Source organism: Nilaparvata lugens, chromosome 5 (genome assembly GCF_014356525.2).
Source record: "Nilaparvata lugens isolate BPH chromosome 5, ASM1435652v1, whole genome shotgun sequence".
Taxonomy (NCBI): Eukaryota; Metazoa; Arthropoda; class Insecta; order Hemiptera; family Delphacidae; genus Nilaparvata; species Nilaparvata lugens.
Genome location: NC_052508.1, coordinates 46,235,044 through 46,307,132, shown reverse-complemented (window position 1 = coordinate 46,307,132; position 72,089 = coordinate 46,235,044). Strand labels below are relative to the sequence as shown.

The 72,089-nt window shown below is 35.3% G+C and overlaps 1 long non-coding RNA gene across 1 annotated transcript; it reads left to right on the top strand.

Moving 5' to 3' along the window:
• Positions 1-25,867: 25,867 nt before the first annotated feature.
• Positions 25,868-65,194, top strand: LOC111049274. The gene is made up of 4 exons (XR_002605971.2): positions 25,868-26,200; positions 28,451-28,520; positions 29,047-29,116; positions 65,005-65,194. It is a non-coding gene; the product is annotated as an uncharacterized LOC111049274 (long non-coding RNA).
• The last annotated feature ends 6,895 nt before the right edge of the window (positions 65,195-72,089 follow it).

Below are 72,089 nucleotides of genomic sequence, written 5' to 3'. Positions count from 1 at the left end.
GCATTGGAACAAGAGAGAAATATGTGAGACCAACTGCAAAAAGAGTTTAAAGTTCCCGGTCAATTAAATCTAAAAATCAACAATTTAGTTTCTAGTATTCTTCTAAATACTATAATTCTGTGAAGAGAATTATTTTTACAATTCCAATTACTAATAACACATTATACAGAGTGGGTGAAATGTCCGAGAACGGCTTAATATCTCATACATAAAGGTTATTTTGATGGTGGGTTTAATTGGGGATCCTACTCAAATAGGAAATACTACTTTACTATGACTTCAAAAATCTGGTCCGCCATCTTGGATCCGCCATATTGAATGCAACTTTTTTTTAAATAGGAAGGTGGTCATGCGATACATGATTTCGATACGAAATTTCAAAAGAAAATGGATGGTAAACCGCACATCGATATCTCAAACCGTTCAGAAGATATTCACATTATTAATGAATATTGTTCAAAGCAGAGAGGAGAGAAAAAGTCTGAGAACGGCTTAATATCTCATACACAAAGGTTATTTGACAGTGGGGGTGATTGAGGTTCCTACTGAACTTGAAAATACTACTTTATTATGACTTCAAAAATCTGGTCCGCCATCTTGGATCCGCCATATTGAATGCAACTTCATTTTTTTAAATGGGAAGGTTGTCATGTGATACATGATTTCGATACGAAATTTCAAGAGAAAATGAATGGCAAAACGCACATCGATATCTCAAACCGTTCAGAAGATATTCACATTATATTCAATATCATGCATATCAGAAATTAAATACATATAAGTGGTATTGATTAATAATGTGAATATCTTCTGAACGGTCTGAGATATCGATATGCGGTCTCCACCATTCATTTTCTCTTGAAATTTCGTATCTAAATCATGTATCGCATGACAACCTTCCTATTTAAAAAAATAAGTTGCATTCAATATGGCGGATCCAAGATGGCGGACCAGATTTTTAAGTCATAGCAAAGTAGTATTTTCAATTTGAGTAGGATCCCCAATCACACCCACCGTCAAATAACCTTTGTGTATGAGATACTAAGCTGTTCTCAGACTTTTCACCCACTCTGTATAATGTTCAATCTACTATGATAACAGCCAAAAATAAATTTGAAAATTGGTGAACTAGAACCCCATAAAATGGCGATTCTGCAATGCATCACGGGATTGTGTCGTGACCTGTATTTATAGACCTTGTTGTGAAGCCGTGAAGCTTCCGTCATATACTCACATTCTACTACTTTAGTCCAGTCACTATACATTGGTGCTTGCAATTTATATTGTAGTTCTGATTTTTCAATATTCTATTTGGAAACATGAGAGAAGTCCAGACAATCTGAGACTAGGTAGAGCGCTCTGTCCCATATAGATTTCCAGGTACACCTGACAACAATGCTCCTTGTATTGTGAAAAACACCTAATTTTTAGCTTCAACCATCATCACCTTGTATATTGTCCTCACAGTGATATTTTGCACAATGATATAAGTTCATGATATTATGTTCTATGAGAATCACCCGTTTGATGCACTTAATTTCAGTATTTCCTAGTCGAGAGGCGCGCTTAAGGACACCTCAAGGATCAAAATTTCACACTTTTAACTTTTGACACAATGCTCTCGTAGAACATAATCTAATGAACTTTTATCATTGTGCAAAATATCACTGTGAGGACAATATAGATGATGATGGTTGAAGCTGAAAATTAGGTGTTTTCACAATACAAGGAGCATTGTTGTCTGGTGTGCCTGGAAATCTATATGAGATAGAGCGCTCTACCTAGCCTCAGACTGGAGAGCGCAAAATTACGCCCAGGAGGATTTTGAATAATTTTAAATCTAGATTGTAACAATCGGGATATATTGTTGATCAAATACTAAATATCATTCAATTCAATCAATTTTATTTGATTAAAATACACAAAACAAGACAAAACAAAATTACAAAGAATTATAAAACAAATAAAACACAATAAAATGTTACAAATATAAAAAACCATGGGCTTTGTGGTTGGGTGTTGGAGAAGAGAAAAAAAGAGAGGAAGATACCAAGCGAACTATGGTTTCCCATGTAATAGGCAGGCAAAGAAGAGAAGAGAAGTAATGAGGGAAAAAGGTAAGGGAGAAATGGTGGGAAGGAAGAAAACAGAAGAATAGGTACTCAAAATAAAGGTAAGCGAGTCCACTGAAAAATGAAAAAACAATGCTGGAGCAGAAATCTCGAGTCATATATCTAAATGGAAGAAGAAATTACTGTATGTCCAGTTTTTTACATCCAGTTTAATTTTTCCGCTGATCTTATTGTCCATGAGAAAGTGATTTGGAATGAGGTTTATTATTTTAGTACCTATGTAAATTAACTGCCTCCTTATACATTCAATATTAGTGTTATAGGTTACATATTTGTTAGCAGTGGCCCTTAGATTATAATAATTAAGTGTAGAGTTTATTGTGAGAGGAAAATCGGATCTATATTTTATTAAGTACTCAATTACGGTTTTTATGTATAATTGACGTATAGTCATGACCTCAAAATCACTAAAAACCTTATCCGTTGGATAGATGTTATTTATCCGTTGGATAAATATGAGTTTATTGTGAGAGGAAAATCGGATCTATATTTTATTAAGTACTCAATTACGGTTTTTATGTATAATTGACGTATAGTCATGACCTCAAAATCACTAAAAACCATATCCGTTGAATAGAGCCTGGGTTTGCTTAATATAGTTTTAATTATCAGTTTTTGTGCAACAAATAATTCAGCAATATGACAGTTGAAACAGCCTCCCCAAACAACTATGCCATACTGCAGAATTGACTTGACTAGAGCATGATACATCATTTTCAGGTGGTACTTATTAAGAATTCTGTTAACTTGGTAAAATTTAAAAGATAAATATCTAATTTTTCCACATATGTATTTAATATGAACATCCCATTTAAGGTTTTCATCAATTATGATTCCCAAGTACTTAGTATTATTGACTTTTTTAATGGTGGGACAATCACAATTACCCAAGTTTAAATTGCACTGAGAATGGAGTCTCAAATCTTGATTCTCGTTGGGCTGCCCTACTCTATTTGCAGAGAAAGTTATGTAATTCGTTTTTTCAATATTTAAACTTAAGGTATTCTTATCTAACCACTTCTTAATTAAAAGCATATTATTTACAGCTATGGTATGAACTTCATTCCATGAATTACCGTGAAAAATCAGCTGCAGTATCATCCGCAAAGGATATCACAGTTGAGTTTAGAAGTCTTAAATTTAAAAAGTCTTTTACATAGAGTATGAAAAGGATGGGAGAGAGTACAGTACCTAAAAAAATTGAATTAAAATTGATTTTTTTCTTAAAATTCCACTCGTTTTTGAAAAATCATAACTCAGTACTCATTAGAGATAGAGAGTTCCGAATAATCTCATTCCATTCAGAATTTTATAATCTTAAAAAATGGCGGGAGCAAAGTTTTCTGTCCGATCACTGATTTGGCGGAAATGGCTGAAAACTGGAGAATGAACCGAAAATACGAGGTTTTTGGGCCATTCTGTATACAGTATAGTACAAGGAAATTTCGCATGAAGAATTTGGTTCTTCTCTCATGTATCCAAATAATATATTAAAAAATTAGAACTACACTATAAATTGCAAGCACCTCACCTTTTTTTTGTCTATATTGACTGGACTAACCGTATACTCACTGGTTATGATATGAAGCAAGGTCGTTTGTTAAGAAGTCACTTGAACTTCGCTCACAGGGTGAGTCCATGATAATATTATAATGATATTATAAGTATATTTGAGAAGAAAAGTATGTAGAAAACTTTCAGAGAAGCCAAATTTCCTCGTTGAAGTTTTCAGATTTTCTTCTTAAAAAATGTGCTATCATAATGCTTCAATAACAAAGACAAACATTCTTTCTTCTGTTCTCTTTGATAACAAATTTAATTTACTATAGCTTTGATAATAAGAGTACTGTCATAGTGGAAAAGAATCCAAATGCTTGTCTCGGATAACTTGAGTATATTTGTAGTTGTAGTGATAAAGGCCCATCTCGGTTTAAAGGGAGAAAGATCAGCTGTCCGTTTGAACCCACAATGAAACACTCTTAATAGAAGCTAGCATATCTTGAATACCTATAATATTAGTCCAGGCAATGTTTAAGAAAGTGTATAGGAGAAAAAGTTTGGAGAGCCAGGCATAATAGTGAGATTGATGAAGCCATTGGGCAAGAAAACATTGTACGGTCCATAAAGGCAAAACGTATAGAATGGCTGGGTCATGTGGCAAGGATGGGTGAAGAGAGAGTCCCATTGAAGATGATGGATGAGATGATGATGGGGACAAGGAGAAGAGGCCAAAGTCCACCCAGGACTGTAGAGCCACATAAAGTAAAGTAAAGTAAGTAAGGACGTAAACATATAGAAATTCTCCACCCCTAACCCCTTGCTAAGGGGGTGTGGGTGGTAAGTTTTGTTTTGATTTCTCGCGTATGTTAATGGAATCTTGGGTAGCTTAAATACGTAAAATTAACGTTCCAGCCCTGGACCTTTTCATAGACTGATCCAAAAACCACGAACTTTCGGCTCATTTTCCAGTTCTTTGAGATTTTCGCCAAATCGAGCCATCGGACGGAAAAAACCACCCACGACATTTTAGATAATAGGATTTCAAATAAAATGAAATAACTCGGAGCTCTATAAGTTTATATTGAGTGCTGAGTCACACATTTTCAAAAATGAATCAATTTTTCGGAAATCGAAATTTGAAGGAATTTCCGTTTTTAACGACTATATCTTCCGATTTCAACTATTTGATTTTACGATTCAAAATCCATCTGAGCGTGATTCTGTGATCTACAATCTGATACCAGGTAGACCATTCTATCTCAAACAGATTTCCAAGTACACCCAGTAACAAATTGCCTTGTATTTGACCAGCAAGTTTCCATGTAACAACCTGATGGTGTATCATTCATGTAACTTGCTACGGTGGGAGAGAGAGGAAGTTAAAATTATGAGATCACAGAAATTAAAAGGAAAGCCACTGTAAGGAGAGTTTTTGAAGGTGATTAGTAGGGCACCCGTGATTCGTACACGAATTAAAATATAAATTATATTTAAGTGATGCTTACAAACAACAAACTCCAGAAACGTTCTTTGCTCTTCCTTAAAGTAAAGTGGCTTAACTCTTGATTCATATAATCTCATAATTCTAACTCCCTCTCACTCTTATACCATTACTTGTTACATGATTGATTCTACCACCAACACGGAAACTTACTGGTCAAAAACGAGGCAATTTGTTATCGAGTGTACCTGGAAATCTGTTTGAGATAGAATGGTCTACCTGGTTGTAGAGCACAGAATTACGCCCAGAGGGATTTCAAATCATAAATTTCAATAGTTTTGTAATTGGAAGATATAGTCGTTGAAAACGGAAATTCTTCCAAATTTCGGTTTTTCCAAAAAATTTATTCATTTTGAAAAATTATGACTCAGCACTTAATAAAGATAGAGAGCTCGATGTTCTGTCCATGGTTCGATTTGGCGCGAAAATATCAAAGAACTGGAAAATGAAAAGGAATCCACACTTTGTGGTTTTTGGGGCACTCTTTAAAACTGTTAACTCTTTGTATTTCTGCTGCGCAATACCACAGAATCATTGCACGAAAAATTGAGCCTGTTTGGAATTAATTCCTCAAACGGCCTTTTTCTCCAAACTACCTCGTGACCTCGTACCACCTTTAAAGTTAAAATATCGTCAAAAGATTCTTTAGTGAGCACATAGGACCTATAAAGAAGCTATTATCCAAGCTCTGTTGCTATCCATCCAGCACTTTTCCAGAAATCGTGATTAGTGCGTGAGTCTGTCTGTTCAGAATTCTATAAGTATAGATGATAAAAAACCCAATGGTCCACATATCACTGTGGTATCACATCGAGTATTGAATCATTTTGATTTTATCAGAAAAATGAAGCTATAACAGATAAGAACATATTGAAATCTTTAATTCACCAAATATTGCAGGATACAGAACTTGACTCAAGATATACATTTAGAAATGTATCATTCACAATACGGTACCGGAATATTTTTAAATGTTTGTTATGGAAGCTTTGGGGAATAATAAACAGGATTTTCATGATATTATTCAAGTATCGATCATTATAATGCAATTTATTGCGTGATAAAGCAATTTCATTAGTTGAATAGAAATAAATGTTAATTTTTTTAAATGAATTGATTAATTAATTATTATAAAACATTTCAAAAAATTATCAATAATATTCAGTTACCGTTGAAGCCCACGTTTTATAGAGGCAGTACATATTCATAAAGACTTGATGAATTTTAACGAGATACATGCTATCAGCATGAAATTGCCATGAATTATTCCAGGGGTGTCATCTGTCATAGAAACCACATCGAAGAGTGAATATGGAAATGGTGGCTATTTTGAAAGAGATCAGTATGCATGAAGGCACTGACCGTTTCCGGCCGGCCTCACCAGCAAATCGAATACAAATACATTGTTGTTAAGTGTACTGCACATCAAAAATTGAAGACTTTTGCAGTAGCATATCTTAGCACACAAGTTAATACTTATTAAGTTGAATTTTATTTTTGTAGGTACGTAGTTTTTTACAATAATAATTTCTTCCTTTAATTACAATAAAGCACTATTATATTATTGTAATTGTATATGAGTTATTGTTAAATATTAAATTTCTTAAAAAATTATCTTCGACTGCAGACAGTGTTTTCATTGAAAATTTATATTCATTACAAATTGTAATGAAGAACTCTTGGAGAGAGCTGTTTGAGAGAGGGATTTTCAAGAGCATGTGAATTAGATCCGGGCTTGTTTTATAGAGTAAAAATGTCCTATTGCAATAAAAAAATCTAACGAATTAGAAAGAATCTCATCAATGCTATAAATTTAACAGAATCTTATTTATTGTAAAATTGGTTTCCACCTTAAAGAATTTATTTCAAGGGTGTGCGAGCTTTCTCCATGTATTACAGGACATTAAATTGGTTATTGAGTAAGCCAATGATTTAAAATTTCAATTGTTTCAAAGAAAGTTTTCAGCACAATTACTTCTAATTCATTAATGATTTTTTCATATTTTTCTATCGATACATGGGAAATTTGAATATTTTTTATACATGGATACCTTTTGCAGTAGCAATGCCTTAATTTATTTTATTCCTTATTATTTCTATTTCTATTAATCTGTTCTGAGTTCAACTTTTTGTAATTATTTTTGATGATCTCTATTTTCTATCACTGGTTCTGCTGCCATATAGAAAAATGGATGGACTCCATAGGTCTCATCTAATCCTAGTTTATTATTTGATCAAGGTTTGGTCGATATTAAACTTTCAAAAATCTATACTTGATTGACTCATCCACTCACTCACTGATCACAATTTCTGGAAAACTACTGCATGGATTACAATAACACTCGGTATATAACTTTCTTATAGGTCCTAAAGTTTGTATAAAATAAGTTGAGACTTGGCCCTACATCCGAAGAAATTACAGGGTTATGTCAATTTAGCGTCATGTAGAATATCTCCCCCCCCCCAAATCGGATGTATTACCCCCAATACACCAGTAGTGCTAAAAAAGTTTCAGAGTTGAAGGATTAAAAGGAAAATTAACTTTCTTGATGATGTGCCGAAATTTATTTTTTTTCAAAATTATAACTTTTCCAAGATAAAATTTTATTAGAGTGCTGGATTAACGTTGAGATTCTCACGGTATTGGAATGTAGTTTCATGATGTAATTCAGCACATTACATTCTAATATTTCCTCTATTGTTTTCCAACGTTTTCCTTAAGTACTAAGAATTGTTGTAGACGCAAAATCATTATGAAAGATCAGATGAACGTCCATTCTATTGCTGAGTTTTCTACTTTGATTGAGGGAATTTTGCTGTATTCTGTCCTTGCTAGTTGTATTCCTTTCTCGTTCTATTGAGGGAAATTATTGTAGTCCCCACCACGTCCTTTGTAATTTGGTATTTTGTTTATGTATTATTACTCAGCCTGATACGTATGTTTTGAGCCAGATTCGGTCGACTTGGAGAGCTGAACGAGAGACCGCTTTTAGAGTCTGTAGAGTACTGACATTACTTTTCTGAATTAAATTATTTATTTACCTGATTGAATCATGTCTTTTCCAGACAGTTTTTCGTTCTCTCCTGGAGACTAAAGTTAATTATAATTATTGGGAATCATGTATTCCATCAGTTTTGTAATCACTTATTAATGCCATTCTTTACCTAACTTCATTCAGAGCGGTTGACTGCTGCAATTTATTAATCTTAGGCTATATGGGCTATTAGGTAACAGTTGAAAACCCATTTAAGGGTGAGTAATGAATATTTTATAGTATTGTTGTATTGTCTTTATTTTGATAATTTTTCTTTTATGTATCATGTGATAACAGTTTCCCGTTATCTTTTATTTTTAATGGATTGATCAATTATTTTATGATCAAATTTTACTCAATTTTGTAGTCTTACATCTGAGATGTATGACGACGATATCCTAATGTACAAGAAAGTGATAATAAATGAAGTATCTTCCTACTCTTTATTTTATTGGTACAGTCATTTATATCTCTGGCATTTTGTAATTGTGAGTAAAGTTTGAAATACTCACTGGTTGTACATCAACTGCAACTCTGTAACTTCTATCTAATTTCGTATCATGATGATTTTATCATCATGATTGATGTTATATTGTTCATCATTCTTTTAACTAGTAATTTCTTTTCATAATCCCATTCATTATAGATTTCAAATTCTACAATTAAAACCTATAATAATTCTTCCGTTTGTCATTTTATTTTTAATTTAAATTGTATGTATGTATTTTATTCATTAGATGATTTCATGAGAAATCATTCATTGAATACAATATTTAGTATGTTATTTATTCTAGCACTACCAAGTAGTTGTGACTTGTGTTGCAGGTTTTTTTGTTTGTGTGTGTGTGTATTCTTGAATACTCATTCGAGGATCGAGCTGTAAATATGCCTTGCTGTCGAACGAGGGCTGACGAATTCGCCGAACGAGATGGCCGGTGATATCAGAAATCTGACCTTGCCGTGCGGGGCTGAAAGACGATCTTCGATCTGACGCCACTAGCCCGATGCCTGGAGGCCATCACCCTACATCATCATCCATCACCCTTTGGACACCGGACTCGAGGACGACAGATCTTAGATAAGTACTTGATACCCCCCACTACAATATCAGATGTGCCCCCGTAAATTTGGTCTCTTAAAGACATGAGTATTTGGTCTTGTAAAGACATGAGTTTTTGGTCTCTTAAAGACATGTTGTGTTGGTCTCTTAAAGACAGATTGATTATTTGATTATTCATGTAAAAATGTGTTTCATAATATTTTCTATATTTTTCATTATTATAACAGCAGTCAGTCAAGCGCATATCTATGTTCTTATTTCCAAGACCCTCAAACCACTAGAATTAGGATCACATTATTGACCAGATTCAAATCGGCAGACCTCAGGGCCTAGCACAATTTCAACAACTAAGCCTTCTCCGGAAAATTCATTTGTCACCAGGAGAGCGGCTTAATGAAATTGGAAACATCGGAAAAATTTGTTTTCTTTTAAATATCACTTCTCTCAGAATCATGGCACGTCGTAATGTATAAGAATTTCATATCAAAATGACGGGGAGAATGTCTTATTTCTATTAGTGTCTGGATCATTTTTATCAGACCTATAGTTATTTTTTAATTTATGTCGAGACATTTCCAGCAGAAAACATGAAATTTTCAACATGCTAGGAACTTTTTTGTTTCAAATGATAAGTGGGGTGTGGATGCGAGAAAGTTTCTACAATTAATGTTCAGTAACATTTTCACCTAAAATTCAAAATAAGCTGGAAATTCGAGAAAATGTTATTATTTTAATTGCAAACTGTTGGCAACAGTTGATTCTATTGAATCATTCACTATGAAGAGATAGCAGACGTCGTGTGTCTCCAGCGTTATTGTCCTGCCACCAGCTGGCTTGGATCTTAGAATAGTAGACTTGAGATGCGCGTTAAAACTAGCGTCAGCTGATCAATTTTCATAACGGCAAGGAAAGTTGTGTGAGTGCGCAACACCAGATTTTTGAAAATTGTTTCAACCATTGAAACTGCATATTCAGATTATGGAATAGGAACCAAAATAAGTCTTATCGAACATTTGACATTTCAATAATCATCTTAACCTGAAATGGGTTTATTTTTCAAATTCTATAAAATATTTAATTAATTATATAATATTAAATATGTACGGTATTTTCTAGGGCTACTCAATATTTTTCGGTACGAATAAACTTGTAGACCTACCCTTTTATTTTCATTTTAAAAATCATCAATTTATTCATATTTAAAAAACAAGTGGATAGCTGATTCGCCTGAAATGAAGGGATAGAATTTAATATAAAATGTGAGTAATAAGTCAAACTTATTATCCAACACATTATTTCTAATATATAATTTGTGCTCAAGTCTGTTTCCTAATTGAATAGTAAATCAGTCGAACTGACATCGATACGTGATTATCACGTGTAAACAGAGTTATTATTCCTGCAGTAAGTTGGCTCAGTCTATAAATTATGTTTGTTATAATTGCATGTTCATGCATGGGTGAGCACTTGAGCATGCGCATCAATTATTCAGTCGATTATGGGGCTAGTTGGGTGTTAGTCAATGGTAATGAGGGCTTTGTAAACATTATCAGAAACGTAAGGTATTATCCATTGTTAGCGCTCGTACAGGTTGTCGATATCGATTATATGTGTTCGGGACCTCGGGCGCTGCTACGCTCTAGTGGCGTTCTTTTGAACCACTTGAGCAGGCGAACTAAAGAGAGGATTTCGTACTTCGGGATTCCTTTTCATACCTGTCTCACCTGATATGACCAGATTCCCTCTTCATCAGTTTTCAGCACGGAATAACTTAGTTCTTTTTAGTTGTTCTTTACTTTCCAGCTCTCTGATAATTTGAAAACTGATGACATTTAATTTCCATCAAATCATTATGTAATAATTATTTCATCATTACGTAATGCATCGGTTCGTTTATGTTAACAACGTAGTCAAACATCTTTAATTGTACCATATTCATGTTCATGACTTAAAGTAATGGTGAACTCTGGAACGAATGCGCTGCATATGATAACTAATAGTTCTGTAAACAGTAGACCTCTCGCACTTTTCTCATCCACAAGTAGTATCTGATGTGACCTGATCTAGTTGATTCAGTTGAATCACAATTCACAGTTGAATCATAATTTACTCTTAAGCTGGGCTCACACCAAAGTTATTAACATTTTGTTAATGTGATTAATGTGGTGTAAAAGCAGCTTAAAAAAGTGTTATTTGTTTTCTCCAAGATCGAAACTCACTTATGTTAATAAACATAGTTCACATTTGAATTTGTATCCCATATGAAGATTTATCCAGTTTCGTGATAATCTTTCCATTTGATAAAAACATTTCTCAGCTATTTTAAAACTAATTTTTTTCGATCAATAATATTATAATTATTCCTTCAGCATTTAACTAAATATTTAGTTAATTTAATATTTTTTTTAAATTTTCAATCACCTATTAAATTTGTTTTTCAAATGTGAGAACATTGATACTGATGGGCATGCATCATAAGAAATATTGAAACCCTACCTTATAGAAATAGACACGGCCAGACATCTGGGTAAATGCATGCAATGAATAATCCACTTGTCAGCTGATTGATTATGAATAATAGTCTGATTGATCCTATCTTCAATTACATATATATAGTGATATCAGAGTATGGAGGAATTCCTTTTCTTTTCATACTATCCTTAAAATGCAAAATTTCAAAAAACCTTGTGTATCGACGCACAGTTGGCGATGGTTCCTCGGTTCGAATCCCGATTCATCCCACTTTTTTTTTCTTAATTTTTTCCCTCGAAACGTATTATTATCAATTATTTTTTGAAGGAATTTGTTTTCATTACAATTGAACTGGGATTTTATCAAATAATTATTTATAATGTAAAATTTTGCCATCAGTACAAATGAAATGGACATAGTCTTCATGCTGTAGGCCTATCATTGAATTCCATGATAGAAACATGAATAGATCACAATAAAATAAGTAATAATTCATATTTTTCAGTTATAATGTACTATCAGACATAAATTCGCTGTGAGGCTGCGCAAAAAAGGCTTCCTGATTCAGATTGAGGAGGATCTAATCGATACTAAAATTTATTGATGTATTGAAAAAAATCAATATGATTCAATATGTCTTCTTCAGTTTTCTACACTATAATAAAGGAAAGAACTGGCTTATACACGTAAGGAATAGGGAATTATGTTTGACGCGCATCACGTCTGAACTACTCAACTGATTAATTTGAAATTTCGCATCCTAGATTCTTAATTAACCGAGGATGGTTATATGACTATTTTCAGTTCTTCAAGATTTCATTACGTCAAGTTTTCAATTTGTCATGCTTCCATTTGTTGTATAGAAGCAGCTGAACATTTCTTTTAAAAGGGACATTAGATGAAAGGTATGATTGGGGATCCTATTCGAATAAAAATAACTGATTTTCTGTCGCATCAAAATTTTGTTCCGCCATTTTGAATTCAACTTCATTTTTCTAAATCAAAAATGACAAAGTTGGAAGACAGAAAACTAACGTTGGTCATATGATACAGAATTTCAATAGAAAATGAATGGTGAAAACCGCACCGATTTCTCAAACCGTTCAAAAGTTATTGTCATTCAAAGATACTGATAAATCATCCATCTATCCATCATTACTATAATAATGGAAAGAGCTGGCTCATACACGTACGTGAAATTATGTAGGAAAATTATGTTTGACGCATCATCACGTCTGAACTACTGGACTGATTGATTTGAACTTTTGCATTAAGATTATTTATTAACCGAGGATGGTTATAGGCCTATTTTCAAATTTCGAATTTTCTATTACGTCAAGTTTTCAGTTTGCAAAGTTATAAAATATACCCTTGCGAAGCACGGGTTACCTACTAGTTATGAATAATGAAGGGTAATTCTGTATAGTTCGTGAATTTCGTTATTAGGGTTTATAACTATTACTAAACAGGCATCGCAGGCTATTCAATATTCGGTTTGTTACAATGTTGAATCTTTCATCGGATCGTGAATAGGGTTGTTGGATTTTTTGAAGTCTTGTCGGACGAGTTTGATCAACTGGAGGTCCAACACGAAGGTCTGACATCCGACTAGCCTTTGTTTTCTATGGACTAGACTTGAGTCGGAGCGTGAGTGATGAAACAATACGATTAGTGGTCCTTCTAGTGGTTTAACAAGTTGGGCTACTAGTCGAATAGTGAAAGCATAATTTATATCCTCCCTTTTGATTGTCATGATCATTTCCAAAATTAAAAAAAAATACAGATTTATAACTTATGTAAAAATTTGAATATCAGAATAATCTTTTACAAATTTATTTTATTTCTCACAACATGTTTTGACTTATAGTGTAATTTTTAAGCGAGTGAGTGGAATTAATAATCTCTTTATCACCTTGATAAAGTGATTAGAAGTGAATGATTAATTTCACTCACTCTCTTGATAATGGCAGTATGAATGAATGATTTATTTCACACACTCACTTGAAAATGACATTATAAGTCGAAGCATGTCGTGAGAATTAAAATAAAGTTGAAAAGGGGTACTTTGATTTTTCAATTTTAATATGAGTACGAGTACTTGTATCCCTTAGAAAGTGAATATAATAGCTTTATACTGTTTATTCAACCACAACTTCTATGTAGCCTATAAAATAAAGCTGCATAGTAGCTTTCAATCAAGTAGGTATCAATCAATTCAGAGATCTGGATTTCTTATTTAAAAACTCTGAAGTTTTCAATTGATATGAGCATGTGTCATTAATAATAAAATATAGTAATTGGCTAGTTTTACCTAGATTGAGAATATTCTATTAGCCTGGTAGTATATTTTTAAGATAGAGTAATTAAATATGATAAAATAGAACTAGGTAAAATTGATTGATTAATATTGGATGACATGGAACAATTTTATCGGATTGCAAACTGTTATTGAGAGTCAAAGAAATAATCAATTCTCCTCTTTGGAACTTTAGTCCAATATTCATCAATCTTGTTACATGTTCAACTCCACTGGTATCAAATCCCTAATACATTTCAAAGCTAATATTCCTCGTTTTGTTCAAAAATACTGGCTAATTTAGAGAATTGTACTCTATCCAATTTTGCAACCACGGGCATCTTTGACAAGCGCACCCTTACCTTTGCTAACAAGCTTAGAGCACCACAATCTTATTTGGCTGGAGATTATTTAATGCAAGGTTGTCAGTGGAAAAGTATAGGCTTGTCAGCACTGTATTATAATGTGTCCTTTCAGCATACATGTTGTGTGCGCCCTCTACGCAAGCTGACGAGTCGTATAATAAATCGCATAAAGAGAAGACTGTCTCCGTAATGGGAGCTCTGATGCAAGAAAAGTCTACTCTCGTATTATATGAGATGGTTCTGGGAGCGGGGTAGGAGGGGTGACTGGCTTTACTTGTGCATATAACTTGTGCAGTCTATAGCGGCACAGCACAGTAGTTGCTCTAATAAAAGGAGGAAGTCCTTTGTAGAGTTCTCCTCCCTTTCATCATTTTAAAGACGTACTGATCTCTCGGAAGAACGAGCACATGCATGTATCTCCTCTCCTCCTCCCTCCCTGCGGTGGTGGCATTATTACTGGTTTGCCAGAAAGGGATAGAAAATGATAACGCTGAACACAGGATAAAAACCCCAAAAAGGGATAACGGAGATAAGACATGTAATGATGGAGGGATCGATGGAAAGAAATGAAAATACTGGAGCAAAGGAAATCAGGCTGCTGGCTTGGAACCCGTGAAGATGGGGAATGATAGAAGATTAGGGGATCATGAGAGTCTTATGATCAAAAAAGTGTCGCGAATAAGGATCTGGTGACAGGCAACTTTTGAACTTTTCGTCTTATCTCATCTCGTTACTGATTACTAACAGAAAAGATAATAATATGATGATTTTGGTTGTCACAAAATTATTTGGATTGAAGAATCTGACTATGTATCTTTATGTTTGGAATCTGAGTGGATAATGAGGTGGAACTTTCTATTGAATATGGAATTATACATATTACCTCTAGTGAAGTAAGTTTGATAATGATGTAACATTCTTTATTGGTGATAATGACAATTTTACGTGTTTTGGCCCATCGATTGATAATAATAATGATAATTTAGGAATAGAGTTATAATGTAGTTGGGACATACTGTAGTTTGAGAGTGTGAGGAGCGTTAACAGGGGTCACTCTTGTATGTGAAGGAGGAGAAGGAATGAAAGGTATGAAGGTGAGGGGGAAAAGCATAATAATGTTTATTATTGGGAATAGGGAGGAGGAGGAGGAGGAGGAGGACGAGGACGAGGATGATGATGAGGAAGCAGAAGAGAAGGAGATGGAGGAGGATGAGAGTAATGAAGGAGAGAGAGTGGAGGAAGAAAAAGAAGAGGAGAGGAAGAGGAGGAGGAGGAGGTGGACGAGGATGACGATGAGGAAGCAGAAGAGAAGGAGAGGGAGGAGGACGAGGGTAATGAAGGAGAGAGAGTGGAGGAAGAAAAAGAAGAGGAGAGTAAGAGGAGGAGGAGCAGAAGGGGAGGAGGAGGAGGAAGAGAAGGACGAGAAGGATGAGAAGGAGGAGGAGGAGGAGGAGGAGGAGGAGGAGGAAGAGGAGGAGGAGGAGGAGGAGGAGGAGGAGGAAGAGGAGGAGGAGGAGGACGAGGGTAATGAAGAAGATAGAGTGGAGGAAGAAAAAGAAGAGGAGAGGAAGAGGAGGAGGAGGAGGAGGAGGAAGAGAAGGACGAGAAGGATGAGAAGGAGGAGAAGGAATGAAAGGTATGAAGGTGAGGGGGAAAAGCATAATAATGTTTATTATTGGGAATAGGGAGGAGGAGGAGGAAGAGAAGGACGAGAAGGATGAGAAGGAGGAGAAGGAATGAAAGGTATGAAGGTGAGGGGGAAAAGCATAATAATGTTTATTATTGGGAATAGGGAGGATGATGATGAGGAAGCAGAAGAGAAGGAGATGGAGGAGGACGAGAGTAATGAAGGAGAGAGAGTGGAGGAAGAAAAAGAAGAGGAGAGTAAGAGGAGGAGGAGGAGGTGGACGAGGATGATGATGAGGAAGCAGAAGAGAAGGAGAGGGAGGAGGACGAGGGTAATGAAGGAGAGAGAGTGGAGGAAGAAAAAGAAGAGGAGAGTAAGAGGAGGAGGAGCAGAAGGGGAGGAGGAGGAGGAAGAGAAGGACGAGAAGGATGAGAAGGAGGAGGAGGAGGAGGAGGAGGAGGAGGAGGAGGAGGAGGAGGAGGAGTAAAAGGTGTTGGAGGAGAGAAATCGAAGGAAGAACTAAAATAATGGAAGAATGAGAGAAAATATAGAGAAAATGAAGGGGAGGAAGGAACGATAAAGAATACGAGGATAAATGGGGATTCAAGCATGAAATATCAGTATATTGCTTGATATCAATGGTCGAGTTGAGGCTCATAATAAATAATATGATGAAGTGGAAAAAATATATGATCAACTGAAGCATACCAAACGCAATAGCATAAGAGTTTGTAAATTGGGAGGAAATAGACTTAAATATTGGAGCGAAGAATAAATTAATAATGAAACGACACTGCAGAAGTCACACTGAATATTGGTGCATGGGGCGAACAGCATAGGCCCCTCAGCATAGGCCTGCAATTGAGAATTGAGTGAGTGGACCCCAGCATAGGCCTGCAATCTCATTCACGACTGAATTGCTTTGAATGGCAGAGGCACTGAGGCAGGTCCTCAGTCCACACTGCTGCATGCTGTATGCTGTATGCTGTACACTGCATTTACGTATTTATTGAGAGCTGGTTGGTTGGTGGCACATCACTCAATAATCGATTTGACAGACTTGAATTTGTGATGATGATAATGATGGCTACGAAAGGTGGAGGAAATGTGTTGCAATAACTGATATGAAGAAGAAGATAAGAAGAAGAAAAGAGGAGGGAAAAGAAGACTAAGTTATGAAGAGGAGGAAGAAGGATAAGAATGAGAGGGAGCATATGGAGAACGATGTGAATGATATAATAGAGAAAGGGGAAGGATAAGGAGAAGAAAAAGATAATTAAGTAGGCTGAGTAAAAAAGAAGGAAGGACTAGTGAAGGGGAAGGAGGAGAGGATGGAAAAGGAGGAGATGATGAAGATGAACTAGAAGAGAAAAGGGAAAAAATAAGATGAAAAAGAAGGATAATAGGGAGAAGGAATACAAGAAACTGAAAAAGAGGGAGAAGAAGAGGAGGGAGTGGAGAAAAATGGCTAATAGAAGGAGTAGGAGGTGGTTGGAAGGAGGAAGAGAAAGAGTAGAAAATAAGCAGAATGAGAAAAGGAAGGGGAAGTAAAAGGATTAAATGAGAGAGGAGAATGGAAATGAGTAAAAAACGGAGTGAAAAAGAAGAAGGAAGACAAAATGATGAAGGAGAAGATGAATTGGAAAAATGGAATGTTATAGAAGAGAAAAAAGGAGAGAAGAATTAGTGGATGTAGAAAATAAGAGAAAAAAGAAAAATAAGGAGGTAGGAGGGAAGATCCTACGGGAAAATCCGATAAATGAGAAAATGGCGTGGGGACCCCCTAGTATTTAGCCATTGTTTGACAGACAAAGTAAACATTGTCCAACCGCATGTGGAGAAGAATTGGATCGTTGGTGCTTTGTGGAGGGGGGGTGGAATGGAAGAGGGGATTTGACAGACGGGGACAGGAGGATTAGAAGACGTTGAATGGTTAAATTGACGAGAAAATCCGTTGATGGTCATGATTGTAATGGCGTGGTAGGGCCACTGCCAACAATGATGAATTCAATAGTAGGGTGTACTGGGATAACGGCAAGTCGATCAATCAACGTAAGGCTCACACTCAATTTGCCTTGAAACGCATATTGGGTGGAGTCGAGGAGTCGATCCCCGAACAACCACTATTACAGTGCAAGTAAAAAGATCTCGTACTGGTCATTTGACGACTGGCATTTACTAATAAGATTTTCCTGAGGATATTCACTTGTGAGCCCCAGTCCGGGTAATGATGAGAGATTTTCCTTGCTGAAGGTATTGAGACCAGCTGTTCGTTTCAAATCCGAATGAAACACACATTATAATAAATGCGCCCATACCTTCATGTAATCGTAGATAGAAGTTGGAAGAGGATGGTGCATAATTATAGCCATAGAGGAAAGGTAGCATTAGGCCTTATGCAATCTTCTCTCTATGATATAGCTTAAGCTAAATACATAATGTCTTGTAATAGTGTGAATAGTTGTAATAATGCGAATATATACAATATGTATAATGTGAGAGAGTATTATTGTTGTTGTTTTTATGGTGTATCATATTTTCTTTTTCAGGTTATTGAACTCAATGAACTTTGATTTTCACTTTATGTTGAACCTTGAGTTTTTAGTGTGAGAATGCCCATTACATGCTTTTCATTAAATTTGCTAACTTATTTATTTATTTATTCATCATTTACAATCAACTTAAGGACAAAGAAACAGACTACAGTCCAAAACTTCTTTTCATCCCAATTTTATAAAATAAATCGTCCAAATAAAGGTTATGTGCGACTTTTCAATTCTTCACTAACTTCACATTGAAACAAAACACAAACACTTGAAACAATTAATTTAGAATTTAGAAAGATTAAGATCCAAATTGATAACAAAATTGATAACAACTTGCTGCTCAGTTGTCGAAATTAAAGCAATTCTTGTGAATTTTTCAAATACAGTTCCAATTTCATGTCGAAAAAGCTACTGTATTTAGGAATTGTACGAGCATTGACCTTTTCAAAGCTTTGACTTTTCCACTGGAAGGCGACAGTAGTTCGATTTGAGACACGGACGCACAACAAATAACGGTGTGTAATGTAACGGTGCGCGAGCCTCGGTCCTCTGAATGGGTCTGTTGCTCATCCTGAGGGACAAATTGAAAAGATTTTGGTTATTATTAATTTTTATATAGTTTAAATAAGAAACGGAATTTGATAGAATTAATATCAGTAAAATTAGGAGATTACTTGTGTGTTTTTTCTAAGTAAAGTGTAATGAGTTCTCTTACGTCGTATATTGAGTGTTGAATGATGTGAATTTCAAAAGTTGCTAAAAAGTTTAAAATTGTGGAAATGGTGAGTGCCAAACTGTTGTTTTTATTCAGCTCAAAATTTAGTTACATAGAAAGACCGAGGACCGAATTTAGTTGCAGCAAGATACCAAGTTCCCAAGTGTAGAAGTATTGAATTCCTACTAATTTATTCCTAATATATACTCATGGTGAAATTGTTCACCGGATATATTGAGTTACTTGAATTCTCCAAATTTGTACTTGGTGGTGAGACACCACACAAAGCCCGTCACCTCTAGAAGGCTTCAACAGAACAGAGGGATCGATTATGCGCGTTAGTAGCAAGGGCTGGTGTATTCAATTAGATGATGAAATATCCGCCCCGAACTGGGAGTGAGTGAGAAAGTAAGACTGATGAAGAGTGGAAAAATAGTTGAAAATGCAGGAGAGAGTGAGAGAGTGATCACCAGTGATCCTAGAGTGAAGCAGGCTAATGTATGTGGAAAGCTGATATGTCAACAATGACTGATCGACTATGCTTGAAGCTGCTCTGCATTTGAAACTCCTCCCACTACAAGGCAGAAGCATGGAGAGATTAGAGACTCCAAATTGAATGCGGTTCTCTGACTAGAAACTATTAATTACTATCTGTAACAGCTTTTCTGTTAATAACATTTTCAAAAATAGACAATTATCAACACAAGAAAAATGACTGGATTTTTGCGAAACCAACTTTTGGTTACAGCTTATACACATATATGATTGACAATATTGTTTTGGAGAAAATAAATTTGATGATAAATTATTTGAAAAAACAAGGATGCAGTCACTTACCGAGAATTTATTAGGTTTCACAGTAGTGGATTAGTTTCATCGATTGATTACGTCACGTCAGTACCACGAACATAAAACCTGGAAAGAAAAATACGTAAAATGATAAGAAAAGAAAATTCTAGACTTTCATCCATTCAAACTTTATAAGACAATTTCTTCTGCTGCGTAAGGCATAGATGAGATTGTATTGAATGAATGACAATAGGCTACCTACAGTACAATACGTACAGAACATTATTATAGTACAGTACTAGATCTTCGAGATTAGTACTTGTGTATAATTAAATTTAATAATCCGTGATACTGATTCGCCTAACCTAAGATATAGGAGTTAGTGAAATAATATTTCATCAAGCCACTCTCTCCTAGTAAGCAGCATGTTGAATAGAAGGATGCTTCAAGGAGATTCAGACACTCAGAGATGGAAATTTGAACGAGAACCACCAGTGAAGGTCGGTCGCGAAATGAAAAAGTGAATAAAACGAAAAACAAGAAGAAGGAGAAACATGAGAAGAAGACGAAAAATACAAAGAAGACAAGAAAAAGTGTCGAAAAAAGTGTGTGTGGAAATGAGAGAAACACCTGTTCGCGGGCCAAATCAAATTTGTCGAGCGGTGGCATAAACAATAATCGTGCTTGGAGCTTTTCTTATTCATTCTCTTCCACCACAGCTTCCCCTCCTCCTCCTTCCATCCTCCTCCAACCTATTTCTGGCGAAGAGATTGAATTAGAGACAGACGGTGTGGGGTGGGGGGTGGTGGAAAGCCTTTATTGGATTCGGCTCTCAATCGGGTGTCGGTCGGCTGGAAAAGCTTCCGGAAAATCCCCGGCGACAATTTTCTTTTTTCCTCTTCCTTTTTTATTACTACTCCTTCGCGCTTCTTCTTCCGTGTATGAGCAAGATTATTAACATATCAGAACGGAAATTACCTTCGCTTTTCCGCTGCATCTTTTCTAACATGGTATTTCAACACGGATTTTTCTCATTGGATAGAATTGAAACTACAAGAGAGATGGTATTGGATGCAGAGATAAACTTATATGTGATCGACGAAACTGTACATAATCTGATGGTGCTTACCAAACATTATTAGTTTGAAGAGAAAGTACATTTTCAAATGAGTTTGTAAACGTTTCTGAATAATGATGATAAATGACCCGATTTATTGTTGAAACTGAGATACAGGAAGCTTTAAATAATATTCCTTTCAAGAGAAGTGTCGTTCTTACTTATTTCACGAAACTCCATGTGGAAATAATCCATTTATGAAAATGTAATGAAACTAGAGCAAACGCATCTTCAAATAATTGTTTTTCAGACAAAACTCGCTCTTTCTCATTTCTCCAATCCTCCCATATAGAAAAAGGCAATTAATTCAATTAATGAGCATCCAAACAAATTAATAGATGTTACGAATAAACTGCAACAAAGGTTCCTCAGAAACGTTTTATACAGTTGAAGATTTCGAAAACTGTGATTTACAAGGTGAAAATGATGGGGAAGTCTTATAGACAAAAAAGTAATAGACGCCTGTTTGACTGGAGGTGCATTGTGATAGGACGTTGGCGTTGCTATAAGATCTGCAAAACACTCCCTACTAGATCTATGTACTTGAATAATGTACAGATTGGCTGAGCGTATCTCCGCTAAGCTGTGCTATCGATCCATTGATAGTCTGTCAGCTTTTCTTGACATCCCTCCCCCACCATTCTTATTTCCTTCATCCCCTTCTTCACCAAGTGGAAAGAATCACACACATGTCCCCCTCCTTCGCATCCCCGAATACTTTTTGTAAGGGAAGAAGACACCCGCTTGAAGGGTAGAAATCGATTATAGTTTCCACCGGATACGATGCTATGGTAACCATTCATAACTCTTGATACAATTTCGGCCGGGCGTTATTGAAGTGTCATACGGAAAGGTGGAAAACTCGTCTCGAGTCTCAAACTGCAACGATAATCCGAAACGTTGATAAATGGATATATCGACTCAGGGCTTAGGCTAAGGGATGCTCTCAACTCCCAAAGTAGCTATCACGCTGATATTGAAAAACGTAGGGTGCAAAGTGAAGACTTTCAATTTCGAATTTTCTACAGCCTACAACAGTAATTTGAACAGAAATTTCGACTCAGAGAGAAGGCTAGTTCTCCTGTACACACATAACAAGGAAATTAAGTAAGTGTAACCAGTGACCCCCTGCTTTGGAGAATTCGCTCGAGAACTGTTGTATCTAACTGTAATCTTGGAAACCCGCAACTTTTAATTATACAGAGTTGATGAAAATTATTTTATGAAAACAGCTAAATATTTTTCTTACAAAAATAATTTGACAGTAGATTTCATTGGGGATTCTATTTGAAATGAAAAATTATCTTCAGAAATTAAATTATTACCGACAGAAATTTCTGTCGCATAAACATCTTTAAACGTCATATAAATTCAAAATCATTCTCTGAAATAAGAAGGTGGTCATGTGATGTATGATTTCGATAAAGAGTGGAGGCATCATCCTTCGCAAAATAAAAATTGTCAATATTTGAACATGTGGTAGGGTAGATATTCTACTTCTGTACCTTTGATTCCTCTATCTTGTCCACATTATACCTTCATTACCTGCACAACCCATATTTATACTACCTCAGTAATATTATACCTATGTTACCCAAACCCATTTTATAGATGTACCATCCATACCTATACTGCTATATTACCTCAGTACAAATATCACATAGCTCAGGAAATGAAGAGATATTGAGAGTAATTTGTTAGCGTCGGAACGATTACAGAAGATTAGGACGGGGAGGGTGACGGGGCATCCTGTTTATCCGTAGACAGGCACCCTTTATCCTCAGGCATCCTTAGACAGGCTCCCTTCAAACAGGCTCACATCATCATGCAAGACAATTACGCAGCCTATTACTGATGTATGCAGCATTGCAGGGCCGCAGCCAGATGTTCCATCACCTTTCAACCCTGCGATCCTTCACTTAAACTAACCCTTAACGCCCACACAAACAGAACAGATGGCCGCTGATATTAGACTGTACTCTTCTTAAAAGTACTTTTCTAAAGACTGGAATCTCTGGTCATCAAGTTGAGGAGGCTGAAGCTTTTGAAATTATAGTTTTGAAAAATTACTGAAGCAACATTTTTGTGTTATCACTAACTATCTCTCATCTCACTTCCCGGTCGTGTGTTAATGGGAAGGATATTTTATCCATCTAAGAGAATCGACAATTATTTGTTGAAACACCGCCGATTTATGAAGTTACATCACATTATTATATTATCGTTATTCTAATTGCATTCTATATTTATTCTCATTGATTAATTATCTTTATATGTGAAATTCGTTGAATAAGTAGCATTATCGTCATTTAATGTAAATTAGTGTATAAGCCAGTAAATATTGTAACATACATAAATAAAGAAATCTAATCTAATTAAATTATCATCGACAGAAGTTTCTGTCGCATAAACATCTTTAAACCTCATATAAATTCAAAATCATTCTCTGAAATAAGAAGGTGGTATTTCTAATCTAATCTAATCTAATCCTTTCTTGTCAGTAGAATGAGTAGGATAGAATGATTTCTCCATTTTTTGATTGCGTAAAAGATGAGAATGAGTACAAAATGATCACGCTCTGCATTATCCCTTAATACAAGTTTCCATGAAGCGTAATACAAACAGTTTTTCTCATAATAATATACCCATGTAAATTTTGATTAAAGTTTGAAATGTGATTCTGATATAGATAAGTTTTTACGTAAAACTTCATGATCGTTACTGAAAGATTGATTTTTCAAGATATTTGTATTTTGAAAAGTGAGAGTGACATAACCAACTTTTTGATTTGGACAGTATATAGTATAAATTGGAAATGGGACAGTTTTGGGCATGAGCCAGTTGTGCCTTTCCTCATGTTAAGTATGTGTACACAATGTGATAAATAAATAAATAAATATTGATTCTGATTAATTTCTTACATTGTATAATAAACTATTACAGTGAGTATTCATCAATAATGAACTATTCGTGGTAAATTGAATATTCGTGGTGATTTTCATCGAATGTGAATCTAAAATTGGAATGTTATTGATGAAAAAGCCACTATAATTAAAAAGATATGATTCAAAATCATAATATTTGTCTATGAATGTGCTCTGAGTAAATTATTATCATAACCATTGTCAACAATATGATCCGGGAGAACCGTTATAAAGTTTAGGCTCTTTGAACAGTTCATTACGTCAAATAAATTGGATGCCCTTCAATTCAAGTTCAAGTTCTCTCTCGGAAACTACCAACTGCGCGTTGAACAAAGTTCAACTTTTATTCACTTTCTCAAGGTCATATGAACTTTTTAGCAGTGATGAATAAAGAAATATCGAGGAACTTTGTTGTTTGGAAGTCAAGCTCTTTCTCCAGGAAAAAAACGAGTGCTTCAAAACTCAAAAGTACTTTCACTCTTGCTTGGAGATCAACGACTAGTTAGGTAAAGTTTCTTCAGATACCAATAGAGAACAATGTGCTTTGCAATTTTGAAAATAAATTCTGCCAAGTCAAGGTTCCCAACACCTCTTCTATTGAAACAAACAACGCGGAGACCGCGAAATACTCTAGATTTTAAAAGATACCATCTCTGAATTTATTTATACAAATAATATTATTGGATTCTCAGTTCTATTAAATACCTTCAAATACAGGATTAAGCTTTGTAGCGTAGAGTCCTACGAATGATTCAGATGACACTCCATTATTAAATGTTAAATTAATTTCTTCTATATTAATATTTAATTTCTATGTTTAATATTTCTTCTATATTTGGTTTTGAAGCTTCTAAATTTAAAAATCTACTTTGTGAAAATAATTAAGGACTGAAAATTTATAGTGAAGTGAGCCAAGACAACCTATTTCAGATAATGTGTAACTTTATGTAAATTTGGGAGAGGAAAAGCACAAGGCTACCTTATTTTTTCTCTCCCTAACATTTTTATGATAAACTTATCGTATGAATCAATAAACAATAAAGAATAAAGAATTTGGAAAGAAACCCAAGTACGGTACATGTAATACCAATGTCGTTGATAATGTATGATAATAAATAATATGAACAGTAAATTAAAATTGAAGTAAGATAGCGTAGTAAGTGAAATTGAATAATAGTAGATAGTAATAAATTTTCAAAAAATCAATTAAAGTACAGGAGAGAATCTGAAGAAATCTTCCCCAAGGATAAAATGCTTTTGATTAAGATCTAGTAATATCATCGTTGATACGATCACGATTGATTCATTGAATGGAGCAATACTGTATCTTGATAGCGAATAGTAGACAAAGAAACACGAAGCATTTTTCAGTTATTCCTGTATTCAATCACAGATAATATGGAGTTATAGCTTTTAGTTGATATTCTTTTCTGTTCTATGTGGTTCAATCGATTACACGGGGAAGCAAATGCAGATAAAAAATTATTTATTGAAGGATATATAATATGACAAGTACAAGCTCAAGAAAAAACCTAAAGAAAACTCTTGCATTGTATTCGGTGATGTGTAGTGCTGTTGTTGAAAGGAAGTTATAGCCGAGCTTTTATGCAGTGTGTTGTGAACGTCACAAAAGAATTTATGTGGCCTATCGTCAGCATACTGAACAAGCACGCAGTGAATGGCTGGTGTATTCTTTAGATTTTTATTGGTGACCGAAAGTAGGATTTTGTTTTTCGATAAGGGTGGATAAGTAAGTAAGTAAGAATCGGGGTGGAAACTTATTTGGCATGCGACGTGGAACTACACGTTCATCCCTTTGTTAGGGGAAAGGGTGGTTTGTGAGGAGGGGTGAGTGCACGAGGTCTACAAGAAAAGCACAAGTTTACGGTAGAAAAACGAGGGACTTGTAGTGTGGAGCGCTCTAGCGGACATACAGCGAACTAACGCACCCTATGATAGTAGGGTGCCTACTATAGTAATAATAGTGCTCATCATGTGTGCACTGGATGATTGTAGTTCGGTTGCTCCGCTCGTCAAGGGAGGCTCCTGCTTCGCCCTAGCTTCGCCACTGTGTGGGCCCACGACTGTTGTCATGGAGACTGCCGGACATAGCCACGTGGGGTAAGCGCCTATGGGGGTGTGGTCTCATTCCCTTAGCTTTTGGCCAATATGGCTGACTGGCTCGTTCTATTTTTAACCTATATCATGTATAGGCCTAACTTGTGAAAATAGTAGTAGTGTACAACTTGGAATGTGGTATTGTAGTTAATTGCAACTTGGATGATATAGTATTGTCAATTTGAAAAATATTACAAATTTAATTGATATTGAATATGTTCATATTAGACAACTTAGAATGAGGATTGCACTTGAATGAAAATTTTTTTATATGATCATTCGCAGCTCAATAAAAGGATTCAAGTTAATTTTAATTAGTTTTGATAATGTTCATTCACAAATAAACATCTATGTTTAGTGAATGTGCAACATTAGAATTACGTAGTATATTATACAAAAAGATGAATACTGTTGTGGTGATGATAACCATATAGAGTAGTTGTATAGCTTCAAGTTAATAATAGTATGAATTATGAATGCAAAAACCTGAATTTTCCTGAAAAAATAAGTTTTAAACTGTCCTGTTTTGTGTGCTCTAGATCCTTAGATTATTATTTGATCCTCTTTTATAAATAACATATCATTAAAATTCTCTATTGATTCCTTTGCTTCTTCTATTTCCAACCTCTATAAATCAACGAAAAACCATTAACAGTATTACTGTTTCTTCCAGTAGAGTGATACTGTCATGATGATGATTGGAAAAATTTAGAACAGAACAGCTTAGACATATTCCAGCATTTTTAATTATAAAGAGCTTTGGCCTATTGCTCTTCAGATCGTCAATGAACTGTATAAATTGAGTTTTGGGTGTAATATTGGAGAAATAACTGTGTTCTGTTATATTCTAATTTCAGATTGATTTCAATTAATGATAATATCGATATCATTTATCTAATCATGCTGAAATTGCAATAGTTAGGAGACTAGAAACACCTTATGTGTGTTTTGTTAAAAATTTTGTTTCATCCAGAATTTTCAATCAAGGTCCAAGTTCAGATTATCTTCATTCCCATAGCTCCAATGTTTTGAGCCTTAGAATCATGCATGTTCAATAGTGATATTATTAATGAAGTGATATTACTAATAATAGTAATATTCTTCTCTGATTGATCATTATGTAGATGTTAAGATTCCTGTATTGATTGATTGATCTATAAATATACCTGATTGAATTGATTGTTTGAATACATATTGAATATCAATTCATTTGAAATAATGTACAAGATTTATTTATAAAATAGACAACAGAATTGAAAAATACATGTTGAATGAAATTCGTAGCTGCATGCTTATTTTATTTTCCGAATAGGGAATTATTATATTTCAAAGCGGTAGTAAAATCGTAATTGGAATACCAGATGAATATGCAAAAACTAGCGAAATTTCTTGAGCCACAATTTGATAACTTGATAATGTGAAAAGCTCCCACCAACTGTTCTTTACAGAGTCTCAGATTATTACATTCATTAAATGCATCTCTTCAATTTCAGTTTTATTATTAGTCTTAATCAGTAGTCTTTTTTTCCTTAATACCTTGCTCAATATGATTGTAAATAGTGGTGAAGACTGTTTTAGGCTTAATGCCTGTGGTCTTCCTCGTTTTTGTGATAAATAAATAAATGTGTGGAATTATTCTGTATTTTGGCAAATTAAGACTCATACTTTCCAATAATATGCTTAACAAGCCTACATATATCTGCAATTCTGCTCGCAATATTCTTGTTATTTATGAGAGTGGGCTAAGCATAAGGTTGAATCACATTAGATTTCTTTAGATTAAATGGTTATTTTTTGAATTTCTCTCTTGAATAGAGGATAGCGTCCATAAGAGAGAGATAACTGGATCAATCCAGTCCTGGCCAATTTCAGTAGAATGTTACCGAGAAAATCTTTTAAAACTTCTAAACTTCTAAATCTGTTCACAGAGTGCGCTATAGCAAAGATTCATTCCAAAGTCTTTCTTAGTGGATATTTACCCTTAACTATGTACATAATATTAGCTATCTATTCATATCTAAACTATAGCAACTTGAATGAGAAAATGAGGATACTATAAATCTCAACTAATAAAGGTAGCATAACTTAATAGTATTTCGATCACTACTTTCAAAATAAACATATTTTTTAAAAGGTTGCTAGCTCATTCCATTTTTTATTCCCAAACTTTCAGAATAAGTAAGATTATTGAAGATCAAAAATTGGTACACTATCTCTATCAGTGTGTACTAATTCTTCAACTTTTCTCCTCAGGTGAACACTATGAGACTGTTTGAAAAAGGACCAGTAGGTGATTAACACTGGAAAATATGAATAGCCTTTGGTAAGTTCTAATAAAAGATTTTCCTATACATCCTGCTCATTAGGGTATGATGAATAAGAATTTAGACATGTAGCTACTATCGTTTCTGCCCTGATGCTGTTAGTTAGTTTTGTTAAGAATTTAAAAGAGAAATCAGTATAAGCCTACTCAAAGAAATACTTATTTTACAAGAAAGAAAAACCACTATGAAACTAATTAAGGGAGCCTAATAGCTTTTCCGATCAATTCTTTCAAAAGAGGCATTTTTGAAAAGTTTGTTGCTCATTGAATCCTCTTTTTCCACGCTTCCAGTATGAATGATGTTGCTGACGATTAAAATTTAGTACAGTAGAGCACCAATCATCCGGACTAATTAATGCATAACAGTGACCGGATAACTGATAATCCGGATTCTTACTCTCAAGTGTAGAAGTAACTGGTTATCCGGATAACCAAAGTCCTGATAATCGGTGCTCTACTGTTAGTAGGCCTATCTATATCAGTATTCTCTACGTGCATTGTCTAATTCTTTCACTTTTCTCCTCAGGTGAACAATATGAGACTGTTTGAAAAGGACCATTACGTGACTAACACTGGAAAATTATGAATAGGTTTTGGTAAGTTATTGATGTAGTGATTCTCAAATTCAATTAAAGGGAATCTTGGGAAAGCTTCAGACCTCTCATAATGCATCAAAATAAAATATTTGCCCTGTACATCCTTCTTCTTATAACCTTCAATGACAAAGTCAGCAACCCAATGAGATAATTATTAATAAACACGAAATATTCATTTTTCGAAGATGAAACATTATTGAGAATAGTTTCATTTTTACCAGATAATTTGACTGGATTTATTGCAGCGGATGAAGTTCTTGAGGAAAAGAAGAACAAAAGAATTTGGAGAAAAATTGATATAATAATAGCTACACAATCGCTATCTTGGAGGGGGGGGGTTTAAAAAATTACTATAATGTAATCTTCATGATTTTATTTAATATAATGTTACATGGAAATGAATCGAAGCTGTCAATGGACTATTTTTTGTTTTATAATTCGAGTTTTTCTGGTTCAAGAATAATTTTCATTCTGATAATTGTGATATATTTCTATTTTTTCTAGAACTTTCATCAACGATATTCTTGTGCATTCCCTTTTCTATCTCTAAACGTCTATTTGAGATCTTGAAGGAGTTTCAAGAGTTGAAACTTTTCAATTATACTTCCACACTTTATTTTTTGAATGGATAGTGAGCGAGTTTCGATGTATTCAATTATCATAGAAAACATGTGAGAATATATTCATGGAAAAAAATTCAAAAGGGTTCTAGCTATTTTTATAATAATTGAACAATTCAATTAGTCCTATTGGAATTATTTATTCGATATATTTTTTCAATACACAATAAAATATCACTTAGGAAAACTATGAATATGAACTTCTCTATTGAGTTCAAGCTATATTCTATTCATCATACCATTTAAGATCTATAAAACCAAGAGGCACGTCTCATTTATTACTAATCAATTTTTCATTTGTTTGTAATTATTTTTTCATTTTATTTAAAAAGTATATTTGAATATGAAATCTTTGTTTTGGATTGTAAATTGTGAATTAACTCAGAAATGTGGAAGTAACATTAATATCTAGCTAGATTTGAACTGTTCTATTCTTGCATAGCATTTTGTATTAGATTTGGTACCGTTCTGATCTTTAGCCTGTGGTACTTTACTAGAAGTTAGGTAATTCTGAATGATCGAATACATAAATTGATGTGATGAGTGTTGTTCATTCTTGAGTTTGAGAAAACATTTGTCATTATTATTTATACTACATATTATTAATTTTTAATTTGGTTTTCATCTTATCTAAATTCCTATTTACATATAGTTTGAACTCAAAATTGAACAAAACTTAAGAAGAGATAAGCATAACCTATTTTTGGACAATTTCTATCAAAATTTGAGAAAGGAACAGTTTTGGGCTTTAAGCCTGTTGTTCCTTTCTCAATCATCCATAGTTGAAAATTATATTGTATCTATCAATTTATAAATAAATAATTATTGCATGATCTTGAACCTGCTTGGATCGTAGTCTTTACGATCGTAGGAAATACGGATATGTATTACCCTACTTTCTCATGTCGCGTGCTTTGATATTATTTGAAGAGCCAACACCGGAAGACATTTCAATATCACAAGAAAAACAGAGATTTTTCCATGCAAAAAACGAAATAATATATGTGATTTGTAACACTGATTTCTTGTTGCGGACGTTGATTGCTTGAGCCTTGTAGCTTGAGTGAATGATGATGAAAGATGAATTGCTGTATCTGTGGGTTTCTGTAGACTCTTAAAAATCACTGTACACTTTCTGTTGTAAATTCAACGACTCAGGGTTGTTTTTAACTCTAAATTGATCTTCAATTATTGAGGGCTAGCAGGTAACCCGTGCTCCGCAAGGGTCTATTTTAAAACTTGACAAACTGAAAACTTGACCGAGTGGAATCTTGAGGAGTTTGAAATAGGCCTAGAACCATCCTCGGTTAATTAAGAATCTATAAGCAAAATTTCAAGTTAATCAGTCCAGTAATTCAGATGTGATGATGCGTCAAATATTATTTTCCTATCCCGTACGTGTATAAGCCAGTACTTTCCTTTATTATATATATAGATGATGCCCGTATGCCCCTTGTTCGTGGATAATGAGAGGATGATCAAGAGATATGAATGAAACTATACTTGTAGTTTCTGATGATCTCAAAACCTCCGCCTCATTCCATGATCAGATAATAAAGAATTGAAAACTCAAGTCCTATTATCGGAGAATGTTGAAATGGAATTTTAAAAGTTGAAATTTAAGATGGAAATTTGAGATGATAGCATCTCGACCTTTTAGTTAGGACTTGAACTTTCTTGTCATGACAAGGATGTTTGTGATCAAGTTATTGAAAGAAGTCGAATCAAATCAGGTTCACTCGATTGAACACAGACTGAATGATTAAGAAGAGAGTTGGCTGGAGGCTAGGAAGTGTCCTTGGGAAGGCCGATGGAGGCAGGAAGATGACAGGAGGCGACAAAAGGGCCTAACAAGGAGTTGAGGACAGACAAAGGGCGCCGGAAGAAGCCCCAGGTAGAGCAGGGCAGGCAGCCCTTTCAAAGGGCGCGCGATTTGCATAGTCAACCCTTTTTTCTATTACGTTTTATGTATGTTTTTTCTCCGATAGTCATTTTTTCCCATCACCGGGCACAAAAAGCCGACCGAAGGCCCCACTGACTCACTCTCTCGATGATTTGTGTGCCATCTGCATATTATTATTATGCAGACCCTTCGCTTCGTTTCCCTCTTAACGAATTTCCACTCGCCTATTTATATGGAGTGGAAAAAATCACCCGACCTCTTTCTGAACAGCGCTTGTAATCCGTAGGAGGAGAGTTTTTGTGAGTTTTACACATTTGTGTGTGTGTGTGTGTGTGTGTGTGTGTGTGTGGTGTGTGTGTGTGTGTGTGGTGTGTGTGTGTGTGTGTGTGTGTTGCATGTGTTATGCAACGGCGGAGCATCACGCCTCTTCGACACACTCATACACTTTTCACTGTTTGCCCTGTAGTGGGATTCACTCCTTACTGTCAGCATTTGTTGACTCACATACATCGATGTTATTCATTAGCAATGCTGAATATTGTATAAATAGCATCAGTGCTCGCCATTCAAGTGATGCTGATATTTTAAAGTGATTGCAACTATATTTTGGTCGTCAGCAACGGTTGTCTTAATTTAGACAACAGCAAACAGCTGCTCATCATCAACTCAGGTCTATTGCCAATCATCTCGAAGATGATGACTTTAATTATTATTGTTGACTGGGTCAGCTATTACAATCCAAACAAAGGGGAATGAAGATGTATTTGTTTTGAAGATAGTATACTAGTAATAGATTAACTCAGGTCAAAAATGAAATAATGGTGATATCAATAATCAATATTAGAAATTTCAACCAAGTAGAAAAATTGAGAACATTCAACCTGGAGTTATCCTTGTATTGAGTAAACTACTACATTCTTCCGGTTTTCAGGTATCAAACATTCTTTAAAATTGATATAATCCTTATTAGAAAAACGAACGAACGAACTTGATTTTGCTGCCCAAGCTCGAAACACTAGTGTACCTTTGGAATTCTTGCAACCAACAGACTCCCCATACTTACTTGATATAGGATAAGATTTGGAGATCATTATTTCATGTTCATTTGAGTTATCTAGTGATCTTCCACCATATTCGATGATCATTCTTAACATCTAGCGCTTATTTACCAACTAAATGTTTATCAACGGATCTGAAATGGAAATGACCTTGGAATATTCTTCCAGATAATTATATTGTTTCTATTCTTAGCTCCCCAATTAAATATTCTCTCTCACAAATAATAGAGAAGTTTGCTATCGGAGAGAATATGCAGCTCTCAAATTTTCTCAATCAGTGATTTTATATTTTGACTTATTTTTCTGTTCTCCTTCCGTTCCCATTTTTACCTCAAATTTCCAGAACCAGTAACTTTTTATTTTCAATCCTTTTTTCGTTTTCATTCTTTCTCCAATTGCAGATGCTTTCTCATAAATTAAAATTAAAAATATTACTGAATTGGCTTTTCTTCTTTCATCTTTCTTTTTCAGGGTTTCTCTGCTCTACCAGTACTATTCATTATTCAGTTACTTCTCTTTCCTGTTACTTCGTTTCTCATTTTTTCAGGTAGTCTCTCAGTTTTCCTTCTCTTCTTCTCCTCCTCTCTTCTCGTTTTCCTCTTTCTGTTCCCCTTATATTTTGTGAGAAAGGTGTAAATGAACGATTGAGGCTGGCAGCTGCCGTCCATTGGTAGGCAAATGAGCGAGCCAGCTGCGTCCACCCATTTACAAATCAAACAACAATTAATTGAAGCGCAGGAAGGTGAGTAGTGAGGAGTGAGGAGTGAGGAGTGAGGAGTGAGGAGTCTCAAGTCGACTTCCTTCCTTCACTCGAGTGCAGCTGCCTACTGCCTTCTTCGACTAAGAGGCTCGCTGCTCCGACCGGCATAATTAATGTGTTAACGGACGTCGGTTATCTGATTCAACAAATTCATCCAAATACCAAACAGCGAGAGAAAATCTTGGCTAACTCGCATATTGACTGAGCCGTGGGATAAGTGTAGAATGTCCCTGATACCGGCTGAAGTATGACAGTTATAAGGCCGATTGACGGCTTAAATTATATATCCAGGCGAGATGGAACCTTCCCGCAAGGACTTCCCACCAACAAAAGTCATACGAGTTTACTTTTTATCGATATTCCACTCAATTTACAATTATATTTGGTAATAACTAGAAATTGAATAAGGTTTTCGTAAATGAGTCTCACAGATTAGTTCAGTCTGATTAGTTCAATGAGATTCATCTCATTGAACTAAGAAACAACACTCAAGTGATAAAATTATCAAATGTTTGCATTCGAACTTCAACTAAAACAGTTTTGGATGATAAACTTCTAGGAGCTTGTGTTCATGATTCAGTGTAGTTGATGTAGAAGGCATGTCTTACATGAACTACAAGTCCAAGAATTGAGAAAGTGTATACTATACAATACATACTTGTTGTATGTGTTATACTTATTTACATAAACTATAGTACATGAATTTCAATTATGCGCTCAGGTTAAAATCATTTTACCAAGTTGTATACATCGTCGTCTTATTATGTATATATAGAAAGACTAAATTTTTCAGCAGAAAAACAGAAATTCAAGAATTCTGAAACTAACTATATTAACTAATTTACTATTCTCTAGAGGCACGAGTCTTTAAAATTCGATAACAATGACAGATCATCAACATTTAAAGTTACGTTTTGTTTTCAATTATAGCGACGATATGTCACATTCGAAGAAAAATTGAAACATGGTAGACTCAGGAAAATTATTAAAAATTGAAGATCCAATAAGCAATTGAGTTAAGTATTAGCTTTTTTTGTTACGGTTTCCAGACTCCTAGATTACTCTTACATAAGATATACATAAAAGGATTGAAATTGTTGCAACCGTTAGTACCGGTAACTATTTTCATGAATACGGATATGATAGTCGTGGGATTGAATTTAACAGCCGAAGATACCGCTTCCCATGAGGTGTTACTGTTACACAGTGGGCCTTGGGCCACCCTTCACAACGATTTGCCTACAGAGAAAAGGATAGAATAGTGCAGCGGGGGTTAATCTTTTGTCGAAGAGAAGGCGTTAGTAAGAAAAGGTGTTATTATAAAATATTATAATGGACTGAGTAATAATAAATGACTTTGGGATGACGTGGGTTAGAATGATGAGTTTGATTCGAAGGGTAGTTGTAGTCTAACTCCAGTATTATGAGGCCAGACAGAGAAGCAGGTAGGACGACTATGTGTCTCACTCTTTCACAAACACACTTTTCTCTCTCCATCATTCTCTCTCCTTCCTCTATCATCTCTCGGCAGGACACCGTTGTCAGGTATTCAGAATAAGGGAAGACCCGAAAGGGTTAAAAAAGATCGAGTTTCTGGACGTTCTAGGGCGCATCTTTGCGCCGTTTCTTCCCATGAATATTCAGCCCTTAAATGCAAAGTTAGGTAATATAAGGGCTGATGCTATCCAGTTACCCACAACACCTGCCTTTTGTGGCCTGCCTCTGCGTCTAGCTGGCTTCGATATAATTTAGGATAGAAACCGATACCTCGATTACAGGGCCTGTAAACAGCTATTAGATAGTGACGGGTTGGAGTTTCATCTTCTATCGATGTTTACCACCGGTAAGCTGGCCATTATAAACCAGCTAGTTTCTCTGAACATGAGAATAATTTCGAGTTGAAATTTTTATAGTGGATAAGATGGGAATTATTCAAGGTATGTTATACTAGAGAAAAGATTGAATCTAAATCCTAGATGTATTTTTATGATTTGTGATGTGCACTTTGGAGAATATTATGAGGGTCAGTTTTTAAAAACGAACAAAATCATATTTAAAGGGCATGAATTGGCTATTTCTATCTCTAAGCTATCACTACACTTTTCAATAAAGCCTGGGTAGATTCAATTCCATATGTTGATATTTGAAATTTCTTCGAATCATAAAATCATAATTTCTTCAAAACGACGCTAAAAAGTCAAATTCATGAGAAAGATAAAGGATTAGATGGGATTTTTGCGTTTGAATCGCAATAATAAATATTGTATTTATATTGCAGTATTCTTGGAAACTTGTGTCAAATGAGAGGGGTGTAAGCTTTAATTCCGCAGCCTAATCTTATTATCCAATCCAAAGCATAGCAAAACGTATCAATAGATGTCATAGATTTGTTTAAATTAACAGAATAAGATGTTTTTCGACTTTCCAAATATATATATATAGCAGAAGACACTTTAAAGTTTGTAATATAAATTAAAACAGGAGACACAAGATATAAATAGATTGAAAACACTTAAAAACTTACATTAGAAATGGGGGAAATTTTCGGAGACAGAGTCTCCTTCCTCAACCGAGCAGACTGCAGTTTTCGGTTGAGGAAGATTGTCTCCGAAAATTTCCCCCATTTTTAATGTAAGTTTTTAAGTGTTTTCAATCCATTTATATCTTGTGTCTCCTGTTTTAATTTATATATATATATATATATATATATTATATATATATATATATATATATATATGTAGTAGTGATAAGAGTCTGAGTAAACAGTATTGAAGATACCAATATACTCATATAATTTACTGTTTACTCAGACTCTTATCACTACTACATGAATAAGTGATCAATCTCATTCTTCACTGTTTCTCGGGTAACATATACTTCCTATTGTTATTTGGAAAACTGTCTTCAAAGCTGTATGAACTCCATCAACTTATATTTTCATAGTCAGTACTGAATTAACGACTATACTAAACCAGCATCATCTATCTGTAGATAATCGCATCCAGGATAAGTTCTCATTTCTCCGATATGAATGCTTTCATACGTTTGAGATCCCCTTTTGAAAAAATGTGCTACAGGAACACCCTCAATTCCTACTTACAATCCATTGTATTGTGAGAAATTACCAAGTCATTCACCTCACAATCCACGATAATGATTCCCTCGCATTTATTGAGTCTTCAAAATCAGCTCTCAGGGACAGAGCAATTGAATGAAGGGGACGTGGAAGAATTGGCTCATTTGTCTCTTTCCAGATTTCATGGAGAAGATATCTCTATTTTTGAGCGTAGAAAAAAGAAAAAACACAGGATTCAGACAGTTTTGTGGGAGGGGTAGATATTGTTGGATGAGGAGGGAAGGAAGAAAGTATGAAGAGGAGCGATGTGCTACGAAAAATGATGGAAATGTAGAAGAGAATCGTATAAGGAGAGGAAATCTACACTTAGTCTTGCAGCTTGAAGGATTGGGCCAGGAAAAATTGTGAGAAGTATAGTGTGAAACGAAAATGATGAGAGCTTTGGAGTAGACAATCGTGGAAGGAAAAACGTCAACTGAGCCAATTTTGCGGCTTGAAGGATAAGACAATGTTGGATGAGGGGGAGTGTGAGAAGAAGTAATGTGCGAAGCAAAAATGATGAAAATGTAGAAGAAGACAATCGGTTGCACCCGATAACAACATCCCTACATGTCGATACTCGCTCCAACTACAATATTTCCAGAAAACCCGCGCCTTTCTTCGAATATCCACCTCGCTATATTGCATCCTATCTCATCTTCTTGAAGAGCTTTCGTGTTATCTGCACTTCTCTCTCTTCCGTTCTCGCCATCTCGCTCTCCAATTTCCATTCTTGTCGTATGAAACGTCAGGGTGGCTACGAATTTATCATTTCCATCAAATTCTCTGCCACCGAAGCACACCACCCTTCACATGCAATGTGAATGTGATTCCCTTTCTGCGATTGCCCAATTTATTCTCAGCTGGTTGTGAGTGGTTGGCATGACTGCTTCTGCTGGTGTGAACAGGGCCAGGGGTGCCAACTGCTGTCGAGAAAGGTGCCCGAAATCCTTCCTTTCCATCAATCTGACTTCATCGGTTCGTTGCTTCATTCCAATTGAAAAACCGAATAGAATTTCATGTGAATCATCTTTCTCAATTCTTATTATGGGGAAAATAATAGGCATTCGAAATAGTCATCTTGTGTGAATGAAATAAATTGATGCTTCAGTACTATATCACGATAAGTATGACTAGGGAGCTCCAATCTTCTTAGGCATGGTTGAATCAGAGAACAGACCGTAAGATCAATTCCAATGAAAAGGATAATGTAGTTCTCCAATAATCCAGACCGATCAAAGGCAGCCTCCAGGGAAATGGTCCAATCCCTTAATATTCCACAAAACTAACAGCAAGTCTGGATCATTATAATGTTTGAAGTCGAAGAAATGATGCATAGAGGAAGCATATATTATTCAGTTGATAATAATAATGATTCAAAGAAGAGAATGTTTTACATAGAAATAGAAATAATATTTAACTCAAAACTGAGTTTTTTGGACAGCTAATGAACCTCGAACCTCGAGCTCCTTTATTAAGACTAGACTACTTTTTTGTAGTGAATTTAGTAGAATTCACTCACTTATATTTATCATGTTGATTTTGATTAGCTTCTAGATATTATGATCGTATAACCTCAAAAAATCATTTTCAAATGCTCTATTATATTAATATTTGAATTGATTGATTCTTGAGTAGTTATCATTCAATATTGATTGTTCTTCAATCCCCAATTCAAGTCACTGTGAAATAAGAACGACAGCCTCTAAGAATCACATTTATACTCATATTCGTATGTGAGTTAATGATGTGAATAAGTAGAGCGGAGTCATAAAGTTCAAATCGAGGATGCGAAAGGAGAGTTGAGCGAAGTGAAAGCGAGTAGCAGGGGTTGGTAATCATGACCTAGGCCAAGTTGACTTGCTGAAAGTGTTCCCGCCTTTGAGGAGAGAAAATGAAAAATAAACGAGGAGAAAGTTGAATGAGACGAGCTCTGAAATCGACTTAATGCGGAAAGAATGTCGGCGTAATAAGAAGTGAGGAAAAGTTTGGGGGAAGTGTGCTTGCTGGTGGAGATGCGTACGTGAGTGCGAGCAGGAAGGAGGAAGAGGGTCTTGCTTGCTTTAGGAGGCGGAAACTTATTAAGTAGCATGGGAAGTGTGTCAAGTTCAGGTCGATATTTAAATATGTAAAACAGTGCGAGGGAGACCGGCGCGAATGAGTGAGAGGGACAAGAGGAGGAAATGCGATTAGAAGGAAAGTTGAATGAGCTCCCTCCTCCTCCTCCTCCTACGAGGGTTGTAAAGTTGCTGAGGGTTGGGATATTGTAAAACGAAGCGCGCTTTAAACAGCCCTTCCCTCCTCTCATTACCGCGGAACAATCTTCCCTCACCAGTTCCCATCCTCCTCACTTCCTCATCAACCTCGAACTTGAACTTCCGCGGAGTACGTTGACCTCTTCTTGTTTACAACCTGTCAGCTCCCTTGCCTTCATTTCAGTGCAGGCTTAACAAGATTTCTCATTCCGAGAGAGAAAAAATTACGTCGTGCAAACGAGATGATTCATTCCCCTTCTAATATTGCAGCAGCCTTGTAACCTCGATTAAAGGGCGAATTCAATCTCCGCTATTCTCAGCGGTGTGATGACTGTTTGTGTGTCACTCAGGCAATCTTGGATTATTTTCTACGCCATATTATCTGCTCCCTCATAATACTTTTTTTACAATTCCCATACTGTGATAGAGTCTCTGGGTAGCTTTTAAAACAAGTTTCCATAACATATTCCCAATACATTGTACAGTTGTGTACCGACTGTTTCCTTTTTTAATGAATATGAGAAAAAGCCCTATGATAGACAATTTCCACAATTTACATTGGTGAAACATGATACCTTTATGTATCAATTGGAACTTATTCTCCTTTTTTATATAAAATGTGCACAATAATCGATTAATAAATACTGTGAAGACTTTGTAAAACTCAAGGATTTGAAAAATTAGGGAGAGAAACAGTTTTGGGTTCTTCCAGTTGATTTTTTCCCAATCATCATTTTGATATTGTGCTTCTGAGATGGAATGAAATAAATAAATGAATTCTATACTGCTATCACCTTTTTTTGGAAAATTCTCATTCGAAATAAAAATAGGTAGCCCTGTTTTTAAATACTATTTTTTAAAATTCCTGAACTGGAGACATTTCTTAGTTTCTATTTAAATGGAATGGAAAGTATGTGCCACTTCTTAGATTCAGTATTTGGGAACTTCATTTCCCTCTCAAAATTTGATAAACATTAGAGTTTTATCTAATAATTTTTATTTGTTGAATAGAAAAGAGCAATATTTTGTATAGCAACAAATAAAATTCATGTGATGCGAGCACCCAGAACTATTTGTTTTGAAAATGTTGAACAACCAGAACTATATGATGTTGGTGTATTGTAGTGGCAGTGGCAGCCACCCACACGTGTAGAATGTTATTCTGCTCTCTGTCATCGTGAGCGTTCTATATTTTAGGTTCTCGAACGCGTTTCTGTCACTGAATAAGAATACGCGAAAGAAGATAGACGACTCGTCGTGTGACGGGAGGGGAAACTGCTTTAAAAAATAGAAATGGAAAGAAGGAGAATGCATAATGTTGCTGGGGAACGAATTTGGGGAGAATGGAAGAAGGAGATACGGGAGTGCTGAAGCAGAAGATAGAAGGCAAGAGGGGGAATGCGATGTAACTATATGTCGTATCGGAGTAGTAGAAGTAAAAAGAATAAGTTGGAAATACAAATTCTCCGGCAGCACAAGGACGTGTCGCTTGTCTCTGTCTGGCGCATGCTTTCCTCTTTGTTCCACATGTGATATAGGTTCATTTCTCATAAATTTCACTCCCCGACGGATCACACACGCGCTCAGCTCTGCTATGCCCTGCTCTGCCTCGGTCTCCAGGGTTGTTGCGAGCAAGGGTGAGCCATGCAGCCGAGGAGCAAGGGGAAATAGCGACTTGGACGAATGATAAAGCGATCCTAGGGCTCGTTCTTGAGGAGTATAAGCATTGATAAGATTCTGTTCTCTCTTGGCTTCCAGCACCTTCTCTCTTCTTCCTATTCCGCCCTTATTCTTATTTCTTCTCGTCTCTTTTCTTGAGTACGTGGATCGATACCGAATGTAGAAGCTACCCGATCAAAACTAGTGATGGCTTGGCTCACACACACACACGCATCCACTCCAAAAATTCACATACGAATTCCATCTCCATATGAAATATATCTGGGCCAAGAAGCGGGGTACAATATATTATAATACACAAGCATAAAGCTCAGAATATACTGCTTATGAAGGAACAAAATTCATACACGGAATGTAGCTCCATTCTTCAGTGGTATTTGGGTAGATGCGCGTGCGTGCACTAAACCATCGCAGCTCTAGTGAGGGATTGCTGACAAAGCAGATCCGTGGACCGAGCACTGCATGTGCCATCTTAATATCGTGGAAACGAGATATTGCTGCTTTTCCTGTAGCTCGAAATAAGGTCGGGGATAAGTTACGGGATGGAAAACGGTTCCAAGGCTTCCATGACAACGTTTCTCCATTTGCAACGTTTCAAATAAATTTCGATTCGGTATGCTCCATTATATGGGAGGAGCTCAGTATGGAAGAACAGATATTTTGAGATTGCAGGCTCGTATAGATCACTGGATTGATTTTCGGAGAATATTATTTCTCGATGAATGAATGTTACAAGACAACAGAGAGTTATAAATGATTCATGAGAATCAATGCATAGTCAAATAAGTTATTTGGGAACCAAACATCAAACATTTCAAGCTCATGTACTTGTATATCTTTTTGAATACTTCGATTTATCAAAACAGTTACTTTCATGTATGATTAAAGAGAAAACCTTATGAAATTCAATCTTGATAATGAAAACTTGAGAAACTTGAGCAGGTGAAATTCTAGCAAACCGACATTGTAAAGTAGAAGTTGGTTGTGTCTAGCAATTTCGATAACAGTACTCCAATCATAGGATTGATTATATTACATGATAGCCTCAACTTACAGCTTTCAGTTTCATTACTGTAGTATATAGAAATTCAATCAATATGTCATATTGGAATACAGTACGCAATTGTCTAGAAACAATATGATTGGATAGATTTAAAGTTGTTTCAACAATTATTTTTCAATATTTTATCATGTCTATATGAGATTTCAATTCCAATCTTTTTTATTTTGTATTTTATATTCCTTAGTTCGAAACTTTTCCACGAACTTGTGAGCTTGCGCGAGTGAATTTCTACTTGCTTAAGATTACTTACTGATTCACCTCCTTGTATCCTTCATCCTCTTTGCAAATTTCTTTTTCAATTATTATGAACTTTTATTCTGAGATTTCTGAGACTGTTGATAAAGTGTTATAGAATATACAAATGGTCTGAAAATTTCAAATATTGACTACAAGAAAATTCATGAGAGCTCAGAGGAGCAAATATTGCAGAATTATTACACTAAAAGTTACTGTCAAAGGCTTTAGTCGAGAGAAATCTGTCAAAATACAAGCATTTACTGGCAAAGTCGATGTTCACTTTGGAGAGCGGTATCTTCCACTCGCGGAATTCAATTTCATTCAGCTCTCAGACGACTAATACTCAACTCCTACTGCCGTTCCACAATATTAAATACACGTGAAATAGAAAATGAAACGTAGCAAAATCCAGCAGTGACGGAAGAAATACAAACTGCAAAGGTGGAAGAGTGGAGACATTTTTGTATGTGGCGTACCAATTCCTGATTTCAGAAGGATATCTTTGCTCAGTGAACAGTCGTCGAGTTCGGGGAATATGTTATTTGTTCCCCCCTTCCCCTCCCCAGGCACCACATACGACGCCATCTTGTGTGCCGCCAATCAAATGGGAAATACGAGAGAAGACGCATCGAATGTATAAGAAGTACACACATACAGTACAGGGGGAGAGGTCTGAAAGCTCTCTTACATTCGCTCACATGTGAAGAAAATGCGCCTTCAAAAACGCTTGCATGCATCCCCCTCCTCTCCTTCAGACCACCATCCTCTCCCCACCCACGTTGTACCGCAGGTCTTGACAGAAATCAAATAGTCCAAATTTCGAAGCAGGGAAAAACATCGTAGGACTCAGGAGGCTGGCTGACGCATGAACGGAAAGAGCTGAACATGTCGTTTTTAAGCTCTCCCTTCTCAATATCTTCCTCTCATTCTTCTTCTTTTTTCTCCTTCTTTCTCTTCTTCTTCTTCTCTTCTTCTTCTTCTTCTTCTCCTATTCGTCACAAACAGCTTTCCATTACAACCACTCTCATTTTACATGCAAACAGATGCAGAAAATGTATGATACATGATTTATAATAATGCTGGATCGCATTCTCCATGGCTTCCATCGAAGCATTTACTCGTCTATAACAACAGAAGAGCTATAACTTTGCTGGAAATGAACGGCGATGATATTTTAAGTCTAGTTAGAACTGAATTTCACTTTTTGGTAACATTAAACGAACGATATTAGAAATTAATAAAATGGGAAGAACTGCTCTTATTCTTAGTAACTCAAAGCCATTTCAAACATCTAATACATGTATTGACAGTCAGTGAACTCTTGAACAAGTGAAAAAGGAGAATACTTGGTGACATGGTGACTCTCTTGAAATGATAAGTAATAAAATAATGAATCCACATCATGAAACTAATTAAAAATGTCCTCTATTTCTTGAACCTGGAGATGTTTCCTCAACAATATGAAATACAGCTCGAGATTTTCCAGTCAATTGGATGGAAGTTTAGTATAGGGAAGTGTGTATAGTATGCGTCACATGAATAATATAAGTTCTGTTTATGAATTGTATTGCCTGAACAGTTCAGTACAGTAAGTACTGTATTAATCGGACATGATTGAATGCATCGATTTGAAAATCTACTATTGTTAGAAAATAGTGAAATTCCTTAGCTCCTTTCCGATTGTTCAATCAAATCTTCTCATCTTTAATCAGATATGGTACTCAATTTATAAAAAATTTGCTACTTTTTAAAATTTTTCCCCAATAAGTGAATATTTTCTATTTTGAGAATAACTGAATGGTATATATTATTATTCTTGAATGAATATAGAAATTCGAAAATGTGGTTAGTTTAAATATTTTTGGACTTGAAATTTTGTTGAAGGAAGCCTAGAAGACAAAAACCTATTTCAGAGTGTTGAATGTTATCTAAATTCGAGGTAGAAATAAATTATAACAATTTGAGTAAAATAAATAATAAATTTGTAAGAAAATAATCATAAATTTCTTCCCTTTTCTTCAGTATATTCATGTTAACCTTTTATTCCTTATCAATAATAATATTTTCTCATACTGGTTTTCTTGCTACTGTATTAACAAAAATGAAAATAAATTATGTGAGCTCTTCTATCCAAAACTGGTACCGTACTCCCAGATTGGCAAAGTTGATACGTAGACCCCACATCTATGATGCATGATTCGCGTTTGAAATAGCCATAACAGTGATCAAATCAGGAAGGAACTCTATTCTATATATAACTTCTATTCTCTCGTGGAAGAACAGAGCTGTGTGAACTATATAACGGCCGATGAAGTAGTTTCGGGATGGATGTTGTTTGAAAGGCAATAAAATCGTATGGAACGTATTATTGGAAGTTGAATGGAGTGATAGTAGAAAGGCTTTCCACGATCGTAGCCAAGATTACCTACGTCTGTATGTGAAGGCTTTATGGGTTACAAGCTCTGAAGGGGACCGGATAATAATTTTGGGAGCAAATTACGTAGAAAAGCATGCATGAGTAGAGGCCGTATGCATGTAAACCAAAGAGGGTTTTCTGATTCTAGAAGATATGTAGTAAACGACCAATCAAGATCAGAATGTATGTATAAAATGGAATATAAATTCTCGAATTATTGATGTTCAACAATGTCATGTTCACCACAATCTAATATCAAGTGATTTATCATTTGGAGGTTTATTTTCTTGGATGAAATGAGTGGAGTTCACAGAAATAAGAGTAGTGATATTCCATTATGAAAGAGAGTTGATTTATCTATTTATACATTAATAGATACAATATCAATCTCAACTCATCTACTCCGAGAGTGGGAGTTTCATAATTGAGGTACGGTAAAACTCCAGATCAAGGAGAAGGAGTATGGAATACATATATGGAGTTGAAGTCGGAGTACAAGACAAATCTGTCTACTATAATTCCTACAAACACTAGTTTGCACCACGGTGCTTTTTGGCCAATGTTATTTCAATAAACAATTGGAACACACTGTTGTCGTTTTCATGGGGATTCTATTAAGAATTCCTACGGTCTCTTTCTCTCACCCAGTTGGCTCACAGGCTCTCTCGATTCTTTGAGATCTGGCAGTGCTGTACTCCATAAGAGCAATGTTGCAATTTGAGGTTTGCAAGACAACAAATAATGATAAATGCTAACTGATATTAATATCAAGTTAAATACAAGTTCATTTATTGTTCACTAGCCTATATATTTGAAAAAATAGATATTAAATATCCTGCTTATGATATAATTTGATTGAAAAATATATTTTGCATGTATCCAATTACAGTGATGAGAGTACAGTGATTTTAATAATCTTTTAATCTTTACTTTTACAAAAGTAAAGTCCGTTGAAGTAAAGAAAAGTAAATTCACCAACCTCTCAGTTTCAAATGAGGAATAGAAGATACTGGAATAATAGGTTAGAGTTTAGAGTTGACGGTTAGGTCAACACTCCTAACAATTGGTTCAGAGCAATGTAATAATAATGAGTTTTATTTCGACAAAAAAAAACAACAAAATTGACAGAATTTTTTAACGGTGTAAATTACAACAACAATATGTTGTAATAATCTATTTGATTATTAACAAATTTTCTGAAAATTATTGTCAATCTGATACCATCATGTTATTTTTTGTACGAGAATCATGTGAATGTGTGTATGTGTTAGTGCTCATACATGATCCAACAACCAAAGAAGATTTTGTAAGAGAGTTGCAAAATTGGGCGACGGGCGGTATAGAACGAGCCCAATCGAATTTTCCTCAAAGACTGCTGATGCAGCAAGAAAAAAGATACCGGTGCGATGGGAAAAAGGAAGGCCGGATAGAAGGAAGTGGCACGAAGAGAAGAGGAGAGTGGATAGGGAATTCAAGATAGAAAATAAGGAGTAAGTAGAGCGTACTATGCTTAGGGTCCAAGTAAAAGACGACGTCTACCCAACCTCCCTCCCCATCCATCTTTGGTCTCTGAAGTACAGGGTTGGTTGGAGAGCAATAGAAAAAAGGAAAAAGCAAGCTTGATATCAAACGAAGCATATACTCTTGCTTCTCTCAAGAAGAGTGAGAGGGAGAGTCGATTTTCATTCCCCTGTTTTCCATCTCTCTTGATTTTCCCTCCGTCGGTGCTTGGTGTTTTCACTCACATTACTTTCACCCTTAATCCTTTATTAACTATAACTCCACATAATCACACAAAGCTCTTTATTTTGTAATAGTAAAACATGTACTACTCTACGTGCACATGTAATACCAGAGAAAACTCACACTAAAGATTGCTATATTCTATGGTAATACATTGTGAGAAGTTGATAAAATCTTACGTTTTGAATTATGAGTTATTCACTCAATTCACTTCCAAGATACCGACCTTATCACAGAATCTCACTTTTTCTCCCACTCCATCTTATTTACGAACATGATTCCTCCACATGATTAAAAAAACATCAAAATCCGCCTTATGCTTGTTTTGAATAATCATTGTTGAAAACATTATGAAGAGTTCAAAATATCAACATGTGAAATAATATTTTGAGTTATTCATTAATTATTTCAGAATAAAAAAGAACAGATATTGTTCAACCACAGATTCATCTGTGAAAATCTTTTATAAAACAACTGTGGTTGAACAATATCCAGTCTTTCTATTCAGTATGGATAACTACCACAATATAATCATCGAAACTACTCGGCAAATTCGTTTAATTCATATTTCTGATTCGAGTATTTTAAATGGGCTATTTGAAAGATCAATTACGAAGATCTACTAATACATTTTTTACTCGGGAGAGGATCATCCGAAACTAGTCGCGTCTGAAATAAAATAAGTAATAATTGGCTTTAGAACATGATCCACTCTATCTCACACCTACTCCACTAAAAAATCGTTTTTAGACGCTGCTAAAACGGTGTGTTCAGTTTCGTTTGACATTGCAATGAGAATAGTATTTCGGTAATCGATTCATCTAGAGAGACATATCACTATGGATTATAATTGCCTTGTGATTGTTATACATTGCGAATTATGTACTATGAAGAATTGAGAATAAATTCAAACTCCATTTGCTCTAACAGCTCTATTCATGCCAAACTTAATGATCTATTTGACATGTGCAGTTAGTTGTAAACTTGTTAGAAAGTAATTTCCCACACAACTCAACTCAAAGAGTCAAAGTAAAATCATTGAGCAGTTGATGCATACACATTTCTATGAAAACCGATGCTTTAAATTGATTTCAAGCAAATGAAATACCTCTCTTCTGTGCGTTTTCGTGAACAACAATCAGAAGAGCCTTTCCGACAATTTTTGTTCGTTATAAATTTTGCATGATATGGATTGGAGTTCGAATTAATCAGAGGGGATGGCTGTTATACATGGTTCATCGATTCATGTCCAGTGAGGGTGGGGAGCCTTTTAAATAAGTAATTGATCGATCAACAGTTTGTGATATGAGCGTGTTGAAGGAGAGCTTCTCTTTTTGACAGTTTCCATACAATCTAATCTACTGATAATGGTCTAACCTCACTTTTATCAGACTCTCTCACACCCTTGCTCACTCTGTCCTTCCATTACCTCAACTTTTTCTATCTTTCTAATGCCATTATTTTTATCGTCACTTTTCAACGCTGTCTAGTCAGCCTCCATTATTGGTCATAGTTAAATCAACATCGATGAAAGTATGGCTGCCAACAATGCATGTGCTTGGAATGGAACGTGGTGAACAAACAACATGCCATCTAAAAAGCTTGTCGCACATCAAATATAACGTCAGTAAGTGGAAGTGGGATGAATGTTTGACAAGGAGGATGAATGAATCATCGCATTCACCCCCGCCTGGAATGGTGACCCTCGGATGGGCCAATCACATCGACTCAATGTCACCTCAAATGGATTTCATCAATCATCAATGGAATACAATGGCAGAGACGAGATGAACAATACGTATCGAACACTGATATGATATTAAAATAAAATTTTGAAAGTTCACATTTTACATTATTTTCTTCATATTTTTCACTCTTCATATTCCTTATTTTTCTTCTTCTCTTCTTCTTCTTCTTCTTCTTCTTCTTCTTCTTTTTCTACCACATCTTTTACTTCGTATATTTCTTTATTTATTTCTCTCATCTGGTTCATTTCCCTCTTCCATTTTCTCCTGCTCCATCTTCCTCCTGGACTCCTCTCAATTCTAACACTTTATTATTTGTTTCTCCAGCTCTTCATATCCATCTCGAATAAGGCAGGTCGTGAATGGAGGAAAACAAAAAAGAAGTGATAGTGACAAAGAGTAGTATGACATTTGTTAAAATAAAAAATAAACCTTCGAGTAAAGTACGAAACGAAGGAGAACAAGACTGTTGTGAAGAGGGGAGAAATTGGGAGAAGGACCAGAAGAGAAAAGGAAACAAGCAGGACAAGAATCCAGTGATAAGCGAATGAAGGAGAAGTTGGGAGAGAATAATTTTCTCTCTTCAGTCAGAGAAGAGAGTTGTCAGGGTCCTGGGAGACATCATTCAATTCAATTTGCAGTGCACTGTACGAGGCTCGCCTTGTGTTGTGAGTTGTATGCTGCTGCCTCTCCTTGCAGGCCTTGCTAGTGTCTCAGGCATGTGACAATCCTGGCCAATAATCAGACAGTGTGACAATGTGATGGCATTTCGATTCTTGTCAGAACCAAATTGAATTTAAATCATTCAGAATTTAACCTTCGAATATAGAATATCGGAATCTCTAATGCTCATCACAATTAGTTCTGAATATTCATAAGTCAAGCCAGTTATCACTTATTAAGCTTGCCAAATATTAGTTGTTAAATGAAGGGTGTAATGGGATGATGTTCAGTCATGATGTAAAATCTCTTTGAAATTCTCTTCAACAGTCACCAAGAAGAAAATTTTAACAAACAAACCCAGTCATGAATCGCCATCAATGAGTTTTATCTGATTGAATTTTAACTCTTCTGGACATCACTGGATTTGAACACATGAAAGGGTTGTTCGTGAAAATTTGGGGTAGCTCCCAGATTGAGTTATACATTTTCCCTTTGAAATTGGTACAACTCGCCTTTGATGAATCTTCAGTCGGATTTGAAAGAAACAAAAAGGGAGGGATTCAAATATTCTATTATGAATTATGAGATTCATTACTAAACTTTCATCATAGATAATTATCATTTTTCAAAATTCTACTCTCACTTACAACTTGGTTTTTAATTCCAGTGACTCGATTCACAACAACAATGAATGCTATTAAACAATCATTAAGCAATCACTTGTGATTGTGCAATCAATGTCTCCAGATCATCATTGATTCTAGAGATTTGAAGGAATACTACTGGAACTGACTACTATCGTATAAGCATTATTCTTCAAGTCTATCGAAGAGAGTTTATATTCTGCAGAGAATAAAGAAGGCTGATTAGATGTGACGTTGCGTTACATCGTTGATTTGAATGTGTTGAGCACGTACTATCGGCTCCTGTCTGTTCGTGCGTGTGTTCAGCATTTTCACCATTCGAGAATATTTTGACAAACCAATGCCTTATCATTTTATCAGTTTTATAAACTGCTCACGTAGTCAGTCTACTGAGAAAAATCACGTCGACTGAAAATCAGAAACGAAGAAGAGAGGAATCCGAGTACAAACATTAGCCAATCATGATTCGAGTCTCCGAGCTCCACCTTGGAAGAATATAAACTTCTCTCAACTGTTTGCTTTCGAATTTACTCTATCGCTCCAATATTTGACGGAAGTCTAGATTGAAAATATTTAGTTCGCTGGAATAAGTGTAGAGTAGGTGTGTGATAAGGTTTTAAAATATTTTTTAAAAGAAATTTCTTCAAAATCAAAAGACAAAATATTAAAGAATTTAATATTTTGTCTGTTTTCTAGGAAGACAGACTTGTTGAACTTTAGCTATCCACATACTTTAGATGATTGAATACTTCACAGGATTGGTAAATCCTGATTTTTTTATTAAATGTGTTCAGCGTGCTGACAGTCAGCTCTATTAAAAATTTGTTCTGTTTAATTCAAATACCGATGAACGTTGCTTAGTCAAAATCACGGTGAGCAGTTCATACCCAATTCGTGCATTCTATGATTCTACATCATTCTGTTGTAGGATGCATACATTACTTGCCCAAGGTGGTTAAAAAGATCGACAAAAAAGTTGAGAACATTGGCATGTAGAAGAAAGCAGTACAAGCACGTTAACTTTAATACTAACTGTTCTGACTTGGAACTATTCCCACATTCAAATAATTTCGAACATTTTCCCTCGAACTTCTAATCTTCGGAGCTGAAACTGCTTGTTGAGAACTCAAGTTGCTCTCAGAGAGAGGGGAAATCTATGATTCTAGAGTGTAGCCATGCGAATACACAAAGCTGACGCATTGAAGGAAGCTAACATCATGAATATTTGAAATATATCAGTATTTCAAAGGAAAACGCTACAAAGATCCTTTGAATTCTTTATTAGGGAGAAATGGGGAACATATTCACATGGAATGGAGAGAAGATGTTTCAAAGGGTTTATTCAGTAGGCAGGAGCTTAACTTCCGTAGCACAAAAATATGTTTGAAATGCCCGCACAGCGCAGACTGGAAGCCATATTTTCCCACTATTTATTGAAAATGCGTTCCACCGCACTGAGAAACACGAATATTCTCTTCCGGTCTATGAATTTTGGATAAGGCTTCCATAAACTCTTCAGAAATATTATATGTATTTCTCTTTCAAAATATTCTACAATTCATATGGAAAGCTCTCATAGTAACTAATTTATTATTTAAGCTCTCACACATAGAAACAAAGTCATCTATCTCGATAGTCGAAATTGTATCATCTTTTCATTATCCTGGGAATTGAAGTCAGGGCTATTGCTTCAAATTATTTTATACCATTCAATAAAATTATAGCTCTATATCAAATACTGATGATATACTCACAATTCAGAAAAATTTAGGATAAAGAAATATTGCATTCTCATGGTTTACGATGAAAGTTGACAAAAAAATATCTGTTTCCTATAGCAGAGAAAAGATATACTATTATATTTTGTTTCTGCTTATAACTAAAATAGGTGCTTGTGAACAGAATTTCATTTTCAATTTATTTATTTCAAAATACAATTCCAATAAAAACAGTATGTCTTATATTCAATCCCTCTAGCCATTAGCTATTCGAGGGTAGTTTGATCCATATTACTTTTGGAGGAATTTTAAAAACAATTCCTATTGTTCTATTTAACTGATCTCAATGAACACTGTCAATCAAATTCAGTATGATACATGTCATGCAATTAAACAATTTACTGTTTGTGAAGTTGTGGATGAGTATATTACATTGATATTCATCGATTTACAAACTAGATAACACTGCATCACAAAGAGAAACGTTTTTAAAAACGTTTCGGTAATAAATAAATGGATAGTTGGAGAACAGTTGCAGGGGAGCGAACCTTCAGCTCAAAGGAGTTTCTTACTGGAATTTTAATAATAATCTCAAACTAGGTTCGACGATGTACATTGATTCAAGCAATTCAAGTTCACTCAACAATGCCGTGCATCCTTCTTGTCATACACGTGCAATTCTCGACGACTTTTGTCATGGCGTTTATTGAACTCTGCTGATACGAACAAGGTGAGCATACAGGAATTTCCTGGGAGAGGGGAGGACCGGGCCCGACTGGGAAACCTGTCGTGCATGCAGATGATGCATTCGATGAGAAAGAGATTTGGAGAGAGCGAGTGAGGAAGTGATTTAGAGACAGAGTGTGTGCGCAAGAGAGAGAGAGAGAGAAAGTGAGGTGCACGATGACAAAAGAATATTTTATTGTAGGGAATTTATCGAGTTGGACGTAACAGTTGCGACAAGGGAAAAGCTCGAAAGATGTTTGTAGACGACCGTTTTGCCTAAATCGCACCCATGGAAGGGTAGAATCCGGCTCATATGACGCCATAGTGCGTTGCCATGACAACGACGTCTCACATGCATATAGGCGTCGTGACGCCCTTCGTTTGCAGCCCTGTAAATACCGTCTCACACACTCACATACCCAGACTCACGTGCATGCTCTCACACATCAACCCCCAAGGAATATGACGAATGCTTCTTCTCCTTCCTGCACACTATTCCTTCAATTTCTTCAACCCTAAGCCCTCCTTCTTCCACACACTACCTTCAATTTCTTCACCCCTCAAGTTCTTCTTATCCTCCTTCTCCCACACATTTCCTTCAATTTCTTCACCCCTCAAGTAGAGTCGAGTCTACTTACGAGCTGCTTTTACGAGGTAGCTGCAAGAATATCGTTCTTGAGGCGAATTTTGTGGTGGAAATAATATGTGAAAATATCCGCATGAAGTAGGAGAGATCGTTTCAAGGAGAATTTTAATCATATCAAGAGAGTTTCACTGATCATTGAGCTGACAATAACGAAAAATGAGGCTATTTGCTGCTGAATGAATTTGCAGTTTCCAAGCTGTAGTAAAATATGAGAAGTATGAGTCTTCTTATTTCGATCTTTTGGATACTATCATAATTATTGTTTCAATTTTAGTTATCAATTCCCTAATTTCACCGAAACCAAACTTCTATAATATTGAAATTGTGAATCGATATTATTTCTATGTGAAATGACACTCACTCACTCAGTAAGAGAACAAATAATCTACTGACGAAAAACGTTCAATCTAAGATGAATACTCAGTTGGCTCTCTAAAGGCGCAAAAAACGGATTTGATAAAATTCTCAAAGATGCGCCTGAAATCTGCGTTTTCTTATATTTTTTCAGAACCAATTTTAAAGTTGTTCTTGGGTGAGGAAAACTCCAATAGGAATAGCTGACAGTCATGAGTTTCTGAATAAATTTCAGCTAGTTCATAACCCACCTAAAAGTGGAGGCTAAAATATTTATTATAGTAATCGTTCACGATATCGGCGCTCAGGTTCAAAACTAATGTCGGATCAGGATCAGCAAGAATTTAACAAGCAATTATCATTGGGTTTCCTAAAAAGTTGGCTATCTAGTGATTGTTAGTTAATGGTTAAGTTTGATCTGACCTATTTTACATAAAGTTCGCTCACACTCATGAAATATCCAATGTGATTTAAATATCTCTTAATAAGTACTATCTCTTAAGTACACTTAATAATCACACTATAATCCTAACACAATCCTAACACAAGAAAATGAACTATGATACTTTTCTGAAAGTTGTGTAATACTAAATTACACAAAAGCCGGATAAATTTTAACCGTGATTAATTCCAGGAGAACCAATCAGTGAAGTTGTCTTTTCAAAAATGCCTTTTCTGATTGATTCTCGTAAAGTTAATCACGGTTAAAATTCAACCGGCTTCTTTGCAACCGGGCCTTTGTGTTGCTCACCAATCAAGCTTCGTTTCACAGTCAATTAAACTCATTACCCTTAACTTGCACGTAATCGATTCCAAACTGGGTGACCCATTTCTTTTGAAGTCCTGTAATTAAAAAAAAACAGCTAAGAAGCGAAAGTGCTCGAAGGAGGTCTTTGGGTGATGAAAGAGCACGTCAGTAAGAGAAAATCAGAGAGACAGAGGGAGTGAGTAGCGGGTGGCTGGTGGCAAGACCTGCGCCCTGAGTTTCTAATGAGCGGATGACCCACTTACACCCCTCACTCAACTCCCTCCCAACCACCAAACCATCAACCCCAGACTCATTAAACCCTCGTACCCGCGTCGACCCACGCTTGCCTCTACAACTCCCCCCCCTGCCTACTTCCCCATACCTACTCTTCATCACTAAGGAATCTCATTCAAGTATTACGGATCCATTCAGCTGCTCTCATTCTCATTCCACCGCTGCTTCTTAAGCTTACTACGTTTTACTATCAGTCTACACTGCACCTGCTAACCACCACCCCCATCGCCACTACCACAGCATGCAACAAGCTCTTAGGGCATCTTCTTGACCTAGAAATTGGTGGTATCCTTGAAATCATCTGATGAAGTAATTTACACTTGATAATTATTTTGTTCTGTATATAATATGTGAATGAATTTTAATTCTGATAAATTCACTGTTATCAACACTGTGCGGTATCATATGCTATCATTATAGTTGAATGATAGTTCGATTAGAATAAGATGATCGCAGACTAATTTTCCAAAACAAATTTTTGTGCGATGGGTGAATATATTGGGAATTCAATTTTACTTAAGCTTACTAGGTATCAAAGAGGAAAGTAACATGATTAACAATATAAGGGGATAAGAATAAGATATTGCTGATATGTGTCTCAACTGCATTTTTGTTGAATTTATGAGTTGAGAAATATTTCACCAGACAAGTACTCAGTAACTTCATTTACACCACATTAGTATTGTGGTAGCTCATTCTATTTTGAAATTAATGAACATGGTTAATTCAAGTTATTTATTCAAATTTTCATTCAATGGATTAGAAATTACTCTCACTGTTACTTTCACATCTTTCTATCAACTATTGCTGCTAGTTTGTGAGATTGAATAATTCATCTTTTGTCAATATTTTGATAAGATTTGAGAAAGAATGACAACATTTGAACACTCAGGAACGCACCTAGAGAAGAAATGATTCACCTCCTATGTTTCACACTTTATTTCTTCCTCACAAACACCAGCAGGTCAACAATCTCTCCTCTCAACTATCTTTTGTCACATTCAACAACCATTGTCATCCCGAAAAATAGAAAACATCACATGGATAAATAAAGCAAAAAACTGCGACGAAACGACACAACCTGAACAGAAGTGGTTGAGTAAGTGCATCGCGGAAGGGTTGTGAAAAATAGCGGTAAACAGGCGTCGAATTCACACAAACAACACGGATCAAGAGAGAGAGAAAGAGTTGGAGAGTAAGTGAGAGAGAAGAGGGTTTAGTTGAACAGAGCCACTCAACCACTCGATAGCTGAAAACATTTTTCAAAAAAGGATGAAGAATGATCGAGAGGGAATCAGTCGCATCTTTCCTTCCAATTGGCTCCAGAATTGGCAGTAAATCAACAACAGCTATTGAATTGGGTGACTGTCGGATGAATGCAAAAACGCGCCGCGGACAAGGATTAAAGTCGCGCCCCTCGACTCCAACCTAAACGCGCAGTCACAAACAAAGCTAGCTAAATAATGTGAGTGCGCCCGCCGAACATTTACATGTGTGTGCTTTTACATATAAATGTTCGGTTGCCAAGTATTGTAAGCACGATGATAGTTGGTTGTTGTGTGTAGATGACACTTGAATTTATAGAGTGTTTTCAACAAATAAAAAATTTCTCTGTATAAATACTGTATTTTTTATTACAAGCTTTCAACTTAACTACTGGATAGTACTCCACATACGGTAACATAGAAATAAGTTTGACATTATTTATTTGCATTTGTGATTCAATATATTCGTTCTGAATCGAATTTCTAATCAAATTACCAGTTGTCTAACTCATTTTGCTCCATGAACAGGCCCACAAAATAGATATCTCATGTTCGTCTGAGATAACTCACTTATTTAATTTTCATAGATAAGATTCATGATTTTTTGCCATATTGGGAAAATATTTCTTGTAGATACTGATAGTTATGATGAGAGTCATATGAGAGTTATGATGATGGAAGATGATATTACCTAAAGTTTAACAAATTAGTTTCCGTACATATTACCAAAATGTGATTTTAAATCTTTCCACTTTCAGTGAAGTTGAGCTCGAGCTTACCGTATATTCAGGGGGTTGAAGACTATCTTTCTACGAAAGTACTGAGATAACTTTTTTTATTTCTATTTAAACTAGTCACTGGGACTAACCATTAATTTTGTTCTGTTATTTCTTATGTTTGAATATTAATTTTTATTTCTAAAGTCTTCCAGTGAAGCCTACAGTTCCAATCTATAATCTCACTACTTTAAATTTAATATACTTTTTTCACTTCACTAGCACTACACCAACTCGAAGGGCTTTGTTCTCCTTGTGAGTTCAGTGTTGCCCACCAGTTGGATGACTTCGGTGTTGACGTGTTGATAACTGAACTCATCTTAACTGAGCAATCTGCATCTAATTGAAGTATTCGAATTTTTAGAAATTTACTGTTGTTAATTGTGTGGTATCATTTGCTTTTGATTATAGTTGATTGACTATTCGATTAAAATAAGATGATCTGCTACCCTGGTAAACCATTGCCATAACCTATATCTTCTTCCCCAAATCTTCATTTCTACACAAAATAATCATAAAAAACTGTTAACATTAGTGTAATTTTCCATACTAGAACAGTCAGATAAATGGTTAAAAGACTTTGATCAAGTCTATGGTATGACTTTTAAGGTAAGGACTAGGATTAATTGGGAGCCTCGTCAATATTGGAAGATTGCGATTCTTTGGGAGACAGTGATTTTCAAAGACAACAACATACTATGACTCTTCAGGTTACTGTGCTGGTTCTGTAATACACTCTACTGTAAACTGCATAGACTTCACTGTACACTTTGCTGCGCACTGTAATATTGTAATATATACTGTACACTGCGATGCTGCAAACCAATGTGATCCTCACTGTCATTCTGTGACACTTCAAACTCATGTGAATATTCAGACGGTGAAAGACTGTTACTTTCTAGAAGACTTTGATTCTGAGTTAATGGTGATTATTCGATTCAAAGTAAACTTGTAATATTGACAATAACGGTTGTTAAGGAAGAGAGTGCTGTCACATCTTTACATAATAGCGAGTAGTAGTGCGTGAACGCGGTAATAGGGAGAGCATCGCACCGCTAACGGTGGTTCATCTCGTAAAGGGTTGCGATTTTCCTTTGCAAGCCGAGCGTGGTTTATTACGGGCCCCGTAGGGCGAGCGACCTATGCAAAGTATGGCCCTTTTTCAGTTATCCTAGCCAACCGTGAAATATAATATATGCACGGGCAGGCTCGCTTATTTAATTTACCTAGTCTGGGCCATCTGTGCTCTGCTGTCTCTTCACTCACCACTTCTAACCGCCAAAAATATTTCAGTATCTTATAATTTTGGGCATCGATTCAGAACGCTTTTGCTTCAAAGTTTTCAATTACAAACGTAGGCTATCTTATCCAAAAAGTAATTCTAATAGATCAGAAATGATTATGTTGATATAAAGACATAATATAGTACATTAACGAACATTATTAATGGAGCATTTTAAAATCTATTCAAAGAAAATTATTGGATTGTCTAGTACCGTAGTTCATGAGAGCTAACTTCTAGCACTTTGTAAAGTTATATATTCTCTTGAAAAAATTTATCTCCAATAATATTCGGAGAGTAATAAAGAAATGGAATTATTGTTTTGTGTGGTTCCCGTTTATATTCTCTCTGATATCAATATATATAGCTCAAGAATTAAAGAATATATTATAGTATCATATTATTCTCGATGATATTTTCAAATTCATTATTTTGAAATTGAATCGTTGTCTTCTTTTTGAACTCAGTGGTTCTTACTAATTGCTGAAAATTCGAATGATGGCCCAGACTTCATTGACTTACAAGAATGTGTCCACCCACTCCTACTTTTTTTTGTAATCCCATCCTCACTTCTAATGGAACTCAATCCTAGTCTATTCACTTCATTCTAGAATAAACCGAATGAAAAGAATTAGAGAGAAGGAAACTGGAAAATCGGTTGGAAGTGACCTTGAAACAACTTTAGCAGTGCAAAACACAATTTGAGTGAGTGGAGCTTCCGAGTGAAAAGTTTTGCAGCCACAATTGATAGTTGAGTTTACTTTTGCTCCCGAAAGCAGAAGCTGACAGCTGAAATAACCCGTATTCAGATGCGTGAGAGTAATGCAGGGCGTTTTTACTATATCGCACCCTCATAAAATGTTCATATATTCATTGAAAACTTTGAGGAATTTCTTTGTTTGTAGAGCGTTCGTAAACACTCTCTCATGCAGTGATAGCTAAGTGAAAAGTTACTGTATTTAGAGACATAAGGTGTGCGATAAGAGAAGGGGTCAACAAGAAATCTATCACAATAAATTATTCAATTCTAACAGATCCTACAATTCAATTTATTATTGTCGAATACTATTAAAAAATATAATCTTTGTGACTTCAATTTATAACACTCATATTAATCAGTTCAGATTATACTCACGTCTCCATTTCTTATTAATTTTTCAAATTATTATGTTCAAATATAATACAAATAATGAGCTTTACTAGGACCTCCTATGCAGGTAGTATATATAGGACATCCTGGTTTTACCAACCGATATCAGTTATTTTGGAATCAGTTACTTGGATCCACTTTTCATGTTGATCTCGGATCAGAATTGATCTCGGTTAACCCGACAGAAGTGATTACACAGCTGTTGATATGGAATGATGATTGAAAATGGCCCTAATAAGTTTCACTTGTACCGTTTGCCATACAATTGGTGCCTCATCAGAGCTTAATATTATGCTTTGTCATCTCTGTAGATATCAACCTAACCTAGTGAAGGATGGATGGATGGGACAGGAAATTAATGGGCACAGTTGAATGGGCCGTCCACGTTTGACATAAGGTATGGGTATGGGCCCGGAAATGAAAGGGGTCGCTTAAGATGGGGTTGATTGTGTTTCTCAGGGTGTGTGTGAGAGAGGAAATTAGTAGCCGATGAAGGCCGAGAGAGATTGCAACAGTCGGGTAGATAGGATTTGGGTGAGTATCAATTTCACGGGAATTCTAAAAATAAACAACTATTCACTAGTGATTAATCTACCTGATGTTATGAATCATCTTTATCAATTCCAAGCCCCAGGCAATGCTATTGAAGAAACCTCAAGCTACTCCGTCTCGGGCGTATGTCAAATTATGCACTTCTGCGTTGTAAATACTATGCAGGTGAATAATAAAAGTTATTTCATTTATAAATAATAAGGTTTATTCTATTCACAATAATAATTTATTAATTTATCATTTACAATCAACTTAAGGACAAAGAAACAGACTACAGTCCAAAACTTCTTTTCATACCAATTTCATAAAATAAATTGTCCAAATAAAGGTTATGTGCGACTTTCCATATCTTCACTAATTTCCACATTGAAACAAAACAAAAACACTTGAAACAATTTTTTTTTATTGTAGAAAGAAATTTTGAAATCATCTTTATATTGAACAAACAACTTCAATCTATTTTTCCCCTATTCTCCATGTTGTAAGAATACAATAAAAAATAGTACCCTTTTAAACAAAATATTTCATTTATTGTACTTCTTTTTAATAATATCATGCCATAACTTCACTGTATTTCAAGGACTGGAGAGTGAAAACTTTTTTGTCGATTTCATAAAAAATAATTTTATATTATACTGGCTTAATTGATTCACATTAAAACAAGGTGATGCAAGATGATTAACAATAGGAGGAATTTATAAAACTTGAATATTAATTTTTCAGGATTTAAAAATATTTTCTCCTCAAATCTTAATTTTATACTACAAAATCTCATCAGTCTCTGGGAATATTCTAATTCTCTGAAGAAGATAATTGAAAAAATATTTATTAGATTTAAGTTTCAGATGAAGCGATCATGATCAACCATTATTGGAAAGTCTCATAGTAGATATTGTTGGGAAAATTATCAAGATAGAGTATAGATATCATGATAGAGGTAATAGATGTACAATACTCGTACAATAACAACCGATTGTTGTAGCAAGCGTTCTGTTTGTAAAATATTGTTGTACTTTGTTGTAATTCAACAGTGTTGTTAAATTAATGCGTTTAGGGACACTGCCAAACAAACATAATAACACGACTTTGCATGCTCAGAAGTAGTGAAAGACTTTCCTGGAATACCAAATTTTATCTTGAAATTTATTCTAAATAAATGTGAATCTACTGCTATCACGTTACTTGGTTCTTTTGTGCCTATGTGATAGGCTGATTTGAATACAAGAAATTTATGACAGAAGAGAAAAAATCGACCAAGCTAAAATATACATAGCTTCTTTCAGAAATCTGTTGGCCTCGACATAATAATATTTTGGCGTAGGATAGATAATAAAGAGAAGAATGTTTAGATATTTTGGGGGGTTTCCTACAAAAAATTTCCATGCGCTTTTTAGGCTGCGACAGTTGGTATCAATAGGGCTTTTTCGCATTTTCTCTCTCACACTCTTCCTGTTTATTCTTGCTTCTCTGTCATACATTTTTCATCTTTCTCCTCCTCACTACTACTCAACATTCACTGTCACTCTTCTTTTCCATATTTTGTTACTTTGAAACTATATTCTTCTCTGTCACCTTTGCTCTTTCTGTAAATAACTCTCTACTTTCCTCTCATCTATCCTCATTTTTTTCTCTTCGTTTCTTTTCTTATCTCTCCCTTTTCCTCCCTCTCCTTCTCTTTCGATTTCTGTACTTCATTCCACCTATGAAGATCTTTCTTCCCCATACTCTGTCTCTCTCTTTTCTCGCTTCTTTAGTAAATTTTAATCTATTATTATTATCAATTTTCTGAAATATGTGTAATTTTTTACTTTTCTTCCCTCCTGCTCTTCTCTTACTCCCCTACTTCTCTTTTTTCTCTCATATCCTTTCCACTTCAAAAACATTTTCTCCTTGCCTTTCTCACTCCTTCTCTTTTTTCTCTATGTCTTCATGATCAGTCATCTATCCATACCTCTTCTTCTATACACTTTCCATTACTTTTGTCTTATATTCTTATTTTTCTATTCACCTCTCGCTGTACATACACCTCAAGTATTTCTCTCCTTACCTCTTCTTCACTATTCTTGCCTCCCGTGCTTTTCTCACTCAATCTCTCTACTTTTAGTTTACACTGTTTCACTCGCTCTTCCTCCCTATTTTCCTGATCCTCTCTCGCTATACTTCCAATCTCTATTTCTCCCTCACAGATTATCACTCTGTCACTCTCTCTCTATTTTCAACCCTCTCTTTTTTCTCTCACTCTCTCCTTCATTTTCTTTCTCTCTCAGCCCAACCTTTCTTGGGCCTGTAAATGCAGACCATTCTTATGCAGAATAAGTTGAAGCCGGAAGCTAAACCATGCCAGCATTCGAGTTTGGTCGAACTTGCAAGTATAACAACAACAACAAGTTCGGTGTGACTGTGAGAGGGGGGGGGGAGATTGGATGCCGTCCTTATTTATAGGGAGAATTTGAATGCGCGCAGCCTGGTTGCGATAGTAGTGAGCACTGAACATAGTAAGCTGCTTTGGTGAGGGAACGCCAGGCCCGAGCGCATTTACATAAAGCCACAATGGCTGAGTTATGTTTATGTGCTCCTCCCACATGATGCGACTGACATCATGTCAACCTTACTCCCTCTCACCCCTCCTCAACTCCAGTGCTACATCATTTCTCTCTTTATATAAATTTGGAACTATATGAAACGCACTACTCATCGGATTATGGTTGCGTGCAGTTCAACCCTCTCTCTCGGTAGATATCTTTTTCTATTGTGCCTCATTCACTTACGTATAAACTAGAGTAAAAATAAACCAGAGTAGAAATAAACTAGAGTAGAAACTTTGGATGAAATAAGTGAAATATCATATTTTCTTGGAAAATCTTGTTTTTGAATATACAATTCGCCTCCAGGCTTTTGTGAAGGTTGTCGGCAACAAACTCTCAGGTTTAATTCCATACAATCATTATTGATTTCAACTATCAATAAAATAATATTTCATTCTGGATTGGATTTTTTTAATAATGTTTGATACTTGAGAGTTGAGACAACTAGAATAGAAGAGGATAGAGTAATAATTCATTGACAAAAAATGTTAACAATACATACATTTGTTCATCAAACAAGCTGGTAGCTTTAGAAAAAGTATTGAAATACTATATTTATTGATAACATAGCATTACAGGTGTATACAGAACAAATTAGTTACTTTGACAAGTTGAGACAACTAAGGCATTCATAAGTAAACACATTTAGATAAAAATGGTTGAGATAATAATTTTTTTCATGAAAATCTAAGGGGCATAGAGAAGAAAGGTTGAAAAATGTGCATGTGATATTTCTGACATTATTCAAGTGTCTATACATTTTGAATGCGAAAATATATTCTAAACATCGAAAATCATAGAAAATATTAGTGTAGATATAAGAAATGTCGTAGTCAAAATCCATTACAAATCTATTTCCTTCACAAAACTCAACCTCATCTATTCAAAATTCTACCTCATGTTGATGTGAACTATAAAAATGATAAATTCTACAATATGATAGAGGAAACAGGAAACGAAAATATTCAATTTTCATTTGTAAGTTGGAAGTCGAATCATTGGTTGCCAGGAAGTCAATGACCCACCCAACTTACAACATGAGCTGCATACGGAGTAGCATACTCTGCCCCTTCGATATGAAATGCTTCCACAAATTGCTCTATTCATTCTCCTTCACTAAGATGCATTCATGCTAGTGATTGCATTTCCCTCATCTAATTGGAATATTTTTCAAACTTTGTAAATTCTCGTAAAAATGTCCAAAACACATCTAGTAGACCGATTTGTTATTCCAGTTGGATTCCCTCAATATTTGTTGGGAAAAGAAATAAAAGTGCAGAGAGTAATGTTTGTTGTTCGACAGAGCCATTTGGCGCGGAGATATAAATAGTACCTGGGCGCTCGGTGGTGAATTGTTGTTAGCGGGCCATTAGGTGCAACAACACAGCAACAGCAGCTGAATCTTCAACATTTCCAATGAAAATGTACTTTCGGAAATCGGGGAGTCCGGGCTTCGAGCCCCGATGCGCTTTCAACTGCCAAATGCACGCGTCGCTCTAAATCAAAGTAATTGGCTTTGCCGCCTCTAGACTGCTGTCATGTCGACTCCATCAGACACTTCTTAGCGTGCTCAATAGGAGGCTCATGTTGGGAGCAATGCAGAGGAGGTGTGGAGAAGTAGAATAGCGGAGGAAGAATGGGGGAGAGGGAAAAGGAAGGTGGAAGGTGGAGGAGAGAGAAATGCTGAACAAGGAGGAGAAAGAGATAGGGATAAAGACATAAGGAGAAAGGAGAAGCAACAAAAGCACAAAGAGGAGGAGGAGGAGGAGGAGGAGGAGAAGGAAGAGTTGATGGAGGGGGGGAGGAATGATGATATAGAGTGAAAAGAATGGCAGAGCAGTCTATGCTTCTGTAAAGAAGCAGAAAGAGGAATCTGAAGGAGAAGTAGAAGAAATAACGAAGAAGGAATAAAGAAAGTTGGAAGAGAGTTTGCAGAAGTGGAATAGGATGAGACGTGTGAAAGGGAAAAAGGATGATGAATGAAGGAGACGAAGAGTGAATGGTGGTAGTGGAGCATGATAAAAATATGAATGAGAAGTAGAAGAACGAGGAGGAAGTGAAGGAGGAGAAGAAAGAAGAGGACAAGGAGGAGGAAGGAAAATGGAACTTAGAGGAGAAGAAGAGAAAAATAAAGGGAAAATTATGCGATAGAAAAGAGGCGAAACCTGAAGGGTGAGCAAAAGGAATGGAAAAATGAACATTCTAGGTAAAATGAACAACTATACCTTCCAGGTATAGAAGGTAAAGGAGACTAGAAGATAAATGTATCACCGCCATCAAATGTGTTGGAAGAATGAGGGAATTGCTTTGAGTGAAAATGAGGCATTAGAGAAGTACAACTACTTGCTTCTACAACTTCTCATGTTTGATAGAGTTCTCTCATAGATTCAATCAATCAGTTATGTACCATAATACAAGGAACCAATCATAGAGGAAGCTTCAAGATAGATCTATTTGAAGCTACACATGAAAGATCAGAAACCTGAAATTATTAAGGCTACTCATAATATTCTTTGCTTTGAATCTTCGCTTGTATTATTCACCATTTTATGAGTCTTTCAGACGAGATAATTACACGATATTAAATAGATATTACCGTCTTGTGGGCATTTTTTAGGAGAGGTTATAGGAGCTATTCAGAAAGGATGGTTGGAAGAGGAAAATAAGGAATTAGTCCAAAGAGTAGATGGGATAGGAATGTGGTGAAGTGTACGAGTAGAAGTGAAATGATTAGTAGAAGAGAGGAGAACTCGGGAAAAAGGAAAAAATATTGTAATGAGGAGAAGAAGAAAAATAAATAGAACCATAATGTGGAAAAGAAGTGTATAATGGTAAACATTGGTCATTCGGACCCATGGAAATGGAAAGCGACAGTGAACAACACAACAAAGCACTTGCAGTTCAAGAGAAAGAAGAGGGTGAGTTTGCAAGTGAGAGGGTGTGAGAGCATGAGGGTGTGAGAGATAGACGCCCGCGCCACAAGGCAATCGATAGCAGTGGAAGCACCGCCATCTTGAATGGGCAGCCAATCAAAGAGCCGGTCGATACACAGCCCTGCCGCCCCCTCTACGCACACACACGCACACGCGTCAATCACTCCTCACCACCCTCAACCACCAAGTGACGTCACGTCCCTCCGATAATGAATTCACGCACCCCTAACGAGTGTAAATAGTGCAGGGCACGTTCTTCCCCCTCAACTCAAGACTTTGTTACCACAATGATGTTACTGGAGAAGTAATTTGTAGCCCTAAGTTTGAATGTGGAGTAAAGGCTAATTTCATAGTACAATAGTGTTTGATTTGATAGTGTGATTCTTTCATGGATGGTAATTGTTACCTAATTGATTATATTGTAAGATAAGTATTAGGATAAAGAAATATGGATGGTGAAGCTTTATAATGGGGGAGGTTAACGGCGTGGAACAATAGAGGAAAGATATGATTTCAATCTTTTATTGTAATTATAATTATGAAGATGTATATTATAGCATCATATATTATGCTATCTTTCCTTTATGGTGAATTCCATTTCTAGTTTGTTGTTGGGATTGAGGAGAAGTTGTAGATTTGAAATCTACAACTAAACGTAATTGAGAATTCTGAATTAGGCTTTGGTAATAATTGGAGATTGTTGGATGAACTGTGAACACCTTCATTGTTCAACGTTCATTCCTATTCTCTATTTTCGAACGTCCATTAATTCTCGATATCCTTAATGATAAATGATCATCGTTGACCAATTAATCATTCAACTTGTCAAAAACGTTTAATAGTACAAAAGTTTGGGTTCTTCCCCCACGTTATCAATTAAAAGAGTGTCCAGTGAACGAATACTTGTTAATTGTATTTCTATATTTTCTAAAAAATTGTTTTCCTTTTCTGTTTCAGGTCTTGTGACAAATGAACCACGTTGCATATCTCAAGGACCTTGAGATATACAAGAGATATCACACCTTGTACATCAGAGTTCGAGAAACGGGATTTTCCCTGCCCCTCAACTGGGGATTATTACAATTGAACTTTAGGAGGACGCAGATGAAAAATATCAATGTTATTCAATAAACGTTTTAAGAAATTACCTACATCAATTATTCCCTGTAATTATCCTTGATTATGTTCTATATAGAAAGGAATTCTGTGATGATAGAACAAATAATCACTATGAGGTGTTCCTCATTCAAGTGTATCATGACCTCAATCAAGTTGTCAACTGAAACTATTCAGAATAGTTTATTACAAGCTACTCTTCGATCAGAATATGATCCAAGCATTATGAATGCGGCTTAGTTGAAAATGAAACAGAATTGATACAGCCAAGTTTGAATGTTGGGAAAGAATTTTTAAAGTTTATTAATATAACTCTTTGTGAAGAAGTTTCATCGGAAGATCACTTTAATGATACTAGTTCCTCAAGTAAGATATATATATAAGATTTAAGATGAAGTTGTGATATCCGAAAAAATAAAATGAATGAACCCGATTAAATTGCAAATGATGCAAGCTTCTTTCATAATAGCTCATTCTCAATACTATGCTATGCATCAAAATGGAATGATAATGTCCCATTTCATTGAAAATGAAGCAGAATTTATTTAATTGTCAATCACAAATCATTATTACAATATAATATGATTGGGAAAAGACAACAAGCCTAGCCCAAAACTGTGCTCCCAAATTTTGATGAATAAAAGTTTCGAAAAAAGAATGAGGTTATATGATTCCACTTTTCGCTTTTAAAAGTCCAACTTTTACTTCACAACTCATAGCAACACTAACAGTTTAAAATTGTTATATTTAAAATTAAAAATATTTCATTCTAATCTCTACTTATTAGCCCTAGAGAGTTCAAAGTCAATCCGTTATATAGGAATACACAAAGTGCTAGGCTACTTTTTTTCCACAATAGCTGAGTGAGAATTTTACATCGAAATCGAAGTTATAAACATATTCGTTACGTTGGAACATTCATGGGGTACAGCTCAGTTTAAGATCGAATAAGATTAAGAATAGAAGGAAGCTTTCCGTTAATTAGAAGTTTGAGAATAAATGTTGTTCGACAGTTATTGTTTGATACTGATATCCTTCAAAGAATTCGCATTTATCGAAATTCGAGTCGTACGGATTCAGTTAGTAGATGTGGAACTGTACTATACAATAAATTAGAGATGGAAGAGGCGATTACCCTACTAACAATGGAAACGATTATATGTGAATCTGTGTCTTATCAAGAAGGGATTCAGTTAACAAGGGTTTTGAAAGCGATTAGCCCACTTAGAGCCGCACATACAAACAGGGTTCAATGAGCGGGAACGGAGTCTGTGTCTTATTAGGGGAAAGGCGCCTAATATCGATTGCGCGGATGAACGCGGGTGCGCGTGAGCTAATTGCGTCGGGATGGAAATTAGCGGTCGGAGAGACGCGGTGCGTCGCGATGCTGTTGTGAGGTAGGTCATGATGAGGAGACGTTGACTGCAAGACGATTAAAACTGGAACTGGAACTGGGTAGGGGTGGGTGCTCAGATGGGGTTGGAGGTGTAATGAGTGTGGGAGGGGGTGTAGGACGTCGCCTATTGGCTGTTGGGGTCCTGCGCGCCTAGTTAGCACCCTTTGCCAACCGACTACCCCTCGCTAAGCGCTGACCTTGGCACAGTACCCCACCCCCCTTCAAAACACGCTTAATGAAACAACTCTCCAAGATAATGCAGTCTTCTCAAAAGTGGGTCGTTGCTCCAACAGTTCTACTTGCAGCTTCCCTACGTGAGCACAACCAACTGTCATAAGAAGCATCTCCATTTCTATAGCTTAGTTTTGTTCCATCCTCTATTATTATTGTATTATAATATCTTCTTCCATAATCACTCTTAGTTATTGATGAAAGTTGAAGAGTTTTTCAAAGTGGGATAGATTAGTGAATTATTCATTCCACTTGTGATACCTACGTGAAGTCATTTCTTCAACTGTGAGTACCTGTACTGTAGAAGGTTTTAAGTTGATTTTCAAGAATGGGACTGAATTAATTTATGTATGTTTTTCATGAATGATACTGAGCCAGGTATGTACGACATGTTGTATAGCAACGAATACAATAGCGGTTAATAATACATCAGCTGTGTTTATTGTGTCTCTATTTGATTAGTAATATCGATAAATTAAAATATTCTACAAGTTTATGGTGGTTTATGAATTGCAAATTTACATTGTTATTATTTACTATCCAATCTTTCTGTATTTTCTGAATGCTCAGTATAACTTGGCCTACTATCTTGTGAAGTGTGGGTAGAACCATTTGAGAGAAATATAAGATCCAGCCCTATTTACCCTATTCATAACATTGTCATCTTTTTATTTTCCGGAAGAGAAATTGTAGGGTACCGCCTGTTTCTTCTCTCTTTATCAATTTCATTCTCAACAAATTAATATTTGAACATTAATTTACAACATTTGAACAAATTTGAACATTAATCAAGTGCATAATTGAATAGATAAGTTAATCAATGTTTTGAACAGAGATAGTGTTCATAGTTGCTATGCATCCAATCGTATTTGGCTCGAAATCATTCTTGAAAAGATACAAACTCTGCCCTTTAAGCTGAAGAAGAGACTATCTATTTATCGGTATCTCAAGTGGAGTTGACAACTTACAATTTGGAGTGAACAATAGGATTTTTTCACAATTATAGGTTAGTTCCATAATCAATTTTGTTTCGTTTACATTCCTTCAGGAAACAATATCTTAGTTTTCTTTGCTATTCTTTATTGATTTGATACTTTCTAATCGACACTTTTATTGGACGCAAAAACATTGGTTGATTATATACAATCAAGTGGAACCTGTAGCGATGCGAATATGATTTCAGCCAAAGTTCAACATTCATATTTTCTCTTGATAACTTATTTGGTTGCCTTGAATGTTAAGCAGAGATTTTTTTGAAAAGTGTGAAATTTATCTACTCTGCTTTAGTGACAAAATAATGAAAATGATAGTGATCCTGATAATGATCACTATCATTTTCAATCAGAATGTCAAAATTGTACTGTGATCATGATCAAAGTTCAATAAACTCTTAAGTTGTTCATGATTTTTACGTTGAAAAGCATTCTCTTCAGCTCTTCTGTCATTAATTTAAGTGGCATTCGATTTAAATATTTCAAATTCATACAAGTGATACAGTCCTAATTAAAACATAACAAAGAACAGTATTCCAATTGCAGTATCTTATATCATTTCAAAAATAGTCCTTTGCTAATACTATAGTCAACGGCACGAAAATAGTCCGATGGAAATTGGAACGGCTGAGTAGGACTACCTACTCACCACCTCGCTCCCGAAGACGTTGTAATTTCACAGGTGTATAATAAAAATACTAATTGATTCCCATCTTTCATCAGCTGTGGACAACGTTGAATAACTTTGGCAACGATGAACTTATCTATTCCAATTTCCTTTGGACTATTTTTGTGCGGTTGACTATAATTTATTGATTTAAGTTACATGCACAAATTATAGCTCAAGAATGGTTAAAAGGGAAAATGAAATGAAAGAAGAAAGTTTAATCAATAACTTAGATAAGTTACATTTCAGTTTTGGATTATTGATTCATCACTACAATATAACATTCTTCTTTTGTGTAAATTCATTATGAGAATCAATTTATTTTGTCAACAGAATATGAATTGGATTCTCATCTAGCCTACATGTATCTGTAAAATTTCTTGAAGATTCGTTGTATCTATTTTCATTTATTTATTGATCAACTATACACAAATCATTAAAATGATTTTACATAGTGGATGAGTTTTGTTTTAAGTCTCCTATGTTGGTTCAATAATCAATAATCAATTGATGAATAAATAATCACCAACTTATTAATCGATGATATCTAACTTATATAACAATAAAATTATTTTTGTTTTAACGTGATTCTTTCTAGTAGCTCATTCCATTGTGTAAAATGTTATTTTGGGAAATTGAAGCTATGATGTCGATTGACTAATCTAAACTTTTGTATAATTATGCTGTAGTCAACAAAAATAGGCCGATGGAAATTGGAACAGATGAGACCATCGTTGTAAAATCAAGAGTTGTTCAACGTTGTCCACAGCTGATTATAGAGATGAAAATTAATATTAATATTTTCTAATAAACCTGACGAATTGGCAACGTCTATTGGTGCGGGGGGGGTTTAGAACATACTGAGCCGTTCTAATTTCCAACGGACTATTTCCTTCAGATTGACTATAACTACAATAGTTAACCGCACGAAAGTAGTCCGATGGAAATTGGAACGGCTTTTTAATCAGCTGTGGACAACGTTGATCATCTCTTATTTAAAAACGTTACACTCTTCTGTTTTCATCTGTTATCAATCGGTTTCCAATTTGCATTATGTGCGTTTGACTACACTATGGAGACTCCAGGTAAAATAGGTTTTCACTTTTTGTGTGGTTGAGAAGTTGATATTGTGGTAATTATTCATATGGAATGGGAAGACTAAGAAATTGTCAAAACTATTTTGACAAAGACTTTATTAAAAGTAGAAAGACTGATTTCGGTTGTTACACCATTGCCAATCTCTGATAAACCTAAGCTAGGTTCACACCAAAGTTATTAACAAAATGTTAATAACTTAATCCTTATAGATTCTATTAGATTGAACGGAACTTGACAAACACATATGTTCATCATGTGTATGATAAGTTATGTTCAATCTATAAGGATTAAGCTATTAACATTTTGTTATTAACTTTAGTGTAAACGCAGCTTAAGATTGACAATGGTCTAACAACCAAAACCGGTCTTCTACTTCAAATAGAATCTGTGGTTTTGACAATTTCTTAGTCTTTCCAGTTGATAAAATAAGTTAAGGAATCAACGTAAGTGCGGAGATATTACGATAAAAAAACTATATCTAAATAGTCATACATCCAATTTTATTCTTTTATTGATTCAATGATACAAAATTATTTGGAGGAGGATCAACAGGCATAGCACAAAACTGTTCCTCCCCCGAATTTTGACTCATTAAAATTTTCATCAATTCTTGATGTAAAATGTAAAAACATTCCATGCAGGAGTGATCTCCTTCAAGTCAGTTCAGTTATTCATAAAATGCCATACAACTTTGAATAAAAACTTCTCACTCCCAATCTAGAAACTCAAAGCTCAAAAAGTCCTGATTCAATGAAACTTGTCCAATCACAAATATTTCAAATTGAGTGATATGAATGGAACAAATTTATTTTTGTTGGCAGTCCAAAAGGAAGCTTCATTTGCAGTACAGTTTTGTATAATGTTTTTATTTATACAATTTATATTTTATTCATGATGTTTTCTGATAATTTTATTCTGCAAATAGATTTCAATTTAAAATTACAGAAAATAATTTTTATATATGATTTATATTAAGATATTTCTTTGTAATCAATATAACGAAATACATTCATCAAAACCTACAACTAAGCACCAATATGATCAATTAATTGGCAGCATTGATAATTTATTATTGTCTGGCTAGTCTTTGAAATCATTGTAAATTACATGCGATCGAAGCCTTGTATTATGACATGTAGGTATAACCACGATATAGACGAAATATAGAAGATGATACTCCAGAGATCCCTTGAGTATACCATTGTATTACATTCTAGTTATGTATATTACAAAGAAACCTGCAGCACCATTCATTTCTCATCATACTATGATTATTTATATTCATGCACAAGCCTAAGGATGATATGAACATCATCATCCTCAGCAAAAGGGGCAAAGGCTTGAGACCACTAACAATAATTAGATTCGAAACCAACAAGAGACGTTTTATTTGGTTTAAAGGCAAGATCACTTAATGAACATCAAACTCACTTACCGCTGAAAGTGCCCCATCTGGGGCAATATAGTGTTATTGATCAATGTCTTCACTTATCTGTATAATCATAATCATCATCATTTTTCTCATTACCCTCAACCAAGCTCATTTGAACAGCTTCATTAGCAGAAAGTATTCGGGGTGTTTGGAATATCTAGGCTTCAATGAGATAACCATGTTAATTCAGTGGTATAATGTGACAGTGATTGTCAATAGAATAAATCCTCATAAATTGTTAACTGGCATCAATTTAACTTTTATTGAACAAGCTATGAAACGCCATAGTTTGTCAATTATTTCGTCTATACAAATGTATCGAACGTGGATTTGAGTTTTATCATTACATTTCACAATCAAAGCTATTTAATAGGTAATTCAACCATAGTATATAAGTATATAAAGTTATTCAACAAGTTCAGTTGAGCCGTTTCTTGACATAATAAGCATAAGTTCACATGATAATATGCAAAGTATGCGAAGTTTGAAAGGTTTTATATAGTTCAGTGGAAAGGATTGGAAACATAGTCATTATAGACAACCAAAGCCCCATAAGAAGTTTTGTAGACGAAAGAGCATGTTCAGATCGATGTTACATAATTTAGAAACAATGTACAAAGATTGTAAAAATTAGAAACAATGGTTACAAAGATTATTATACAAGTACTGTAGAATGAAATACAAGTCAGATTGAATACAATTAGAATTTCAAGGGAGCATGGCTAAGAAAAGTTCATATGGATAAGGGCTTTTCAACAGAGATATTTATAGAGACGAGAACAGGTGGCCACATTTGTAAGTATTTTATCTCTACGCCCTTAAATTTGTTGTATCTTGTAAGACAACAAATTTGTGAAAAGTGTTTGGACAAGAGATACTTAATGAAGTTTGTAGACGTAAACACGTGGTCACCATGTACACCTCATCTAACATGGCTGAGAGAGATTAGATATCAGACATTTTTGAAGAGAAGGTATGGTGCAGACATTAGTAGTTGAAGACGACGATCATCTTACCTGAAGACGTCTTCGGGCGTCGGGAGAGGCGTCGGAAGCTGAGAGGAGAGCCGAGCAGGGCGTCTTGAGGGGCTGGACGGGCGTCTGAGTAAAA